A 68,044-nucleotide genomic window follows, 5' to 3' on the forward strand; every position below is an offset into this window, starting at 1 on the left:
ATGGATTGTCCTCCCATTTAACATCTAAACTACAACCACACTACAATTAAGCTAATAACATGAAATTAAACTAATTAAACTAAGGGAGATGTACAATCCATCAAGAAATGAGTATGAACCATCAAATAAACCACAAGAACATTCCATTAAGCACTATGTCTTGACAATCTCTAGATCTATAGTATTAATACACATAGACATGCATCAACAACACAAGAAATAGAGACAAACACATGAACATCTATTCTAGCATACATAGACATATGAATAAAATTAAATGATCAATAGGAAGCATTAAACCGTACAAATAATTGAATAAACAAGATCTATATATATAAAAGTGTCAAAACATATATCATAATACAAATCCCCTAAAAAATACAAAAATCAAGATGTAGAAAGCATGCTTAGGGCGAACTCTAGCACCAAGAGGATATCTAGCCACTCATGGATGATGTCTTCCAATCCTCAAGGTCAAGCTCCATGGAAAAAATCTGATCCTTGATTGATGAAGAGCCTCCAATGGTGTCTCTAGCCTCCTCTTCTCCTTTGCTTCCTCTCTAAAAATTCTTTTCTTTAAGTATAAAAGTATATCAAAAAGTGGCTCATATTCCTTATATATGTAGGTCAAAAATCACCCCAAATGGGCTAGGCTCATACACCAAATATTCCTCCAATGATTGGATATGAGACAACTTTTAATGAGCTGAAATTTGGATTTTCTCAGGATTTGGGAAGTTTGATCGATCGAACTTGTGGTGAGATCGATCGAACATGGCTGAGATCTATCGAATTGAAGCTGGATCGATCCTCTATGGCGGCGCCTTTTTGGATAAAAAAAAATATGAGATATTTTGATGATATTTTTGGGAAAAGGACAAAAGCGGTTGGTAGGGTGGTACAGCTGGATAAGATCAATCATTTGGATAAGGACAAGATGGTTCGATCGATCAGAGAATGAAGTTGGATCGATCAAACTTTGACATCTTTGAATAGGGATAAACATGGCTCAGGTCCATCTTGAAGTGCTGAGATCGATGAAAGTTGGATCGATCAAACTTTTCTTGAGATCGATCGAAGTTGCTGAAATTCCACCTTTTGCTTCCTTTTGCTCTACTTTGCTCATTTCTTTGATTCATCCCAGAATTGTTTCATTTCTGGTCTTATTTGGCTGAGTTAGCTTATTTTGGGGATAAGTACCTGAAAATGGAAATAATACGAAATCAATCTAAAACAGGAAAATAAGATAGATAAAGGTCCCAGAACACCTAAGCTTAAGGGGTTTAAATGCGCACTTTTCAGCGCTCATCAACCTATAATTGTTTAAATCTCTTGGGACGATCCCTGCTCACTTCATACTCCATAGTATAAGTGTTTAGTGGTTTTATAAATTTTAAAATATAGTGCCTACTTGACATTATTTCTAAATGTAAAGTGTTGTGCATTATTTTGTGCACACGCTTAGTCGCACCATAGTTTTGGCGCCGTTGCCGGGGATCAAACGGTTTTTAAAAGAATTGAATTAGACATTAGTTCTTTGTTGATTGTTTACTTTTAAGTCAATTTAATTTTTATTTTCTCATTTGATTCATCAATTAGGTACTTGAAGGAAAGTGGAGCAAACGCTGGACTTGGAAGTAATTAAAAAAAATTTAAAGTTGCTTAAGGACCATTTGTAAGTTTCTCTTTAATTTTTGTACTTAATTGTTTACTGTCTTGCATTCTTTGGACAGCCCAAGTGGAGGCTTAATTTGAATTGTTTAATTTTTAAGTCCAAGCATACCTTCTTGTAAAAGGCATCGGCCCGTGTGGAGGCATTTATTTGTTTTAAGTGCATTGATATTATTGAAGAGTTTGGGAACATTGTATGTGAAGGTTGAAAAATTGAAGTGTTGGTGTGTTGACTTATTCTAGTGCATGCATGGTCGTAGATCACTTAATCGTCCTCTTGCTCCTGTAAATCAAAATCTCAAAGTTTCCCTTCGGCATTTAAGAGGTAGTACTAGGGATAATCATCCTAATTTTCTAAAATTTGATTTTTCATCACCTTTAATGGAAGACTCAATAGATCCAATTGAAGATCCCATTGTAGATCTTGGTCATGTGGATCATAACGGTGTGCACCACCCACCACAAGTTCATATTATGGATCCTCAAAGTGTGCATCCACCTTTGGGAATGCCATGACCAATCAATCCTGTTGTGCAACAACCTAATCTAGGGATGCCAAGGCCAAATGTTGTTCCCCTAATTGGTGACCAACAACAACGATATGTTCAAATGGCATACCCTCAACAAGATCAAATGGCATATCATCAGCAAGGTCAAATGCCATATCCTCCTCTCAATCCTCTCAATCCTCCAATGGTCCTTAGGGATCGTTATACTCCAAATCAATATAATGCACCCACTTGCATTCAATTGCCAAATTTTCGTACTCATCATTATGAGATTAAGGCTACTACCATTAACATGTGCCCCCTTTTCTATGGGTTGAGCAATGAAAAGCCTTATAAGCATTTAGATGAGTTCTTGGAAGTTTGTTACACCATGAAAATCACGGATGTTCCAAAAGAAGTCCTTAAAATGAAGTTTTTCTCTTTCACTCTTCGGGATAAAGCTAAATATTGGTTCAACAACTTGCGGCCAAATACAATCACCTCTTGGGCACAATTGCAACAAGAGTTCCTAAAGAAGTATTACCCCGCAAGTCGAACCGATGTCATGCGAACTTTCATTCATGAATTTAAACAACAAGAAGGAGAACACCTTCATGAAGCATGGGAACGTTTAAATGACTTGCTACGGAAGTGTCCACATCATGACATTCCTAAGTGGCAATTAGTTCAATGTTTCTTTTCAAGTTTATCCAATGCCAATAAGGGCATTGTTGATGCTCCTTGTGGCGGAAGCTACATAGAAAAGAAATGAAGATGAAATTTGGCATCTTTACGAAAAAATAAGTGAAAACTCAATGCATAGATCTTCATCTTCTAGGGGTGGTCACCTAACAAATGTGGGAGGAAAGAAAGGTCTAAATCAAATAGACACTTCCATGGAAATTGCTGCCGAGGTCAAAAATCTAAATCAAAGGTTTGATAAATTACTTTTGAATTAAGGTCCGGCAATTCAATCTTATCCTCACCATTCCAATGAAATGTGTATGACTTGTTCTAGTTACACTCACCATACTTCAAATTGCCCTCTTGGACAAATCATACCAAGTGAGTCTTAAGAACAAGCAAATGCAGCTTTCATTCATCAAGGGAACAACCCTTATTCCAATACTAACAATCCAGGGTGGAAAAAGCATCCTAACTTTGCATGGAGAAATTAAGAAGGCGGTGCAAACCCTCCTCAAACTCAAGGTTACCAAGCAAAGTATGTTCCCCCACATCTTCAAAATCAAAATCAGAATTCTCAAGGTTGTCGTCCTTCATTCCATCCTCATAATGTGAATCAATACTCTCATCCTCAAGCATCAAATTCTCAATCCTATTCTCATCCTCAAGCATCAAATTCTCAATCTTACTTTAATCAAAATCAAGCGCCTCCTAAGAGTTCTGTTTTTAAGGACAAGGTCTTGCAAGCCTTAGGTGATCTTCAAAAAGATAATCAATTGTTTCATTCTCACTCTCAATCAATTGCAAAGCTTGAAGCTCAAATCGGGCAATTAGCTAATTCTTTAAATGTGAGAGAGAAAGGTAAGTTGCCTAGTCAAACTAAGACCAATCCTAAGGGGCAATTTATGGCGCAAGCAAGTCCTTTATCGGAATTTTCTAGAAATGAGCAAGTTCAAGCAATTACTACCTTGAGGAGTGGTAGGAAAGTGGATAATAAGGTAGAGGTACCTAAGGAGGATAGTGAACTGAAGCAACCAAGTGGTAGTATCAGTCCCATTCCAAATCCTATTCCTATTTCTTTGGATGCTAGTGGTTCTAAAAAAGACATTCCATCATCTTCATCATTATCTCCCCAATTAGAGAAGCCTTATGAGCCAAAAGCTCCATTTTCTCAAGCTTTGAGAGAGATTTCATCATTTGGGAGACAAGAAGGAAAAATTCATGATATGATGGAAGTGTTTAAACAAGTGAAAATCAATCTTCCTCTTTTAGATGCAATTAGGCAAATTCCACCATATGCAAAGTTTTTGAAGGAATTGTGCACACAAAAGAGGAAGAGCAAGGGAAGGGACCTTAAAAAAGTGTTTTTAACGGAACAAGTGAGTTCCATCATTCTATCTAACACTCCTCCTAAGTTCAAAGATCCGGGTGCTCCGATCATTTCTTGTGTTATTGGAAACCAAGATGTTCGTAGAGCTCTCTTTGATTTAGGTGCAAGTATTAATCTCATTCCATACTCTGTTTACTTGCAATTAGGATTAGGGGACTTGAAGCCAACATCGGTAGTAATCCAACTAGCCGATAGATCAATTAAGAAACCGAGGAGAATTATTGAAGACATCTTGATTAAGGTTGACAAATTTTATTTTCCGGTAGATTTTGTGTACTTGATACTGAGCCAGTCCCTAATCTTATCAATCACATTCCGGTTATCCTAGGAAGACCATTTCTTGCCACTGCAAATGCCACCATTAATTGTAGATCCAGCATTATGGACATCTCTTTTGGCAACATAATGGGTAAACTTAATGTATTCAATGCGAGTCAACATCCCACAGATGAAGACGAGTGTTTCCTAGTGGATGTCTTGGATGAAACCATAGAGGAGACTCTTCCCTCTATTCTATCTAAGGACCCTCTTGAGGCGTGCCCTTGTGAAATGTTTGAAAGTTGTGGTTTTGACACAGAAGGATCCATAAGTGAGGTGATTGCTTTGATGGACTCTGTGGCCACTTTGGATTACCCACCTTAGAAAAGCAAGAAAGAACCTCTTACTTCACTCTCTAGTACTCCACCAGTTCCTTCTCTCATCTCTCATCCTACTCTTGAGCTTAAGCCTCTTCCATCTAATCTCAAATATGCCTTCTTAGGCCCAAAAGAGACTCTTCCGGTCATCACTGCTTCAAATCTTGAAAATGACCAAGAGAATGATTTTTTAGAAGTGCTTAAAGCTAACAAAGAAGCCATTGGATGGAGTGTGGCTAACTTAAAAGGCATTGACCCTTCTATTTGTATGCATCGCATACACATGGAAGAGGATGAAAGGCCATTTAGGGATGCTCAAAGGAGATTGAACCCAAATATGAAGGAGGTTGTGAAACTTCTAGATGCGGGAATCATATATCCTATCTCTAATTCCAAGTGGGTTAGTCCAACTCAAGTGGTTCCTAAAAAGTCAAGAATCACAGTTGTTGAAAATGATAAGGGTGATCTCATTTCAAAACGCACCGCCACTTCGTGGCATGTTTGCATAAATTACCAAAAGCTGAATTCCGCCGCTAGGAAGGACTATTTTCCATTGCCTTTCATTGACCAAATCTTAGAAAGATTGGCCGGGCAACAATACTATTGCTTCCTAGATGGTTACTCGAGGTACAATCAAATGGCCCTAGATCCATTGGATCAAGAAAAGACTACCTTCACATGTCCTTTCGGTACATTTGCTTATCGACGGATGCCTTTTGGATTGTGCAATGCTCCTGCCACTTTCTAAAGGTGTATGATGTTCAAACATGGTGGAGAAGAATTTAGAAGTCTTCATGGATGACTTCTCAGTTTTTGGGTCCTCATTTGATTCTTGTCTCCAAAATCTCAAAAAGTGCTTCAAAGATGTCGTGAGACTAATCTTGTGTTAAGTTGGGAAAAGAGCCATTTCATAGTTCAAGAAGGAATCGTGCTTGGACATGTCATCTCTAAAAGAGGAATAGAAGTAGATAGAGCGAAAGTTAAGCTGATTTCTGAATTGTCTCCACCTACTACGGTGAGAAAAATCCGCTCCTTTCTAGGACATGCCGGTTTTTATCGCCGGTTCATCAAAGACTTTAGCAAAATTGCTAGACCCTTGTACAACCTTTTTGCCAAGGAGACTCCATTTGTCTTTGATGAAGCATGTCTAAATGTTTTTCATCAACTTCGCACTCTTCTATCATCCGCTCCCATCGTGCAACCTCCAAACTGGTCTCTACCATTTGAGATTATGTGTGATGCTTTCGACTTCGCAATGGGTGCTGTTTTGGGGCAAAAGTTAGGTAAACTACTATATGTTATATACTTTGTGAGTAAGACTTTCTCAGGTGGCCAATTGAACTATTCTACCACAGAGAAAGAATTACTTGCCGTAGTATATGCCCTTGATAAATTTCGATCATATCTCTTAGGATCCAAGGTAATTGTGTTTTCCGATCATGCCGCTCTTAGGCATCTTTTAATGGAAAAGGAAACCAAACCTCGCTTGATAAGATGAATCCTACTTCTTCAAGAATTTGACTTTGAAATCAAGGACAAAAAGGGCTCCGACAATGTCATTGCCGATCATCTGTCTAGATTAATGGTTGAATCTTCCCCAAATCTTGAAATTCATGAATCATTTCCGAATGAACAACTCTTTCAAATCTCAAATGGGACGTTGTCTTAGTTCGCCGACATTGTTAACTATCTTGTAACCGACAAACTTCCCATTAATTAGTCAAAACAAGAAAAAGACCGATTCTTTGCTAATATCCGGAAATACTATTGGGAAGATCCCATTCTGTTTCGTTATTGCCCGGATCAAATCATAAGGAGATGTGTGCCGGAAAGTGAAGTTCCGAGCATCCTTGTGTTTTGTCACACACTTGCTTGTGGTGGGCATTTCAGTAGAAAAAAGACCGCTTTGAAGGTTCTTCAAAGTGGGCTCTTCTGGCCCACTATCCACCGAGATGCCTATAACTTTTGCAAGGTATGTGTTCGGTGCCAAAAGTTGGGATCAATGTCAAAGAGAGACATGATGCCCTTAATTTCAGTCTTCGTTGTTGAAATCTTCGATGTATGGGGCATAGACTTTATGGGACCATTCCCAATGTCTTATGGCTTTCAATATATTCTCGTTGCCGTTGATTATGTGTCAAAGTGGGTTAAGGCTTGTGCTACCAAAATGAAATATCTTTGCTCGTTTTGGTATGCCAAGGGCTATGATAAGTGATGAAGGAAAACATTTCTGTAATCAATTCTTGAAGCAACTTTTCTTGAAATACTCTGTCACACATAAAGTGGCCATTCCCTACCATCCCCAAACAAATGGGCAAGTCGAGGTATCAAATAGGGAAATCAAACATATTCTTGAGAAAACTGTGAATCCGACCCGAAAAGATTGGTCAAGGAAATTGAATGATGCTTTGTGGGCTTACTGGACAGCTTACAAGACTCCAATAGGCATGTCTCCATATAGACTTGTTTATGGGAAACCTTGTCATCTTTCGGTCGAGCTAGAACACAAAGCACTTTGGGCAATAAAAAGGCTCAAATTTGATCTTGATAAGGCTGGACAGGACCGTTTGCTCCAACTCAATAAGCTAGAAGAATTGAGAAATGATGCCTATGATAGTTCAAAATTTTACAAGAAAATGATAAAAGCATTTCATGATAAACATATTGTGAAAAAGTCCTTTGAGGCCGGTCAAAAGGCTTGGTTATTCAACTCTAGGCTCAAATTCTTTCCTGGAAAGCTTCGAACCAAATGGGAAAGCCCTTATCAAATCATTTCCGTTTCACCTCATGGGGCGATTGAACTTAAAAATCTAAAAGATAAAGGGACTTTCAAAGTTAATAGTCGAAGGCTTAAACCATACATTGATGGACAAGCTTTTCAAGGAAATGTGGAATCTGCCCTCTTGGTAGATCCCATTTACTTTGAAGGTTGAGAACATCTCACGTCTTTATGGCGACGTTAAACACTAGTTATATCGAGTTTCTCCTTTGATGCATGTTAATTTACATTTTATTTTATTATACTTTATTTTTTTTATTTTTTTTCCTTTTCCCTTTTGTATATTTCTGAATTTTTATATTCGAAAAGAAAAAAAATAATAAAAAATAAAAAAATTGTTGTGATGGGTAGTGTAGGTTGGTATTTGATTTAATTTTAATTTTTAGTAGTATTATTTTAATTTTAATTTTTATATATATTTCATTTTAGTATATATATTTTTCTTTTTAGTTTTGCTTAAATTTAAAAAATAAAAAAAAAAAAAAAGTACTAGTTAGTATAAGTTGGTAAGTGATTTTACTTAAATTTTATTTATTATTATTATTATTATTATCTATTTTTCATTTTAGTATATATTCTTTTTAATTTTGTTTTAAAAAAATAATAATAATAATAAATAAATAAATAAAACAATTAATCTCCCATGGTATATATTTAATTTTATTTTAGTATAAATTTTTTCTTTTTAATTTAGTATATTTTTCTTTGTGTAAAAAAAAATAAAAAATAAAAAAAATTAGGGGATCAATCACATTCTTTGGCAAAGAGCAACAAAAAAAAATACCCCAAGTGAATTGATCTCCCAATCATGTGGATCGATCTCTTTTTAATTGTGCCTTCACTCGCTCGTTACACAGCAAAGGGACAATTTTTTGTAAAAAAATATCGATAAAAAAAAAAAAAAAAAAAACAGCGGCGGCGTTGCCTATGGGTCGTCTTTCCGGCGATCGCGGCTGCTTTCTCTCCGGCGATTCTGGCTGGGTTTTCTTCCGGCTCGTTATCCTCTGATCGCGGCTGGTTCGCGGTTCTTATCCGGCGATTTTATGGGCCGCCGTCGAGCGATTCAGGCTGGATTCTCTCCGTAGATCGCTGCTGGTTCTTCCAACGGCGTCGCGGGTAATATTTCTCCGGCCGTGATTCGCTGCGCCAACGGTCTCTGGGTTGCGTTTCTTCCGGCGAGTTTCTGCATCGCCGTTTCCTTCCGGCGAGTTGTGATTCGCTGCGCCGGCTGGGTCTCTCCAGCGATTTCGCTGTTCTCCGGCGAATTTCGGCTGGGTCTCGCCGGGGGCTTTTGGCTGGTTCTTCTCAAGCCACGATCTCCGGCGATTTTGGAATCGCCATTCTCTTTTGCTTGTAAAATTAAATAATACATTAAATCATTAAATAAAAAAAAATTAATTAAATAATAACAAAAATAAATAAATAAATAATAAATTAAACAAAAATTAAATTAAATTAAATAAAAAAATAATAATAATAAATTAAATTTAAAAAAAATTAAATAAAAAAAATACATAACAAAAAAAAAAATAGTAATAAAAAAATGAAAAAAAAAAAAGAAAAAAAAAATGAACGAATTAAAAAATAAAATAAAAAAATTCTTCAGTAGCATTCCGTCTTACTAGAGACGTTAAATTTAGCCAATTTTTTATTTTGTAGGTTGTATATATATGTTCTTTTTCTTTATTTCTTTAAAAAAAAAAATTAAAAAAAAAACAACAACAAAATATATATATATATATATAATAATAAAATAAAAAATGTATATATATGTTATCGGTATGCTCTTATGCTTGGTTATGCATGTTTTAATCTTTTATATACATCTCATATCTCTTTGCATCGTGTCATATTGTTGAACTGTTCATATTGTTGGACTGTATGTATTACTTATCCCATGTGATATTTGATGTGAATTTGCTAGTATGGTTTTACAGCTAGGTTTTTGTATCCAAGTTTGGGAGAGTCATCTTTCCTACTGGATCATTGCCGGACTTTATAGTCTTTGTCATCACGGTATACTCTTTCCATCATTTTTCATTGTTCTCATTGCACATTGAAGACAATGTACAGTTTAAGTTTTGGGGTAAGGTCATCATGATTCACTCTATTTTAAGTTGAGTTTTAAATGCATGATGAGATTTGAGATGTGTTTGGTAATGATTTCAAACTTTTGAAACATAGTGCCTTTGAAAAACAAGTTGTATGAGTCTAATACTTCTTGTATGCTCTAGGATGTCATTTAAGGGTAAATTTTTAATTTTTGATATCATGTTCGCTCTTGTGGTACACATGATCTTGTTGGTTGAAACTGCTTTGAGAGTTGATTTTAGAATTCTACACTTGCACTTGCGCACACTAGCATTCAATTTGTAGGGTACATGCTTAGTTGATTATTGTCTTGGTTTATCCTAATTGAGCTAGTATGCTTTGAAAACTTTCATTCTTGATAAAATGACCTTGCAAAGAAAATAAATAAAAGCACTCACCAAAGGTGGGAAAAAAAAAAAATGCATTCTTTCAATATGTCAACTGATTAAAAAGGAAGATAAGGAAAGAATGTAAGATGTATGAATAGTTTGAGTTCGTAACCTAACCATTCCGAGTCATTACGCCCTTAGGAGTGTCTTTACACTTAACGCCCTAAGACCATCTCGTTTGGGAGTCGTTTGTTACATGGAGTGATTAGAGAGCTTAAGGAACTTGAACATTGCACATAGTCATACATAAAAAATAAAAATAAAAAATTTTAAAAATGAAATCATTTAAAAAAAAAAAATGTTTGATTGAATAACAAGGTTCATTCAATGTCTTGATGTCTGGTACTATATTTGTATGCTAGTTTGAGGGTAAGGCTATGCCATTACTTTGATTTGATAGGATAGCAACATATTTTGATGCCTGTTCACTCAAAAATAATGATAGAATTGATTCAATTTGCATGATTAATTGCTTGATGTTTGGAGGATCATTCTTACTTATATGATGTTGAAATGTTGAGAAAAGCTTAGAAATGGCAGAAATTTGCATACTTGAAGTAGTCTACTTTCAACACTTGTTTGATATGTGTCGTTTCTCCTCAAGTAAGAAAGAACTATTGATGTTTGTGGGTACCATTTTTGGAAACCCTCACGAGACTTCACTCGTCCACTAGGGGTAACCTAGGAGTTTAAAAGGCTTGTTACATATGCTAAATGCAACCGTGATTCCTACGAAAGAGGTGTTATCTTTATTTGCTTTATTAGTTCATAGTTGTATATATGTTTGTTTCATTCTCATATACTGTAGTTCATTGCTAGGGACTAGCAATATCTAAGTTTGGGGACGTGATAAGTGCTTAAATGTTGCACATTTCAGCACCTAAACTAGGGTATTTTAGTCATTGCATCTATCTTATTTTTATGTTTTAGTTCTAATTTATGTTTTTGTCAATTTCAGGTCAATAAGGTTCAAACGGACTAATTTTGATTCACTATAGCCTTTTTGGAGTCAAACAAAGACATTCAGAAAAAGTTCAGAAAATGGAAAAAAGAGGTCGCAGCCCATTGCTCATATAGTGTGTTTATTCTTCAAAAGCGATCAATCTCGGGCCTTTGATGATGTTTCCAAAGATGAAGAAGCAAACCACTTAGCCCGGGGCTAAAATGGAGATAAGGCTTAAAAGAAATTTCCAACTATGGGGGATCGATTCCCCACTATTCACAGAACTAAAAATGCCCTTGGGGGATCGATCCCCAAGGCTGTGGGATCAATCCCCCAGTACCTGGCATCATTATGGGATTTTCTTATTTTGGGCTTATTTTTGTAACTTATGGGCTTTAATAGGGTTTGTTACTTAAGGCCCAGTGAGCCATTAGTTTAGGGTTAGTTATTATTTTATTTAAGTGAGTTTTTAATTTATTAATTGGAGATTATTAGTTTTCTGTATCGTTATTTTTTATTTCTCTCTGGAAAACGCCAAAGAGGAGAAAGGAAGAACAGGCTAGGGTTAGGAAGAAAAAGCTCAGAGATGATGAATCCAAGGATGAAGATTGTTCTGTCTTCAACTCCATCAACCATGAGTGGCTGATTTTTCTACTTAGGGTTGGATAAACCCTAAGTATGTAACCTATTCCTCTCTTTTCATACTTTTTGGGGATTTAGTATGTAATTATTGTATAGGCTTGAAATATATGAATCAATTCTTCCAAATGTTTATTTATGTTAATCATGTGTTTTATATGTGGTTGATGAATAAACAAGCTTTATACTTGAATTCTTTGTAAATTAATTCTTGTGTTGTCTATACCTGGTGATATCTAGCTATAGTTGTGAATCAATTTGATGGATATTGCTTATACTATATGGATTGCTCTACACAATTAGGTTAATTTCTTGTTTAATTAGTTAATTTCATGTTTAGTTAGTTTAATTTAAGGTTAATTAGTAAAATTGCAATTTAATTCCTAGGTAAGTAAATCATCCATGCCTGTGTTTGAAATCCATGCTTATTGTCACAATTGCATTATTCTCTAGATTGATGTGTGTTGAAATTGCAACTTGAATTGATAAATCATACTTTGAATTGGTGAATTGCACTACACTTAGTTTAATTATCGTTAAGTAGTTGATTCATGCTTAAAATTAATGGTTTACACTTTTCATTGCAGTTGTTAGCCACATTTAGATTACACATTTTATTTCCCCAATTAGTTGAAAGTGAGTGAGTTAGAGAATGTGCTTAGTGGTGAATACTACACCCTAAGTCTCTTTCCAATCTTTTAAACTCTACTCTTTATTTGCATCATTTAGTTTAAAATTAGTCTAATCACAAAACCAAACCTTTTTAGCAATCACATAAGCACTAAAGTAGAATTTAATTCTGAAATACCTATAATTGTTTAGATCTCTTGGGACGATCCCTGCTCACTTCATACTCCATAATATAAGTGTTTAGTGGTTTTATAAATTTTAAAATATGGTGCCCACTTAACATTATTTCTAAACGTAAAGTGTTGTGCATTATTTTGTGCACACGCTCAGTCGCACCAACCATGAAGAGAGAATCGAGCACCATCAATAAAGAGACGTTTTGAACAAATTTTGCTCCTAGAGCTCGAGCCCAAGCTTCAAAGCTTGAGCCTAACTCAGAAAGCTCGAGCACAACCACTCAGGGCTCGAGCATTGCTGAAAACTCTAGACATGTTTCAGTATTTTAGGCATAACTTTTGACTTAGAACTCCAAATTGAGCGAACTTAGTGGTTTTGGAAAGAAGACTCGAAGCCCAATGTTTTTGTCTCTAATAGCCATCTCGAGATTCGTGTTCTAAATGGGTTAAAATTGTGTTAAAACATAAGAACAAGTTGCTGGCAGGTAGAGCTCGAGCCTAGGACTCCAGAGCTTGAGCCTTGACATCCTAGAAGTTAAAAATACATGCGAGAATTATATATTTTCACCTCCCTTTATTTCCTTAAAGGCTCGATTGTTACCAAAAGCTAAAAACCAATCCAAAGGGGATTGGGACTTGTTCTCCACTATAAAAGAAGAGGAGAAGGCCACAGAAAATCATCTCTTTTCTAGTTATTATTCTTCTCTCTCTGACAACGGCTTTTAGGGTTTTGAAGAAGAAGATCCAAAAGGAGTTTTGGCGGTCCATGGTGATGAAGACCATAACAACATAGATGATATATTGCATCATCATGAATAGCTAATTCCTATCTTAGGGTATTGATGTAACCCGATCCAAGTATTATGGTTTGATTGTTTATACTTTGGGAATTTAATAATTTATATATTTTGATTACATAATTTTAAGCAACTGAGCCAACTCAATTGGTGTTTTAATGAATTAATAAATTTTAAATAGTTATTACCTTGTCTTAGATATAACTGCTCATAAATTATTCTCAACCTATTCTTATTGAACGATATCTGGCAGAGCCCTGTCGGACATAAGAATGGAGATCATGTAATGGTGTTCGAACATTTTTCTTGAATAAATTCTTTCATAATCTATGCTTAGGGAAGACGAGTTATACTGCAACATTAGTTAGAAGTAGGTAGGCGGATAATTCGTGCCAACTTTTGATAGGTTAATGAGTTTAATTCATATGGTGTATAAATTGTTAAAATCCCAAGGTTGAATAGTTGACCATAGTATGAGGTTCGTGATGAAGTCAATCCCTAAGCATTTTTTCTCTTGATCTCAATCCTTTTATTCCGTTTATTTTCTTGTATATTATTGACTTGCAGCACAACACAACAAATCAAATCATCTTTCTAAATTAAAATAGTATTAATTGAAGACTTGATAAACCACCACAGTTCTTGAGATTTGACACCCTCAACATAGCCCTATCCTACAAGGATTCGTTCTATTGTGAGTGATATTTTATTACTGATAAATAACGTGAGTGGTATTTTATTATTGATAAATAAAAACACACATCAATTTTTGGTGCCGTTGCCTGGGATTGTGTCACGGATTTATTGAGTTCGAGATTAATTCTAGTTTAATTTATAGTTTTAGGACTTTATGATATCTCACTTTATTTCTTTTTCTTTTCAAGTGCAGGAATCTAGCAGCAAGAACGAAGATGCCTAAGGAATAAAAGCTTCGGTTTCAGGACCTTTTGTGAGTTTTTGTTGTTTTTCTTCACTTGAAATTTTTCTTTTTATTACTACTTGTTATCATTGAAATTAGCTTAAATTGTTAGGAGAATTTTATAAATCAGACATGGCTAATAATGGTGAAAATCCCAATTGGGCACATGTACCATAAGCACCTATTCCTCTACCCCAACCACAATTGAGGGATCACTTCATTCCCACCTCATATACATCCCCTTATTGCTTTCAATTTCCACAATTTGATGCAATCCACTTTGAGATCAAGCTAGCTATGATCCAAATGCTTCCAACTTTCCATGTGTTTGGTACTGAAAATCCATATAAGCACATAGATGAATTTCTAGAATTGTGTTCAACTACCAAGTTGTCCACTCTCTCTGATGATGCTTTTAGAATGAGACTCTTCCAATTTTCTCTCAAGGACAAAGTTAGAATTTGGTTGCACTCCCTACCTCATAATTCCATAAGCACATAGGATAAGTTGCAACAAGAGTTCTTGAAGAAATACTACACTGTGGGTAAAACCACATAAATGAGACGAGAGATCATAGTGTTTTCCCAAATCTCGGGTGAACAGTTCCATGGTGCTTGGGAGAGATATAATGATCTTCTGAGAAAGTGTCCACACCATGATATTGCTAAATGGCATTTGGTGCAAATCTTCTATGATGGATTAACTGATCCACATTGGAATATGGTAGATGCTTCTAGTAATAGTGGTTTCCTTCATAAGAGTCCAAATAACGCTTGGGAACTGTTTAAGGCCCTAAATGAAAATTCAACATGCTTCTTCCTCTAGGTCTAGGTCCACTCCTGGTGTCCTTCAAGTTGAAAGTTTGTATGAAGCAGAAAAATCTAGAGAGCTTGCCACTCAAATGGAAGTGTTGAATCGAAAGTTTGACCAAGTTTTGTCAGCTGTTAGTATTATTAGTTCTTCTTAGCATTCCTCTTTGCCAAAGGAAGTGTGTTCTTTTTGCACTAATCCATCTCATTATGCTAACAGTTGTCCTCTCTTGGGTAACTCTTTTGAAAATCCACAAATGCAAACCAATGCTGCATTATCCGGTTCGGGTTACAATCCAAATTCCAATACTTATAACCCTTGCCGGAGAGATCATTCCAATATATCATGGCATAATCAAAGCCAAGGCAATATTGTTCCCAAATCTCAAGGGCAGTACTACAATTCATCCAATCCTTTACTAAATAATTCTTTCAATCCATCTTCTATCTACTGTCCTCCTCAATTTAGGAACCAAGCTAATCCATATCATTCTCCTCCTAAGTACTCGTCTGCATTTGAAGAGAATGTAATGGATGCACTTAGCAACCTTAAGTCTAACAATGAATTGTTGCATTCCTATTCTCAATCTATAGTTAAGCTAGAAACTCAAGTTGGGAAATAGTAAAAGTGTTGAATCAAAAAGAGGAAGAGAAATTTCCAAGTCAGCCAATTGTAAATCCAAAAAGGAAAACTTATATGATTGATTATACTAACTCTTCAAGTACTCATCATGAGCAAGTTAATGCCATCACTACTTTGAGGAGTGAAAAGATCATTGATAATCAAGTTGAGGAAAAAAAGGTAGAAAAAGAGAGGAATACGATTCATATCAATCCCATTATTCCAATTCCACATCCCACAGATGTTCCCTCACATCCTACTCCATCAAGCTCCAAAGGAGTTGAATGTGAAGTCACTTCTTCATCTACTCCCAACATTGAGACAACTTATAAGCCAAGAGCGCCCTTTTGTAATACCCCTAGTTTTCAAAATGATAAAAAGGGAATTTAATTTTGTTTTTATAGCATTTTGATTTAATTATGTGACTTATGTGGTTTATTTGCTTAGTTGATTTAGTGTGACTTTATTTTAAATTAATTGGTTAACTGTTATTATGTATTTGTTTTATTTAATTAGTTAATTGTAATTATTTGTTGGTTGGTTTTATTTAATTGTTTAATTGTGATTAAATTTACTTCTTTGATTTATTGGTTTTAATTGATGTGTCTTTGGTATATTATATTTGGTAGCTTTTATATGTTGCTTGTGTCATAGGGTTTTATTGTTTTTTTTTTTTGTATAATTAGGTCGCCGACTTATATTAGGGTTTAATTAAAGCCTATAGAGATACGGATATAATCAGACTTAAGATTGGGATGCCTATATATATATCCTGATACGTCTGCTAGGGTTGGGAAGAACTCTATTCACGTGATAAGGTTTTGAGAGAAAACCAAAGAGAGGTCTTGAGAGGAAAACTAGAAAGAAGCTTAAGGGGAAACAGAAAGTGTTTTGATGATAGCTTGTGAGGCTAACGAATAATGAAGGGGTTGGTTCTGGATAGAATCAAGAAGTCACAGAGGAGGGGAACAATGGTCAGAGGAGGATAACAGTGTTGGGGTTGCCGGAATTTAGAGACCCGGCGTTGAAAGGTTTCAAACCAAAGCCTAAAGGCAAGTTTCATTCTATCTCCTTCCTGTAAACTTGTGTTATATGCATTCTCTATAGTCTCCATGAATCTAATTTAATTATTAAAATGGATGTTTATGCGTGATAGAGTCTCTGTACAATTTTAAACCCCTGTTCGTTTTTGAAACTATGAACTGTTGTGTTTTTGTTTTAAATTTTTGTCAATATTTTCACAAGGGAATTAGAGGAGTTTCTAGGATTGAATGAACCTGAATTGAACCCTAGGAATGTAAGAAAAATTCTAGAACAGAGGGTTGAACTTCGCCGGACACGAAGAAGACAAACGGAGAAAACATAAACTGTTGCGATCATAGTTTAAGCTTTTGCTAAGTAATTCATGCTGGAATTAAATACATTTCTAGGCTTGTTAGGACTTAATTTGAACCTTAAAAATCTTTAACAAAGTTGGGACAGAGGATTGAGACTTGGCCGAACGCGAAGAAAGTAACACAGAGGAAGCAGAGAAGGAAAAACGAAGGCTGGAGAAGTGGAGGCGGCTCCACCTTTCAATGGAGGTGGCTCCATGAAGTGGAGCCGGCTCCACAAAGTGTTGAGGCGGCTCCAATATGGGTGGAGCCGGGTCAACTTAAAATTGGAGGCGGCTCCAATTTTGGTAATTGCCCAGAATGTGTTTTTTTGGTGGTTTTTGGACTGCAGGGGTTATAATGCAATACTGAAGTTTAGTTGGGGGTTTTAAAATATTATATATAACATATTTAAAGACCCAGGAGTAATGGTTTAGGCTGTGGGTAAGGGACATCATGAATTATAAACATAATTATGCATGGTGTCAAGGAAGGAGAAATATTTAAATTTCTAGTTATTTAAGCTAAATGAATGAACTGAAATGGAAGTTGTTCTTGGGATTTTATATCAATGACCTATATAATCTAATCAGGTTCTAGGAACGATGGTTTCTGCTATGGTTATAGATATCATGAACTTTAGATAAAAGTTACATACTGTCAGGAGTTGAGGGAATTTTAATCACTAGTTTTGTTTTAATCCAATTTATATGGATCTGTATAAAATACTTTTAGGGGTTTTATATAATGTGTAGTTTAGACTTCTGAGTGTCATTATATTCGGCACAGGATTTACAATTGAGAATTAAAGGGACAGCATGAGATTTGAAGATTAATTTACATGCCGTCAAGGATTGAGAAGGATTTAAATGCTAGTCTTCGTTTTAGCAATGTAAATGAACTAGTATGGAAGTACTGGTTGGGAATTTTTATTATAATATGCTCAGGTTAAAATTCTGAATATTATTATGTCATGCCATGGATGATTAATGAGGAACTGCTAAAATTATTGTTCATTTAATTATATGGATATAGATGATTTAAATTGTTGATTATGTTTTAGTAATTTAAGTTTTATGGATATAATCATATACTGGATGCATGATGGGATCTTAATAATATCTATTTTCTATTATGCTGGTTTCTAGATATATTTGATGTTCATTTGAATGTGCATCATCTGTGGATCATATGCATGTATGTACCGGTATGGGACGGTGACATACGGAAGAACGGATTATATCAAAACGCTAATTCCAACCCAATCATACATACAGAATTGATTAACTAAAACAGTTAACTCCTACGTGGATGCATGTCCCGTCAACTAAAATAGTTGAACGACATAATGGATGGTTGTTTTATTTTTCTGTATTATGAAGGATTTAAATATATACTTATGGTACCGTGATACGAGCTTGAGTCTCCTGATCACGGTTAGGGTGCGTATATCGCCTAGGATTGATAACCAGGCCTGATGATGTTTCCCTGGTTGTTCTACTCGGGTTGAAACGGATTATGTGGGCTGGTGAACGTCGTATAGTGTGTACTTATATCTATATGGACTACTTTAGCTATTATTGAGCTATCTAGGATGTATCTGCGTATCGGGTTTATGTATGGATTGTAGTAGTATGGAACTTGCATGTGGGCCTGACCCACCCTTATTTTTCAAGTGTTTGACAGTACCAGGTTTAGAGCTTGTTCGTGGGGATGCAGATACAGTCATTCACTCTTCCGACTAAATAGGATTTTCTTTCTGATTTTAGTTTTGGATTTTAATTCTGTAAAGTTTTATCATTTGGGATTATTAGGGGTCCACTAGTTGGATTCCCGAGTTGTACGGAATTAAAGGTTTAAATTTTATTAAACTTTTATTTGGAGGTTTTTCGTATTTAGGTTTCTACTCAGGTTATTATTTATTTTCTTTATTTCGTTTTATATTCCTGCTTGTTTACATATTGATTGTTTGATATCCCTCGGTTCTGTACTCGGACTTGATCACCCGTGGCTCTAGAATCGAGGGGTATCACACCTTTCCTGAACGTCTCAAGGGAACCTCTTACTTTGGTAATGGATGTCTTCAAACAGGTAAAAGTCAATATTCCTCTCCTAGATGTTATCAATCAAATCCGTGCCTATGCTAAATTTCTGAAAGAATTGTACACTCAAAAGAGAAAATAAAAAGCCAAGTCTCTAAGAAAATCTATCTCACTGAGCAAGTCAGTGCAATCATTCAGCATAGCACTCCTCGTAAGTTTAAAGATCTTGGTGCTCCTACTATATCTTGCATCATTGGAAACAATGTGATAGATAGAGCATTTCTTGATCTTGGAGCAAGTGTTAATCTTCTTCCTTACTCGATGTATGAGCAATTAGGCTTGGGAGAGCTTAAACCTATGTCAATGGTGTTGCAACTTGCTGATCAATCTATGAAGCAACCACGTGGAATCATTGAAGATGTTCTCATTAAAGTGGATAAGTTCTACTTTCCAGTTGACTTTCTTGTCCTGGAAACAGAACCTGTCCATGATCCCAATCGATGTACTCTTATGATCCTTGGTCTTCCATTCTTAGCTACAACGAATGCTAACATTAACTGTAGGACTGGGCTATGAATATCTCTTTTGGGAATATGAAGCTCAAATTAAACATCTTCAATGCCACTCCATATTCCTCAGAGAAAGATGAATGCTTCTTTCTTGATGTCATTGATGAGGATTCAGTCACCATCTTTCCAACAAAAGATCCTCCTCCTTTGATTTTAAATCTTTCTGGTCCTTCTTGTGAGTCTTCTTACAAACTTGAGCCTAAGCCACTACCGGATAAGCTTGAGTATTCTTTCTTGGGTCTTGATGGAACTACATTGGTTCATCCTGTTTCGAATTTCATAATCACCCATAGGACTGATTTTGGGATGAGGGAGGTAGTTGAATTGTTGGATGCAAGCTAAGTAATGGTTTACAGTCAAGCTAGTGACATTAAACTTAGCATGTTGTTGAACTATCGATGTTAAACTAAGTATTTGTATGTTTATACCATAGTTTATTTTTATTCTTTTTAGTTTTTCTAGGTTTTTAGTTTATTTGTTTATTTTTCTTTTATTTTTAAATTAGGTTAGTTTAGGTTTGTTTTGATAAAAATAAATAAATAAATAAAAGAAAAAAGATTAGGTTATTTTATTTGTGTATTTTTTTTTTTTTTTTTAGATTATGTTAGTTTTGTTTTTAAAAAAAATAAAAATAAAATATATATATATATATTGAGTTGTGCATAATTATATATTCGTTTTACTCCATAAACTTGATACTCTGATGTGTACTGTGGAGTATGATTGTTTTATCAGGTATAAAGGATTAAGTTTGTGGGTGAGGTGACGATTTCATCCTCTGTAATATAATTCATGATCTTTACTTGTTCTACATATTCGGTAATATCTTTCTATTTCTATATCTATTTTCACACATTGAGGACAATGTGCATCTTAAGTTTGGGGGTAAGTGTAATACCCCGATATTTTTAAAGGATTTATTAATTAGGATTAATTATTTTATTTTATTTTTCAATGATTTATTTTATTTTATTGAGTGCTAGATTAATTATCTTATTTTAATTAAGTTATATTTCGTGATTATGTATGATGATTGATTGTTTCTGTGGTTGATTATTGATTGAATTATTAGTGTGTTGATTTTATTGGTATTGTGTGACTTAGTTGTAAATTCTTGTTTGTTTATGTGCTTCATGTAATTAATTATTTTAATTTCAGTATTTAATTAATTATCTTATTTATTTAAATTAATTGGATTGGGCTTAAGAAAAGTTGGACCAAAAGATGTGGTCTTGGGCTTGTATGAAACCTTATTGGGTTAATTAATGAAGGTCCGTGGTTATTTAATTATTTAAATGATCACTTTTGTATTAATTATAAATATATATATATATATATATATATATATATAATTAATTAATAATTGTTATGAAAAGATATATATAGATATATATTTATTGATATATATATGTATATATGATTTAATTAACTAATGGGTTAATTATGTAAGGAATATATATTTATATATATATATATGTAATATAATATATGTTTATAGATATAAATTATTTAAAGGTTATTATTTTAATTCATAATACTAGTTGGAATAGGATTTGGAATTTAAGGTGTATAAAAATACACATAAGGCTTTAGGGTTAAATGTTTTACACATTAGAAAAATAAAACAGACATAGAGAGAGGAAGAAGAAGGGCTGACAAGGAGGAGGTCGGATCTGAAAAGGAGGACGTCGGAATTGGAAAAGATAATTAAAGCTTGAAGCGTCGGTTTCGTTTCGAAACCTTCAGGCGAGTTTTCTCTAACTTTCCTCTTAGAACTCATAAGGATTTCACCTTGAGTATCAAGGCTTTAATTAAATTTATTTGTTTAAAAATTATGGTTAGATCAGAATAATTAAAAAGTATAAACTATTATATTTGATTTTTAGATTATTGAATTTTAATTGATATATATAGGTGTTATATGTATATTTTAAAATCAATCTAAAGGTGGATTTGTGACCCAAGAGAGTTAATTATGGTTTCTTTATTTTATAGAATTGTTCTGGAATTTTTCTGATATTTTTAGGAATTTATTAGGATTTATTTTCCTATTATTTGTTAGGAAAATAATTATATATATATATATATATATATATATATATACACTATTTATATATACTACGTAACTGGCGCATGTGGAGCGGCGGCACAATAAGGAATTGATCCAGCGCGGCGCGATGTAGGATAATAGTGTGTATACGCCAATTAGGGCCATTTGATTAATTAAACTTATGTGAATTAATATGATGCATCGCGGCGCATAAAAGTTTGGTGCGCATGTGTATCTGGACCATAGAAGTGGTCTGGTCAACTATGGGATTATTTGGTGTATCGCAGACCATGATAAGATGGTGCACTCGCTGATCTGGACCTTAGATCTATTATAGTTAATAGAAAATAATCCAGTATGAGCGTGTTCATTTGCGCACTGATTTGTGACCATTGGATGCGGCATAAAAGAAGTGATGGATTCAGTGTGGTGAGCTCACGGTAGCTGAAAGAGCTTAGCCAATACCAGCACACAAGGAGGCTTGAATCCAGCGCGTGCAAGTGCATAGTAAGCGCGTGGGCGCGCGTGGGAAACCATTGTTGGCCTGTTTCGACACTAAAAATTAAAACGGTCATAACTTAGTCATCTTAAATCGAAATTGGGTCATTCTTAAGCTCAAATTTAAAGATTTTTCGTCCTCTTTCCAATGATACCAATTTCATTATCAGATTCCTATCCTACTAGAAGATATTTACATTTTAGTGAGACAGTGTCGGAAAACTATTTAAACCGATATGGAGTATTTAGGGAAAACTATCTCTGACATATTAAGTAGCATTAATTTGTGTAATATAGTAAATTAATAATTGGTGGATGGATGGTATATATATATATATTTATTTATTTATTTATATATTTGTATATATGGTTTATTTAATTTATGAGTTGTATGGATAGTTGTACATATATATATATAATTATTGATATATATGTATATGTGATCTGAAATAATTATGGATTATTAAGGAAGGATTATACACATATATATTATAAAATATATGTGTATATATATGTAAATTAAAATATTTAGTGTTATTATTCTTACTTAATATATATAACTGGACTGGTTATTAAATTAATGATATGCGTATAATATGCATGAAATGGCTATGTATGATTTAGCGTATTGTTAATTTTAAAGTTAGTTCATGGTTAAAGTGTAGGCATGGATGAATTGTCAAAGGATTAAATATATTACCTAAATATTTGTATGAATATAATACATATATGGAAAGTATGGATGAATTGTTAATTAAATGTATGAATAAATATACCTGTGGAGGCATAGTTGAATTGCCAATGTATGAATATACATACACGGAGGCATGGTTGAATTGCCAATGTATAAATAAATATACTTGTGGAGGCATGGTTGATTTGCCAAAACATAATTACATTGTTATGTGTTAGATGATTAAAATATCATCTATGGTTGTTGTATGTATAGATTGGATTAGGATTAGATATTCTTAAATGAAAATAGTTTAGTTCTTACTGGTTAGTGTATTATTTTATATTAATAAAATAATATTGGGGAAGATATGGATAATTTGTCAAAGCTTGGATTTTGGATATGTAATTTAAATAATTAAAATCATTATCGGGTTAGGATTAAATAGAGTATTTCTTTTATTATAATTTATTATTTAAATGATTAAACAACTGATTAGGATGGAATTCAGGTTAAAGGAGTTTCTTTTTTAAAAGAAATGGTGGATTGGTCTAGGTATGATTATTATTTTAATCATTGTTTAATAGGTTTGGAAATTTAATAAATCTATTAGTGGATGTGATTAATGTAGTATATATAATTATTTATATATATGTATATCATGCTATATTAAAGTTAAATTCTTTATTAGGTTGGATTTTGATCAGAGATGATCTACTTATTGGTTTTCAGAGGTCTGATAGAGAGAACTTGTTCGTAGGGTTTAACCCACGATTTATTTTTCAGGTTATTAGAAGTTCCAGTCTCGAGGTTGAGGATCCGTAACTGGGAGACTGTTATTCATCTATTCATCTTGTGTACTTTTAAGTAGTATTGAATTATAGATAATGTTTTAAGGGGTCCTTGGGTTATGGGATTCCCGAGTTGTAATTGTTGGAGAGTTGTTAATTAATGAAAATTATTATTTATTAGTTTTTCTTCAGCACATTATTTATTCTTTTATTTCACTTTGTCTTCTATGCTTGTTTGAAATACTTTAATTGTTTTGATATTTCCCTAATTTTGTGCGCGAACTTGATCAACCCGTGTTCCGAAATTAGGGGGTGTTATAGTAAGGCAGTGCCTTTAAAATTTTGTTGATGATATATTATATACAAGAGGATGTAATTTAACTGTTTAAGCATGATTTTGAGTCTGTTGATTGTTGTGATGTCTCTATTCAGTTTGACGTTGGTTAAAGATGGCTTGTATGCCAAATTTATGTTAAAAAGGAATTTTTGAAGATTTTTTAAATCAGTTGGTGGCCTGTGGTCCACTTTGTCAGGATGATTATTGTTTGATGATTGAGATCTCTGAAATACTTCACTTTGCACATATTCACAGTTGTATGAATTCTATGGGGTATAAACTGAAAGTCTTGTTTTGTTTTTTGTTAAATTGAAATGAGCAGGTGAATTTGATAACTTTGATAACCAAGGTATTAAAAAAATAGAAAGAAAGAAAGAATTGGTATGTATGTAATAAATGAAAAAAATTCTTTACCAATGTGAAAAAAAAAAAAAAAAAAAAAAAAAAGAAGAAGAAAAGTGAAGTAAAGAAATAGAAAAGGGTCAAGCTCAGGTCTGTACCTAGATTGCTTGAGCAATTAAGTCCTTAGGGGTGTGTTTTGACGCCTAATGCCCTAAGACCATCTGGTTTGGAAGTCATTGGTTGAAAGCTTGTTACATAATGGGTTTAGGTTGTCTAAATTACTTGAACAATTAGGTCCGGAGGAGCGCTTTATCACTTAATGCCTTAAAACCATTTGGTTTTGGAGTTATTAGCTGAATGTTCATTACATGGGTGATTTAGAAAGCTTAATAGACCTGAGTATTGCACAGTATCCTTTTTGAAAAAATGCATACCTGAAGGAAAAAAATAAAAAAATAAAAAATACCTTGGGAATTAAAATTTGAAAAGTTTGCCTGTAAATTGAGGGATAGCATAGAATGAATATAAGTATGAATAGTAAGCCACATGTTTAAAACTGTGAGTTCACTATAAAAAGGATTTTGGGAATTGAGATTGTTGAATAAATGATTAAACTGACATGTAGGGATCATGGTTACTAAATTGAGATTGAAGGTTCGAAATTTTTCCTGATTAATATAACTTGTTATACTTGTTGTAGTTGACTGATTGATGCATTGCCGGAAGATTATGATATGAAAACAGGTTTAAATGAGCTTACTGCGTAATTAAGGCATTGATTTGAGATGTTTGTGGGTACCATCACTGGAAACCCTCACAAGACTACAACTTGTCCACTAGGGGTAACCTAGGGGTTTAAAGGCTTGTTGCATAAGTTGAATGCAATCGTGATTCCCACGAAAGCGGTTTTAAGTTCTGTATTGCTAAGGGACTAGCAATATGTAAGTTTGGGGGTGTGATAAAAGCTAAATATTGCATATTTAAGCCCTTAAATATACATATGTTAAGACCTAAAGTGATATTTCTATCCATTGTTAGACTGATTTCTGTGTATTTTGTGTTTTTAGGTACTTTCCCAAAGAAACGGTTAAAACCGGGCTTTTATGATGAAAAGAATGATAAAGAAGTTTATCGAGTCATTGCCAGGCATTCAAAGCAAGCTGAGAGTCAAAATAATGAATTTTGGGGAGCTTCAAGTTTAGAAGCTCGAGCCTCAGTTCTATAGCTCAAGCTCAGCAGAAAAAGACAAGAAATTCCCAAGGCAAGAAATTTCGAGCCCTGACCCTTAGAGCTCGAGCCCAACCACAGGGTGCTCGAGCCTTTGTCGAAGAGCTCAAGCACATGATGCATCAGAATATGAAAAGTTGATCCAAACTCCCAGGACCTAGTGCCAAGCTTCAGGGATCAAGCATTAACACCTCCCACAACCCCAAAGCTCGAGCCCAACACCTTGGGATCGAGCACCATGAAGAGATAATCGAGCATCATTAATAAAAAGATATTCTAGATAAATTTTGCTCCCAGAGCTCGAGCCCAAGCTTCAAAGCTCGAGCCTAACTCAGAAAGCTCAAGCACAATCACTCAGGGCTTGAGCATTGTTGAAAACTCTGGACCTGCTTCAGTATTTTGGGTATAACATTTGACTCGGAACTTCAAATTGAGCAAACTCAGCGGCTTTGGAAAAAAGACTCGAAACCCAATGTTTTTGTCGCTAATAGCCATCTCGAGATTCGCGCTTTAAATGGGTCAAAATCGCATCATAACATTAGAACAAGTTATTGGCAAGTAGAGCTCGAGCTTGGGACTCCAGAGCTCGAGCCTTGACATCCTGGAAGTTAAAAATACATATGGGAATTATATATTTTCACCTCCCTTTATTTCCTTAAAGGCCCGATTGTTACCAAAAGCTAGAAAACCAATCCAAAGGGAATTGGGACTTATTCTCCACTATAAAAGAAGAGGAGAAGGCCACAGAAAATCATCTATTTTCTAGTTATTATTCATCTCTCTCTGACGGTGGCTTTTAGGGTTTTGAAGAAGAAGATCCAAAAGGAGTTTTGGCAGTCCATAGCGATGAAGATCACAACAACACAGATGATATCTTGCGTCGTAATGAGTAGCTAATTCCTATCTTAGGACATTGATGTAACCCGATTCAAGTATTATGGTTTGATTGTTTATACTTTGGGAATTTATTAATTTATATATTTTGATTACATGATTTTGAGTAATTGAGCCAACTCAATTGGTGTTTTAATGAATTAATAGTTTTTGAATAGTTATTACCTTGTCTTAAATATAACTGCTCATAAATTATTCTTAACCCATTCTTATTGGATGATATCGGGCCTACGATCGATCGCAAAGCCACATCACCGATCGTGCCATGTCAACAATGTGGATAAGCCATCATGACCGTTCACAAAATTCACGATCGATCGCAAGGAATTCACGATTGATCGCAATCCTAGTTAGCATTAGCTTAGCGGTTAAGGCAGCCAGTTGTCAAGATAAGAAGGCCACATCAGCACAATCGATCGTAAGGAACTTACAATCGATCGTAAACCCCTGCGACTGATTCTATATTGTTGAATGAACAATATATAGGAATAACTGATGCATCGAGGTCAGTGGATTGTTGATCATGAAATGCTTATATAGTACTCCCTTTGTCCCAAAAAAAAAAAAGTGTCATACTTTCTATTTTTGTCTGTCCCAAAATAATTGTTCACTTTCCTTTTTTAAATAATATATTTCACATCTTTCCATATATGTCCTTTAAATTTTAAATTTTAAACTTGAATATCTAAAACTTAAAAGGGCAATTTAGTAACTTTTTAGAGAGAAAATGCATGTTTTGCATGTCCCCTTAAAAATTACTACTCCCCAAAAGCAACACTTAAATTGAGATGGCGGTGTGAGATATCACATTGTTCAAGAAACCCTAGATGCTGTTGGAGTAAAGGATCATCAACAAGGGCGTTTTAGTGCATTGTAGATTCTTATCCAAGACTTGTATCATTTAATGATGCCATGTGAATCGCTAGAAACATGTGAAGTGTATGGCTAACCCAATAACGAAAGTTTTGTAAGGGGACTGGAGCAGGTTACCATGAGACAAAAGATCTTCTTTCTAAAGAGATTCGATTCGGAAAGTAGATAGAACTAGTTGTGCTTTCCATACAAGACTATGATCCTCTACTGTAAATGGGTCATGTTGTACCCATGCTAAAGTGCAAAAAAGTATGTTTTCGGAAAGGATAATTTTTAAGTGAGATGGAAAAAAGGGATGACATTACAGTAAATATTACCAAAAATAAAATAAAATAAAAAAGAAGAAGAAGAAGAAGAAAAAACTACCAAATAGAACCAAAAAAAAAAAACAGAAAAAAGAAAAAAGAAAACAAAATATTCTGCTTGAGCACTTCCCTCATCACCGTCCTGTAAAATAATGACAAATATTTGAAATCAAAGCAACCTGATAATATAATATGTGACAAATAAAATCCATGTTTTTGTGGTACACTTTTTTTTTTTCCCCCAAATTACTCAGATTTGAGTTTGAGAAAAGAATTAAAAGGCATTGACTAAATATTATAGGATCTTGAATGAAAATTAGATGTTGAATGAACAATATATAGGAATAACTGATGTAGACTGTTGACAACGAAATGCTTACATAGCAGTAAGTAGATGGAACTAGTTGTGCTTTATATATACATAACCACAATATATATACATCATCTTACTCCGTAAAAGATTTATTTTTCATTGACTAACTTTAATTTTAATTAGAAAATATTTTAAAACAATATTTTGGTCTCAGAGCGAGGCACCGAGGCCATGTGTAATTTTCATCTGCCTTGAATTAGAAAACAACATAACTGGTATGTTATCTTTAATTAATGTAAGATTGCAGTGTAAGAAAAACTATCAAGTTCAAAGAAGATCGCATTACCTTCGGCTATGAAATCAGATTGATTAATGCCCGCAAAACAAAATAAGAAATCCTAATGTATTCATTTTAACCTTCCTGTGGGTCATTCAATCCTGGACATTTGTATTCATTGTCAATTTAATTCAAAATTTATTTTTATCCACGTTCATTTACAAACAATGATTATTTCCCTGTGGGGCAAAATAAAACACATTTTATGAATGAACTATATCCTTTTAATGCATAATCTTTATGTGATATATATATATATATAAAACTTTATTTTTTATCAAAGAACCAAACAACCAAAGATGTTATCGCTACTCTCTGGTTAAAAATACGCATTAAAACAACAGTTATACGCATACTTTAATAAACTGCATGTATAAGAGTATACTGCACATAAACTTTAATATGCAGTAACTGTACAACTCTGTAGTATTCTTTGTTTATATACAACTCCAGAGTATACTACATAACTAAAAATTTTATTACGTTCAAAGCATATATAGACATTTAACCATTCATTATAAAATCATTCTTTGCGATCATATGATGAGATTCTCACTTTTTTTAAGCAGTCCTAAAACCGTTAGGGTCTCAATCACTTTTACCATCAAAGGACCAAGATTCTACTCACTGTATTAACTCATAATGAGATTCTCTCATATTTAAAGCAGCCGTTAAATCGCTCGGGTTTGAACACTTTATTCATCGCAATCCATTTAAGTGTAACATTCCATTATCACTTTATTCTGTAACCAAAAATTTCACCGACCACGATAAAGCAGTACCGGAAAGTATTAGTATTATAGACCAGTGGAAATATTACAAAAATTTATTCATCGCGATATAGCCACTAAACAAATATTACAGGCCAGATAATACTAATTCATTTCTTTGCATTAATTGTTTTCTTTTAGAGAGCCCTCTCTGGCAAATGATCTTGTTGAACTAATACCTAAGAAGAAGAGATGGTGATATTTTCTCATCTTTCAGATCCTAAACCCTAAAGATTTTGTCATATGTGAACCGATGACGAGGAGGGTGTCCTAAAGATCTTGTAAAGGACAAGTTGTCATTCATTATATAGCGATTGAAATTTATTGTTGGTTACAGGTCAAGTATGGTCACGATATACTTCACCCGAGCCATTAACAGAACATTTTGATGTTTTGATGTTACAGGTCAACTCATCTTCTGAATAATCCACAATTCAAAACTCCACCCACAGAGACATAACAAAGGTAAGGATGGAGATCTTAGAACAAGATGGACCTGGTTTTAACTACCGAGCTCTCACCTCCCGACGTCGTTTCATCAAAAGTGAACTTGAATTGTGGACTTCCTATGTAAGGTTCCAAACATAACTACCTCCTTTCCACAACAGAGTGGACTTCCCATGTAAGCTTCAATATGACACACAATTTGGCACTTCACACACACACCAAACCTTCCACTTGCTTCAGCCGCTCAAAACAACAAAATGCTTAAACAAAATCACACCATATCAATTAAATTTATCCTCTTAATCAACATCAAAATGTCCTTCACTATGACATTTGATTTAATGGTGGTAAATATTACATGATAAAACATCATGTTACTCATATATTATCCAAACTCATGAGTTGGTAAATTCAAAACAGCCAAATCCAAAAACTTTCTAAAAAATCACAGAATATTGGCCCTAAGACTTTACATTGATGCTCAATGGGCTATAAGAATAAATGAAATGCCATCACTATCTTTGCAGCTTCCCAATGGAGTGTAAATATATTGAGACAGAGACAACACTGTACACATGTAAATAGAAAAAGAAAAAAAGTAGAATTAGTACGAAGGAACTAAAAGTTAAAACATACCCAATCGTAATATGCTCTCTTTTTTTTCTTTTTTTTTTCAGACTAGAGCTAACCACCATTCTAGAATGGCTTTCACATTGTGATTTGTTCCAAAGTAAACAAGAGCCCTAGCTCCTAAGCATGTTGCACATGGTACACATGCAGAAATGAGGACAAGATTGATGTGGTGGTATCTTAATAAACATTTAACTTATAATCTAGCACTATTAAATAAATACGATCCTACTTGGTCCCAGCACTATACATCTGCCATGCTATTCAAACAGGCAGAAAAGACCGGTTTACCTAAAACCTATTGAGCTTGCTACAACAAAGACCTGAAAAAATAAACCTAAAGGTACTTACATGGAGCCAAGGAAGAAGGCAAGGGACAGATGAAACCCAAATAAGAATACGGAAACAACCGCTGTCAGCAGCATTGCCACTGAAGTAGAATACACCTGCAAAATTTTGGGCGGCTAAATAAGCACTCCAATACAATCTTAGAAGTCCATAATGAGTGCCAAGTGATATGTGTCATTCATGTTGATGTATTAATATGGCGTGCCAAGTGATATGTGTCATTCATGTTGATGTATTAATATGGCAAGATTTTCATGTTGTAAGGATGCTTAAGCCTTGTGCAATATAGAAAATGGAGGAAGAAAATAAGTTTAAATATTAACATCAACGTCCTTGTTACTTATATATATTTTTGGTTGAGAGATGAGGCATTGATAAATAGCTGTTAACCAAAATACAAATGCCTTTCCTTAGTATTTGCTGATAGACACAGTATTTCTTATAAGAATCATTTGACCAGGCAATTACATAGGATCCTTTTCGGAGTATCATGGTATTAACAACTTAACCAAAAAGTTCAACTTGAAGAAAAGAAAGTTTGTATTTATAACCAAGAGAAGTAAGATTGCATATAACGCCCACTTACTGAAACAATTTTGGACAGATACAGAGAACCAAATGATATGCCTAGTAGGAACTTTGGCTTCAGTCCGCATTGCTACAAACTGATTTTTCAAACTACTATACTTAAAAATATATAAAACTGTATAAGTTTAAATCATATTTTGCAACCTCCACCCTCAATATCCCACCATCACAATAATGTAGGTATGTGGTACTAGATCATTCTCTCATAAGTGAACATGGTAAGAGATCATTTAATGTTACAAGATGAAGTAAGAACATATAAATTTTAGCCAAAACATTCTAGCAATTTCTTTCAATTCATTAGAAAAAATAAAAAAATAAAAATAAAACTGATATATACCCAGGCATAATAATTGTAGTATATATAGATGTAAAGATGTGAATTAGTACATCTATGGGAAATAAAATAAAATAAAAATAAAAATAAAAAATTATCTTGCTATCTTACCTTCACGATGTTGTCAGCATACTTCATTACCATTGATACAGCAATGCCACTGCATAAATTACAAACTATTATGCACTTAGAGAATTGAAAAAAAAAAAAAAAAATGAATTTATATCCACATTCAGTCAATAGCACGATTGACAACAAATATAGACCATTTCAACAAAATATGAAGGTTAGTCATTAATTCCAATTTGCAAGCAACAATTTATGGAGGATATTTCACATCTTTTGAAGTCTTCCTAAAATTTTGATCCAAAAAGAAAATATTTAGCTGAATATCTTTTGCAATATTTAGGGCATAACTATATAACTTGCAAATACCTACTTGCTTGAAACATTGTACAATTAACCGGCAACTGAGTCAATTTAGAAACAATGAAACTTGATGTGTAATTCAACTGAATGAAGCTTTATCCCAAATTTTTCGATTGGCTACATGAACTTTATGTGCTGCTTTTCTCTTTCTAAGGTCATCATTTTAGTCAACTCAAATCTTACCCATGAGCTTTATGTGCTGCTTTCTTTCCTTACCCATGTAGCACCTATTGCATTCCAAAAGTAGGTTCTTTACAAATACCTTCTCAATCCCTCCTACCTTCCCTTTTAATTTTTCATCCCACACCAAGCAGATTATAAAACGAATATGCATGTCATGGTTAGTAGTTTTTTTTTTTTTTTTTTTTTTTTTTCATAAGTAAAAATATATTAGAAAAATGTTCAAAAGGGGAACGCATCCCTAATACAAGAGAAAAGATCTAAGGACCAATAGAATCCAAGAGATCAAAGAAATCATCAATCGAGGAGCATGTACTTCCTCTAACATAAAAGAATAAAGAACGAAGAATATGAATTTTTAAATTAGCTAAGGACGATTCTTTTCCTTCAAAGGATCTGTTATTTCTCTCACGCCACAAACACCACCAGACACAATGAGGAACAATCTTTCAATAAGCACGAGCTTGTTTCTTAACAGGACAGCTTTTCCAAGCGTTAATCAATTGAGAGGAGTGCTTAGGCATTACCCAAAAAATGCCGAATATGCTGAAAATAAAACTCCAACAACCAAACGCCACAGGACAATGCAAAAGAATGTGATCCACGGATTCACTATCATCTTTGCATAAACAACACCAATTAACAATGATGTTGCCTCTCTTTCTCAAATTGTCCAAAGTCAAAATCTTCCCCAATGTAGCTGTCCAAACGAAGAACGCGATTCGAAGAGGGGCTTTAGAGCACCACACGGACTTCCAAGGAAACTCGGAACCAACGAAATTGGATAAATGAATAAACATAGAGCGGACATCATACCGACCATGAGCCAAAGGAACCCACAAAATATCATCACACCCTCTGCCAATATCCTTCTGCCCATACAAAATATCCAAAAAAGCAGAGACTTCCTCCATTTCCCAATCCTGAAAAGACCGCCTAAACCGCACATCCCACGTAACTCCATTGTTATCAAGATGATAACAATCAATCACGAAAACATGCTTATTAGTTGCAATGCTATAAAGCCTAGGAAATGAGTGTGAAAGCAACTGGTCGCCACACCAAAGATCCTCCCAAAAACGAACATGCCTGCCATTACGAACTTCGAATCTAATAAGAGTAGAGAAGACATCCCATCCCTTCCGAATAAATTTCCACAAACCAACGCCTCCTGTAATAGTGACTGGAAGAGATGACTAACCCCCACTCCCCTCACCAAAACGACACGAGACAACTCTTCTCCATTGACGATGTCGTTCCCTTCCAAATTGCCATAACCACTTTCCTAAGAGAGCACGATTAAAAGGAACAATTTTTCGAATGCCTAACCCTCTGAATCTCAATGGTTGGCAAACTTGATCCCAATTAACAAGATGATACTTAAACTCCTCTCCCCTTCCACCCCACAGAAAATCCCTCTAAACTTTTTCAATTCTATCAGCAACAGAACATGGAATTTGAAACAAAGATAAAAAAATAGGTAGGAAAGGATGAAAGAGTACTCTTTATAAGTGTGACTTTCCCACCCTTAGATAGATACTGCTAATCTTTTCTCATATCTATTAATCACTGAATCCCAATTCCCAACCAGAGTAGAAGAAACTCCCAAAGGCAATCCTAAATAAGGAAGAGGAAAAGAACCAACTCCGCACCCTAAAACAGCAGCTAAGGAGGAAATATCTGGAACATCCCCCACTGGAACAAGCACACTCTTTCCGACATTAATCTTAAGCCCAGAAACTGCTTGGAAGCAAGCAAGAGTGCACCTCAGATATCTAAGTTGAGAAATATCAGCATCACAAAATACCAAAGTATCATCAGCAAATAAAGATGGGAAATCTGGATCTGATGATCAACATCTCTGCCAACTCTGAACCCCCTAATGTAACCCAAATCTTCCGCTTTTCTCATTAATCTAGTCAGACCTTCCATAACGATGAGAAAAAGAAAAGAAGATAATGGATCACCTTGTCGCAGACCACGTGAGCTAGCAAAAAAACCCGCAGGAGAGCCATTCACAAGAACAGAAAACATAACTGATGAGATACAAGTGTCAATCCATTTTATCCATCTATCACCAAATCCCATCCTCCGAAGAAGATACAAAACAAACTTCCAATTAACATGATCATAAGCTTTCTCGATATCAAGCTTACACAAAACGCCAGGAACCCCACTTCTTAATCTAGAGTCAACACATTCCCCAGCAATAAGAACAGAATCCAAAATCTGCCTTCCACCAACAAAAGCGTTCTGCGATTCTGAGATAAGACCATCCAACACTTTACTCATCCTGGAAACAAGAACCTTGGCAATAAGCTTATACATACATCCGATTAAGCTAATTGGCCGAAAATCCTTGATATCAGATGCACAGCCCTTTTTAGGGATGAGAGCAATAAAAGATGCATTCAAAGATTTTTCAAATGTGCCATGAGAATAAAAATCCTGAAAAGTGCTCATCACCTCCTCTCGCACCACCTCCCAACTCTCCTTAAAAAAGCGCATAGTAAATCCATCTGGCCTTGGTGCTTTGTCCCCGTTGCAACTAGAAAGTGCCTTAAGCACTTCCTCTTCCGTGAATGGAATCTCAATACTATCCCTATCCAACGCAGAAATAGTATTAAATGGAAGACCATCAAGAGTAGGTCTTCGATCCAAAGTTTCAGTGTAAAGCTGCTGATAAAAAGAAGCAATTCCTCCGCGCACATCTTCTTCTCTCCACAAATCAGAACCATTAACCCGAATACGTCCGATATGATTACACCTTCTGTGAGCATTGGCCAATCTATGAAAGAATTTTGTATTCCGATCACCATCTTTTAACCACAAAGCCCGAGACTTTTGAAGCCACGAAATCTCCTCCATATGAACAATCTCAGCAAAAACCGCTTGACAAGAGGCTCTTTGAGAGCGTAAAGACTCCCTACTCTGTCCCACCTCAGCTAAACGATCAAGCTCAGCAATATCAGCAAGGGCTCTATTCTTTTTCCATTCAAGATTCCCAAAAACTTCTTTATTCCATCTCTTAAGCTCAGTTTTAAGAAACTGAAGCTTTCTAGCTAACACATAACTAGCAGAGCCTGTGAAAGACCCTTTTTGCCACCAAGACTGAACCTTCCCTTGAAAGTCTTCAGATCTAAGCCACATGTTTTCGAATCTGAAAGGAGTGCATCTAGACCTCAAACCACCACAATCCAAAACAAGAGGTATATGATCAGATGTGACTCTAACCAACACAGCCTGAGAGACATCCGGGAAATGCTCTTCCCAAGCCCCAGAAATCAGGAAACGATCCAATCGAGAAAAAGTAACCGGTTCCCTACCATTAGACCAAGTAAAAGCCGCTCCTTCCAACGGAAGATCGATAAGAAAATTATTGTCAATAAATTCTGAAAACATGGTCATTTCTGAAGACCACCTACCTCCTGTGGATCTCTCAAATGGGGATATAACAGAGTTAAAATCCCCACCTAAGTACCAAGGCAATGACCATAAGTCCTTAACAAAGCAAAGCTCTTCCCACAGGACTGGTTTATCACTATCAGTAACAGGCCCATACACACCTGAAAACGTCCATTTGAAATTGTCTTCTTCCATCTGAAACATGCATGACACCGAGAAAATACCCTTCCAACAGTTCAAACTTGACAACCATCTACGATCCCACATGAGGAGAATACCACCTGAAGTGCCTGTTGCATTTAAAACTTCAAAGTCCACAAACCTACCTCCCCAAAGACTCCTGACAATCTCAACAGTAATATCAGCCAATTTAGTTTCTTGTAAGCAGACAACATGAGCACTCCACTTCCTCAAAGTGACCTTGATAACTCTTCTTCTTTTCGGGTCATTAAGACCACGAACATTCCATGTTATAAGTCGTAGCTTCATGAAGAACCAAAAACAATCAATTCACCTCCTCCCCTTTTACCACTCCTAGTTCTCCCCCTTTCTTTGGTTGACCCATTCTTTCCATCGTAGTTAACACAAGAAATCAAATTCTTCACTTCCTGTTCGCCTTTCCGATGTGAATTTCTGACTTTGACTTCTTTTGTGTCACGAATTGGTTCACTGCTACCATTTCCTGCAATAATTTTGTGGAGAATACACAGGGTTTGTTCCTCATAACCTTCTGCAGAGACACCCAAAGCTTCACTAACTGCTCCAATATTCTCAATGACCCATTCCATGCCCAGATCAGTGGTTGTCTCCAAACAATCAGGCCGCACAACAGCCAAAGGTTCCATAAAGTCCACTTCATCGTGAACAGGATCTGTGTAACGACCCACTCCACCACATGGTATGATATTGTCCGCTTTGGGCCTGAGCCCGCACGGTTTTGCTCTTGGGCTTCACCCCAAAAGGCCTCATACCAATTGGAGATGATGCACTTACATATAAGCACTTCACCTTTCCTCTACCCAGGCGATGTGGGACTGTGCACCCGTAGCTCGCCAGTGTGGTAGCCTGACAGTGTCTCTCGCACCCGCCCACGGCACACCCGCCCACAAGGTCGTCACAATCCACCCCCCTTGGAGGCCCGACGTCCCCGTCGGCACACTTCCGGCTGGGTCAGGCTCTGATACCATTTGTAACGACCCACTCCACCACATGGTATGATATTGTTCGCTTGGGGCCTGAGCCCGCACGGTTTTGCTCTTGAGCTTCACCCCAAAAGGCCTCATACCAATTGGAGATGATGCACTTACATATAAGCACTTCACCTTTCCTCTACCCAGGTGATGTGGGACTGTGCACCCGTAGCTCGCCAGTGTGGTAGCCTGACAGTGTCTCTCGCACCCGCCCACGGCACACCCGCCCACAAGGTCGTCACAATCTGTCCCGGAAAAAGATGTGTTAAAAGGGTGCTGCTGAAAAGCAACATCAACCACTCCTTCCTGTAAAATCCCCTCTATTTCCGAAGCATTAACTTCTTTGGATGGGATTACTGAAAACTCCTCATGCTCAGATGAAAAATTGCTCAAACCTTTAACTGAAGTAAATAGCCGAAGCTCTTTAAGCAAAGCTACGGCTGAATCATGTCATGGTTAGTAGTTATCCATAGGATAACCAAATCGATTACAAACTTAATCAGAAAGTGGTTCAGACAAATCTTTAAGATTTAAAAAACCAGCGGATGCTCTTGTACCAAAAACAGACCCGTAAATTTTCTCTATATATAAAAATTTAAGGATATTATATAAAACATGCATTCAATGTTAGCAATTACATAATTCAAATTAGATATTGTTTTAATCCAAAAGGACTTGAAGATCATGATCAAATCTGGCACTAGTACTAAATCCCCAGTGAAACCAAAATGCAGGTTAGGGATGGCGGGGTGCAGTAAATTAAATGTCAACTGCTGACATAAATGACTACATCCTTTTCCTGCTTCAATAAACCTGTTCCGAAACTTCTTTACCTCCTTTCAAACAAAGCAAGCCTACCATTATCTTGGTCTCTTCTAATTCTGTTGAATGGTAGGGTTCTATGATGATGAAAACTCCTCCGGAGCATGTAAAGAAATTTTAAAACAAGAGCCTGTTAAAATAAAAGTTTCCTTCTCTTGTTTAATATTTTGAGGAGACTCTTAAGAGTATTAAATTTAAAACCTTTTAACCAAAGAAATAACAGGTGCAATTTTTACATTTTTCTTGTAACAAATTCAATCTTAAAATAAAGAGGGCAAGTCTCAGATTTTTCTGATAAGGTACATGAATCCTAAAAGTAATCAACTAGTGCCAAAAATCAAGAATTGTGCATGAGTTTCCTAATATGAATTCAATAAGACGATTACTAGTGACCGCTTCTTTTGAAGTTTGAATATTAACATATTAATAGAAGTTTTCTCTAAATCCATAAAGTTTTATTACAGAAAAGATTTATTTCAAAATATTGCAATGTTTAGTTTTTAAAATGAAAGGTAAATCATAGATGTTATAGCCACCCTTTGTGTCCTGCCCCTGCTGATAGAAATATATTTTTACCAAGCCCAGCACTGAACCCAAATTTGTTGATATCCCTTCTTCCTCTATTTCATTTTTTCCTCTTTGAGAAAAGAAAACTAAAAAAGAAGCATACATATAACATTTGATTTAAAGCAAAGGGACCAAAAAATTAATTTATTCAGATTTTATTTTTCAAGTGCATTATACTTAAGCCATCATAGACTTACACTCAAGGTAAAAAGGATATTCACTGTAAATGAAATTATAAACTGAATTGGGAAAAATCAAGGGGTAACAAGGATATTTGCTATAAATGGTGCATACCATATGTGACAACCATTTTTAAGTTCTCATCAATCAATTTTTTTTTTTTTGATAAGTAAATTCATTTAAGAAAGAAAACCGTTCAACAAGGGAACGCGTCCCACATAAATTTTAGATAGGGTAAAATCACATAACCCCCCTCTACTTTCAATTTTGTGCAAAAAACCCCCACTAAAATTAAACCACCCCCTGAACTAAATCCTTATCGCATTGCCCCCATATTCGTAAATTAGGTTGTGAAAAGACAAAACTGACCTTATAATTTAATGTTAAATTAAAAATATATAATTATTATAAAATTAAAAAAAATACCGCCTAGGTCTTCTTCCTCATCACCCTCCCTCTAAAACTCTTAACCTTTCTCTCTCTAAACTTCCCCAGCTTGAAAAAAAATAAAAAATACCAGACCTTCCTCTTCACCCTCTCTCTTAAACTCATAATCTCTCTCTCTAAAAACTTCCCCAGCTTGACTAATTAAAAAAAAAAAAAAAAAATCAGACCCATTAAAAGCTTGAAAAAAACACCACCCATTTTTGCTCAATTAAAGACTGAATAAAGGCTATCATATATGTGGCCAGAGATGCCGTCACTGGAAAGAAGGAATTATAGTGGTTGAATGGAGATTGAGGAATTTTAGAGAGACAAAACACCCTCTGCAAACCCTACTTTCCGGCATGACAGAAGCTGATGAAAACATCAAGTTCAGGTTGGCGCCCAGAGATGTACAAAGCCAACCTCGCCGGCACCATCGATCCCCTGTACGACCACCATGTGTTCCTCTGCTATGGTAGTTACGAGTCTTGGCAACTTCGTCGTTACCATCGATCCCCCATACAACAGGAGGTTGTCGCCGGTGACGACCTCAGTGGTCGCAAGCAGCGACCTTGCTGGTTGCCGAAAATTCGAGACCTCGCTTGTCCGTACCTAAAATTTGCTCCCTTCCGCGAATCAAGCCATCCTCGAATCATATTATATATATATATATATATATATATATATATATATATGAATAATGTGATTGATGCGTAGTGTGTTGGTATATATATATAGATATATACACATAATCAGTGGTTGATCTTGCTTGGAAATGATCTGAGGGGTATTTTGTAATTTGAAAATAATAATTATATGGTTTTAATTTAATATTAAATTATAAGGTCAATTTTGTCATTTCACAACCTAATTGACGGGTCGATCACGGGTATGGGGGCAATGTGATAAGGATTTATAGTTCAGGGGGTGGTTTAATTTTAGTGGGGTTTTTTGGCACAAAATTGAAAGTAGAGGAAGGTAACGTGATTTTACCCCTTATATATATCTCAAACTACAAAAATCAGTCTTGAAAAAGGTTTGTCAGTACAGTCCTCCATTTAAATTCAGGGACAACAATAATTATTTAATGTACCTAAATTTTTCACTGATTATGCACAACATGCAACCAATAAACAGTTCCTGAGGCAGTTCTGGTTATTTTTCACATTGTATAGTGATTCATGAAGTTTGAAGCAACATTATAACGACCAGAAAAACTTGCTCGTAAAAAAATAAAAATAAAAAATTACCACAAAAACACTAAGATTCACACATTCTTATGAGAATTAATTCTTGCTAAACAGAAAATTAGGAAGTAGAAGCAACTAAGCTACTGCTGAACTATATTAATTCTGAAAGGAGATATATATTACCTTAGTGCATGGTTAAGAATCATGAGGACTGTAATCAATGAGTACCCATGGAAGAACCCTCTGTACAAGAAAATATTTACCAGTAAAACATACAGGAGTGATATATTCTCATTGTACAAGAAAATTAGACCTTTACTAGTAACAAAACAGTGATAGCAAAGCTTCCTATTTCAGAAAACAAGTTGAATCTTTAAACAAATTAATGCTTACAAGAAAAAGAAAAAAAAAAAATTGTAATTGAAGAATTTGGGACCCAATGGAAATCAATTAACTCTAGCAGATCATATGGATGTCAAAAAAGCTCATAATTTTGATAAACTGGAAACATATTTCTATTTTTTTTTTAATAAGTAGAAACATATTTCTATTTACCCGGTTCATATCTTTGTTTTGTTTGTTCATTGCTGGAATTTGATCTTTTCAATCTCGGTATACTGCCTAATAACTATGACTTAACAGGAGCACCTCCTATAGAAGAAAATATGTACTGAAATAAGAGAAATTATATATCTTCCTATCAATTAGGAAACCAAGTATCATCCAAATTACTTTATTTACTATTTTCAATATAATGGTAGATCCATGTGGTGCCATTAATTTACTATTTTTACCATAATCGAAGAACTATAGGATGCCAATGTAACCCATATAAGTTTTAAATCTGCTATGTTTTATGCTCAGCAGACAAGCTCAAACTTTGTAAATGTTAAATGTTGACTAGAAAACAAACATGAGTAAAATTAGAAGGAAAGAGCAATCTCAAATTACTCGTTCACGACAGCATCAAAATCTTGGATCACTATTGCAATAGCATTGAAGGCCATCCCGAAGACATACAACCAGAAGTTTTGCACGTTTATGTTCCTTGAAGGACGCTTTTTAATAATAGCCTGCAGAAAGGAGAAGGAAGCTCATCAACAAAACAAAAACAAGAATCTAGATCATTTGATTGAGATTTCCCACAATCTAGATTTCCCACTTTTTTCCTTTTTGCATAGCATAACCAATATTTTCTTTGGGGAGCTCTAAAAGAACTATTTACCAACCAGAATCAAATAAATCCTGACAAATTTTAAAGAATGAGGAATTCATCTGAACATGAATTATGCTTTAAATATGACTGCCGATCTTGATCATAAAGAGCAAAATGGATGCTTAACGAAATTTACCTCTGTGTACACTCCTGCAAAACCACTTAGAAGGGCCATGACCTAAAAAGGAATTACTAACAGTTACAATAAGAAGCATTTTCCTAGAAAAAAAAAAAAAATCAAATTTTCACTTCAACTTGATGGATCAAACTCAAAATGTCAATAACTCACAATTGCCATAACCCAACCTTGAAAGGGAGTTTGAAGAACATGATCAGAACTGCATAAACAATATCATTGCGTAAGAAATGGCAATAAATGAAAAAACACAAAAAGAAAATCTAAATGAGGTGAAAAAAAAGACAGAAATTGAGGAACAATGTTCCTCTCTTCTTATACACACAGAACAATGTCTAGAAAAATTGATGAAATGTTTAAAGTAATTAAAGGATTGTAGGTTTAAGCACTAGTGCAATATGATTTCACATACATTCATCACTTGACTACAAGTCAGGCTGTATATCATAGACATGCAATCAACATGCCCATCAAATTGAACTATCCAATGATACTCCCAAAGAGATTTCAAGGTCAATATGCCAAATACACCAGTAAAAGCAATGTCACTTAAACAACCAAAACAATCAAAATTGAGACCCCACAAGAATGCAATTAAAATAATTTCCTAATCATTCTTACGAAGGATTAAGTTGTGCTGTGGTGCACCCCGCACACAATAGAATGAAAGCAGCCCACTGAATCTCACTTAACCTGAAAAAAAATATATTTAATTATCAGAACATAATTTCTAACAAGAGTCGCCCCACAGTCCTGTTCTGTTAAGTGTTTTTTCTTGTTAAATGTTGACTTTTCAAAAACTTTCTTCCAGATTAATATAGTAGCTCAGTTTGTCAATGGTGGGGTAAAGAGCATAAAAGTTACTCAGCTTCTACATGCTCTTATTTATGGATTTTAATAATGATCCACAAGAAACAATTTTGGATTTAGAATATTAATGGAAAAGCATAAAGAAACTGTGTTGCTTAAAAGTTTTCCTTTCTTTTATATCAAAGGAGAACAAACAAGGAAAAATATCAAACCAGAATCCTTTGCCACAAGCCTACAACAAACAATTTTTTAAGGGCTTCTCCTCTAATCTCTCAACACATAAAGGAATCTAACAAGTGGAAGAAGGACTAACTTCTTCTTAAGAATAATTCGATATAACACACCGGTGCTAATAATATTCAGGTTCTTCAGTATCTGATATCCCGGAGCATCCACATATGCAAAGATGTAATACTGCCACATAAAGTGATGTCTCAGAAAACAAGAAGGCCAAAGCAATTAATAACTGTAAAAACCAAAGAAGAATACGACCTACCTGAAGTAAGTTCTTGACAAGGTAAAGTGCTGCAGGAATGGGGTAAACACTAACTTCATCGAATGTTGTACTCAACCTAAATAATAGCAAGGCATACATCAAGACAGGAAAAAAAATTGCAACATCTAAATTTATGAAGGGTTCCTTGATCAATAATACAGTGAACCTGGATTAGAATTTAAGTAAAACATTCAAATAACAAGAATGGAACAATTAGTCAACAATCACACCGTGCAAAACTCCTAGCAAACTGATAATTCCAACTTAAAACCATTCTTGAGTTTATACAGAGTAACGAATATAGGGCAGAAAAAAAGTTTAAAATAATAATGTTAGAATCATGTGATGAAGGAACTATTTTCCCATAATAAAAGGTTGCAATGGGAGAGTGATACAAGAAAGGGGACAGCAAAATGGCGGTCAGAAGTTCCTCCCTAGGTAAAACCAATCGAATTTTTGGCCTAAATCCCTTTATGTTTGCATAAAGGTCAAATTTAGCGTCAATTGTGTGAATGTCCCACGAGATCTGCATTACAGTGACAGACTTTATCCTTGATATTGAAATTTCTTTCTGGCACATAATTGTTAAAGTTTTGGAAAAAAAAACTAATTGACTACCATTGCAGATCTGTTAATATATAAGAGTACTGTATCCCAAAGATATGTAACAATTACAAGCTACAAACACAAACGAAGAAAATGGAAAAAGGAAAAGATGATATAGCAAACCTGTTGTCATCGGTAACACCTTCATTTCTCCAGATTCTTCCCAAGGCTGCGAGAGAGAACGCACATTTCAAAGCCTCCACCTGATTCCAAAAGGAGGAAACTAAAGGTCAGCCTTAATTCCTATGAGAATTGATTCTATTACCGCCCTTGGTGTTATAAGGTGAATAATTATCATAGATTTAACATTTTGAGACTCATGCCTTCCATTTTATTACAAATAAATAATACTATCTTCTCACCAAGAAATTTGCAGTTGTAACACTATACTCATATTTTCCAGCTCTCTTAGACCAGACAATGAGTATTGCTTGTGAGCTCGTAAGCACAGTCAGCGCAAGTGTGACAACTGACCTATATCAAATAGGAAAGAGTTAGAAATAAGAAATTAGATTAAGATATCATTTCTATTTGTTTTATCCAGTGCACAAGACACCACTATGATTTGAATGATGTCTTACTTGAGCTTCCACTTAGATCTTTCGGTAGAGCTGCCTCCAAAAACGGCCCCATTACCTACAGTAAATGCAACAGCAATGGCTATTATTAGGACTAGACAAATGCATATGGGCTCATGATTCCCAGAAAGCATGATAGATTACCCAGTGGGTGCTGCATCAAGTTCAAGGTTGAGCTTTAACAAAAACATACCACCTGAAAGAGCTTTCCCATGTAAGCTCTCTATATCATCGTCAGCTGCCTTCCCATCTTCATCCTATAAGTTGCATATATTAATCATAATATGAGTGCATGTTAAATGCAATCAAAAGAATCAATTTGCAATTTGCAATATACAACTCATATAAGCACAGTTTCTAAATACACAAGGAACATGATAGATAACACACCCTGATTCAACAAAGATAACAAATCTTACAAAATGGGTTCATAGCACATCTAAATAACTACAAGTGAAAGTGATTTGGTTGAATTTATACAGAAATAAAATGGAAAGACTTCAATCTAATGCTGACAGTTGCTGAAGTGACTGAACAGAGAATCAAAAAGAAGACTTGAATTAATATATATATATATATATATATATATATATATATACATTGAAAATTAGTTGCACGAACTATAAGTTGTTTGATATTAGACAAAGCGGACAGATCAAAATCAATGATAATCATGAAAATTTTCACATGGAATTTATGAATGACTGAGTTTGCAACACACAGATAAGGAATCCAGAATATTGGCAAAAGATGGCATCGGCAAAATGTAAAAAGTGAATCAAATCTCGACAGTTATTCAACAGCATTGAATTCTATTAAAGAGAATTGAGAAAGAACACAAAACCCAGATGAGATTTCAGGTAAAAGATCCAAAATAGCTAACCTGGTCTTTGATTTTTCTGTACTCCATTAGCGAATCTCCAAAACTTTGAAACAAGTTGCTTCTTTGTGGTTGTTGTGGTGTTATTACACTCTGCAACTCTTTGCTTATTCTGTATATCTCCGTTTACAACATGTTCAAGCAGGGCCGGCCCTGAGATTCCAAATATTTTGAGAGGCCCTAGGCGAACTTCAAATGTGAGGCTCTTAAGTTTCACACGCGCAAAAAAAATTATAGGAGTGCGGAATTTTCACATGATGTTTTCAAATTCTATAGCTAATATAATTGTACGCATGTGCATTGTGCATAAGACAACTAACTAATAACTATAATCTTCATTCATTAAATCTTCATGTTTATTGACTAACTTCCTATGATCTTCATTCATTAAATCTTCATGTTTATTGAGATTTTCTTCATTTGCTTTCGCATTCATATGTTCTTCATTCACCAAATCTTCAACTAAACCCTCTACTTGTGTATTGCTCCTAAAAAACTTAAGAATATCTCCTTTTTGAGAATGAATCAATTCTTCATCTCTCTTCTTTTTCTTTTTCTTTTTCCCCCCTTTTTTCATGCCCAGATTCAAATTTTCTTGTATACATAATGATATCTCTTGAAATCTAAATAACAGGAACCATAATCAACATAAAACTAGACTTCAAAAAAATAATAATAATAATAATAATTTGCTTTGTTTAAAGAAAATATATATTACCTCAATATGCAATGATTTGATTCTAAGAAGAGTGTCCTGCTAGCATGTGAAAGAAGATCACAATTAACATAAAACGGATGGAGAATCAAACAGAAACAATAACAACTAAGCATTGCTGATCATACAATAAATATAATTAAAAAAAAAAAAAATCTAAAATCAAGCAGTTTGGTCGAATGATCTCCTGGCTGGAGTTTTCACTGGAATCTGGAGGAGAGAAGAGGAGAGGAGAGAAGACAAAACAGAGTATCCAAAATACAGTCCAAAAGTGGAAATGAGGAACAGAAAACTGCAGCTTCTTTTTTACATTCATTGTTTATATAGCTGCTAAAATTTGATGATTACAGATGACAAAAATATGTGGAGATGAGGTGACTATATATATAGGAGGCTGAACTTGTAGTGCTGAAGAAGTAGTGGGACTTTTAGGTTATATGTGGCATCCACTATCATATATAGTTTTGTCTTTCACTCTTTATATTAACTACACTTTGGGTGTGTTTTTTTTGGGAGCCAATTACCCCTTTCTTGATTTCAGGATGAGGAATCAACTTTAGTAGCAGTGATTGATTGATCATTGCTGCAGAAGACCTGTGCAAATTAATAGAAAAAACCATTAACTTTTGTTTCGTTAAAGCCTGCTCTTGATTTCCATGTGTTTGTACATTCTGATGGCAAGTGCTTTGACAGTACTATTAACTGAAATTCTAGCCGAGCCAACTTCAAATAACATCAATAATGGTGGTATGTATCTCCATATAAAAATAAAATATAAAAAAACCCTTAATTTGGCACTTTTAAGTATGAGCATAATTTAGATATCGAAAAACGGTTCAACCCACTAGAAGGGATCCTTAATTTTCGTAGGATTGAATGTGAAAATGCAAAAACTTATGAGGAAAAGGGGTATGGTTGCTGCTGTTGTGAAATTGGAGTGAAATTAGGGAGAGGAGAAAAAAAAAAAAAAAAGTGCCTGCCATATATTATGGACTTGATCGCCATGAAAGACACATGTAGAAACTAGAAAGGCACACATTTATTAAAATACTAAGGGTCCGTTTGGTTAGATGGAAATTTATGATGGAAAGTGAAAGTGAAAGAAAGTGAAGTGAAAGAAAGGAAAATCAAGTTTCCTGCATGCATTTGGTTAGCAAGAAAAAATTTCAAGAAAGTTAGGGAAAATATTATTTTATTAGTTTGGATAGCATGAAAGGGAAAAGAAAATGATTTACTTACCAAAATTACCCTCATGATTTAAAATATTAAAAAATAAATTAATTTTGTGTTGGATGAATCATCTTTATACCCAATTATTTATATTAATTTTTAGCAATTAAATAGTAAAATAATGGATTAATAATAATTATTATTATTATTTATATTCATATTTAAATTAGACAAAGTAAGGAGGACTACATTTCAGTTGTCAGATTATTTTTATTTTCTGTTTTCAATAATAATTATTTATATTTATATGTAGAATATAATTCACTTATCATAACATACTCATGTTTTATCATAAAATAATGGATTATTAATTATTATTATTATTATTATTTATATTCATATTTAAATTATAAAAACTAAGGAGGACTGCATTTTAGTTGCCAGATTTTTTTATTTTGTGTTTTCAATAATAATTATTTATATTTATATGTAGAATATAGTTCATTAATGATAACATACTCATATTTTATTGAATTATTAAATATATCTTTTTTTTAAGCCCCCTCGAAGAAACATTAAATGGCAACTCTAGGATAAAAATTGTCATGCAAAAGTAACATATTTTATAATTCATGCAAAATAATTTTATTGTTCTTGCATAATTTATCAGTCCCCTTTCATATTTTTTATGAATATGAACCACTTCTATGCAAATTTTTCTGTGCAAAAATCACACAGTATAAAACGTTATTCAGTTCAAAGCTGTATACTATGTTACCTGGACTCGTCGTTTCCGGCGAGGGTGTCCGTGTCGACACGACACGACACGACACGGACACGGACACGGGATATGCGTCCGACCTTGTACGGTCAAGATCGGACACGGCCGTTGAAGAAAACCCTTATTTCAGTGGTCGGAAATTGTGGTCGGAAATTACTGGCTTCGCCGCGATTTTCAGGAAGGGGGTTTTGGAGAAGACGAGGGTTCTTCACGCGTTGGTTTTGCACATAAACTTACCCTATTTGGAGCGTGTTGTTCACGTTCTGACGCGTAAATAAATTTCAGCAGAGAGCTGCCTGTCATTGTCCTTGAGAAACGTGTATATATATATATGGTAGTAGTATATATATATATGGTATATATATAATAATAAATATGTGGTTAGTGGGTTACCAGCTGTAACCCACTCACCACAATTGACCGTTTGAAATAAGTGTAAATTTACATTTTTAACCTTATAATTAAAGCATTTGTTTACGATGAAAAAATTAGAAAATAATGTGTAGTACTCCGTATTAAGTTGCGTTTTTGCCGCCTCAAAAGATTTGAGACTTCTTTTCTTTCTTCTCTCTTGTGCGTATATGCGTGTGTGTGTGACTGTGTGTGTGTGATGGGTTTTTGACAAGAATAACCCTATTTATTATTGATAAGGCAGAGACTATCATCTATGGTGGTTAAAGACTCTGATTGTTCTAGGAGAATGATACTCACGTGGGATCTGCCTGATTCCTTCATACGGCCGCCGGCAGAGCCTCTAGACTGATGAGCACGGTGGTGCACGGTGCGGCTAGTGCATCACCTACGTTGCCGCTTGGAACCGGATGATTTTTGGCTTAGACTTCTTTAGTTTAGGAAACCCTAGACTGAATACGTCTTTAATCCATCTGTAAGGCCTTATGGGCTATTTAACTTATGGGTTGGCCCATTGGTTGAGGGTTTGGCCTGCTGTAAATTCTTTCTTTCAACACAATATTTACCTTATGAGCTGTTTAACTTATGGGTTGGCCCATTGGTTGAAGCTTTGGACTGCTGTAAATTCTTTCTTTCAATACAATTTATTTACCTTCCAAAAAAAAAAACAGTACTCATGAAAAATCTTCTCCCCAATTTTATTATATTATATTTTTTTTTTTTTTTCCCTCTCTGTTTTCTTCATGTTATTTAACTTATTTAACAATTATGAATTAACATCATCTCTTACTTATCTAAGTTATCTTGTTAGTTGCTGCCTTATGCCATGCTTAGTTGCCTATCTGATTAAATTTATCAGACTATCACTAATATAATTTTTCATTTTTTAATATTTTGTATGCCGTGTCCAAGTACCCGTGTCGTAATTTTGGACACTTTTGTTCCGTGTCCCCGTGTCCTATAATTGAATAGATTGGTGGATCCGACCTCTAGACACGTATCCGTGTCCGACACCCGTACCCGAGTCCGGGTAACATAGGCTGTATAGATAGTAAAAAATAAATATTATATTGATTTCCATCCATGTAAAATTGTTATGTCATATAAATAATATGATGACTCAAATTAATCTCTTCTCATATTTCTATTGAGATATTGATAAAAATTAAAAGTTATATTATTTAATATTCTACCCTTCAACTCTTAATTTATCTTCAAAAATTTTAGGTAACGATGTATTGGATATAATCAAATTATGTGTCCCAATATATAATAATTGTTGGAATATTTTCTAAGTCTGAATTTAATAACCACTATATTTGTTATGTGAAAAAAAAATGGAGAAACAACTGGGCATAATAGAAATTTTGGAAATAAAATGACAGTTTTGTGCGAGAAAGTTAACTTTCTTGTGTTTTATGCGGGGAAATATTTTGGGAAAATTTATCGATGCGGGAATCTCACTTTCCCAAAATTTTTCCCTTTCCAAGTAACCAAACCCCCAAAAATTAAATTTCTTTTCCGTTTCTTTTCCTTTCTACCTACTTCACGTTAACCAAACGAACCCTAAGAGAACCATAATATATTCATTCAGCTTTTGATAGCCATCACACACAGTACACACACACACACACAAAAAAACCCTAGTTTGGAAGCTACTTTTCACTATTGGAACAAAGGTAAAGGCCCGAATCAAACGAACCAAAGTTAGAACAAATCAAATGATGAGATGACTTAGAAGTCTTGTAAAGATCGTCCTTATACAATTTCTGGAGTTTGGCGAACTGAATGAGTTGTTCATTCGTAAACTGAACTTCTTCACCAATAACATTGCTGAGTTTAATGTTAGAGGATTCTTCTTCAGGATGAGAAGTGAAGTTGAGCATATGCACTTCTCGCATAATTCGATTTTGGAAAGAGCGAAATTTGCATCATCAAAAAGGAGGGTTTCGCCGGTATGTCCAACGAGTTCTTCTTTAAGGATTTTGACGAATCCTTGTAGAATGGCGTTGAGTTCATTAAAATTATTAAGAAGCGCGTTGAGTTCATTAAAATTATTAAGAAGCTCACCTTTCTGTCGCTTGCCTTGATCTGTTTGATCCCACCGGCGAAGCCAATCAAGAGCATCTCCTTGTTTGCTGCAATATAGTCAAGAAAGCGATCTTTTCCCCAAGAGGCTTTCTGATTATTGACTAAAATGGCTAGGGATTGTGCCCATTCGTCAATAGTTTTAAGATGATCTTTATATGGGATATGTGAAAGATCAAGATAAGTACCATTTTGAGAAATAGGGTACTTGTTGAGGTCATCCTATCGGCTAAAGGTGGGAAAGGTCATATAATCATAATTTTACGAGGCAGAAGGTTGTTTACCTTCAGCTTTTGAAGAACTTTCTGCCGGAGTTGTGCTGGATGGTAGTGTAGTATCATCAACAGGGAGCATCTTTTCTGTTGAAGGGAAATCCCCGTAGAAGGATTCATCTAAAACAGTGTTCAGCTTGAATTTCTTCGTCAACAGACTATGAGTCATCGGAATTGTTGAATTCTTCTGTAGCAGAGTGATCAGTAAGAACATTGATTTGTTCGTCTGATTCAGTATCACTTTCTGAGATATTTAGTTGATATCCGAAGTGTGTAAGGAGATCTTCATTTTGTAGAGAAGTAATGAGCATAATTTAGATATCGAAAAACGGTTCAACCCACTAGAAGGGATCCTTAATTTTCGTAGGATTGAATGTGAAAATGCAAAAACTTATGAGGAAAAGGGGTATGGTTGCTGCTGTTGTGAAATTGGAGTGAAATTAGGGAGAGGGCAAAAAAAAAAAAGTGCCTGCCATATATTATGGACTCGATCGCCATGAAAGACACATGTAGAAACTAGAAAGGCACACATCTATTAAAATACTAAGAGAACCATAATATATTCATTCAGCTTTTGATAGCTATCACACACAGTACACACACACACACACACACACAAAAAGGTGAATTGCTTAGTAGTTATCTTTCAATTCTGTATATGCTAATAATGCATACTGGTGAATTGCTTAGTAGCTATCTTTCTTAAAACATACTTGACATATTCACGTGGAAAACTCAAGTGGAAGAAACCACGGAACCTAGTTCAGGCAAATGAAATTCACTACGAAGAAGGTAGTATTAGAACCAAATTAACAGTTTCCTAACCCCAGAACTCCATCTTACCTTTTGACACAGATTCATCCACCAAACTCTCCACTCAAGTTTCCATGCACACAATGCGTTCGTCAAACAGATTTGCTCCTCATGTGATCCGTTTCTCCAATCCTTGCTTTAGAACTCCGTCACACAATAATATAGGATACCTTATTAAAGACCTAAGTTATGATTGAAAATTGAATCACAATTATGCTCTTGTTTAGATAAATCAGAGTACCTTCTTATGGTGTTGGAGTTGATTAACAATTGATTTAGAATGTTGGAGAAGTTTCGGAGAAAGTTTAGAAACCTTTTCGGACTTGAAAATGCGCATTTTATCGACTTTGAACCTCCTACATTATTGGGTGGCACCTACTTGGTTTTCCTTGATTGATTGCTTTTTCGATTGAGATATTCTGGAGTAACTTCAGTCGATCGACATCAGGTTCAATTGATCAATCTTTTCTATTGGACTTGACTGCATATAACCTGACTTCGGGGGCTTTGTTGGGGATAATATTAGGCATATAATATATCGTTGAAAAGCTTATCCAGTCTAGTTTTTTTTGTAAAGCTTATAACAAAATTTAAATTCCCGAATCAAACGAACCAAAGTTAGAACAAATCAAATGAAGAGATGAAAGAAAGATATATATAAAAGAACGATTCATGCAAAAGGAGAGAGAAGAGAGAAAGAGGATGAACATACCTTGTCACCTGAGGCGATAGCTGAGGCTGCGCCCTGCGGAGTGTCGAAGCAGATTGTGTCGTCTGAAACTTGCCCTAACTTTATTTTTATTTTTTATTTTTCTCCATCACCTATGGGCCTCAAATTTTGAGGCCCAAGGTGACCAAATTTTTCTCCATCCTCTATGGGCCTGATGAGGCCCTCCTTGGGCCAGAGCCTGGTTCTGCTCAGTTGCTCAGAACACTGCAGTGGGATTTCATAGTATGTTTCATCTTCATTTGAGTTACAGAAATGCTACAACTAATAATGATGCAATTTTAATGGAAAATTATTTTATTTGTCTTCATAATTTTCCTCCTTCGCACTTTACCAAAAAATAATTTCCCCCCTTAAACTTGTCTAGAAACAATTTTGTCCTGCAACAATAGCTCGAGAATTATACTAACAATTTTCATTCTGTTAACCTAACCTATCAACACAAACAACATCACACCAAATTGCATGATCTGTTAATATGTTTGAGATAATGGTGCAGAGTCTAATGGTTCTAACAACTCTATCACATGCATTGAAATTTGTGACGCTTGAACCATTTGGAAACACAGTGTACCGACTTTGGTTGCTCATAAGTATCTTAATACTTTAACATCCATATATTATTCTTGTCAATGATTTGCATTTAAGCAATTACAATATATTCCAACTTGATTCAACTAGAAAGAAAGAGGATTTGGTATCTTGGAACTAAGTTGGGTCCATTTTTATAGATTAGTATTTATATTTCTAATTATTTACATTATTGTATGCTCTTCATAGGTTTGCAATATACAACAGGATTGAGGAATTATTCGCAACCAAAGGAATGCATATCTGGTTAATATTCTGGTGAAAATATGTCATTGATTGTATTGTAACATTTTCTATTTCACTTTATTGTACTTGGGCATAATCTATTTGTATACTTGTATGCGTATATGTGTGTGTGTGTGTGTGTATATATATATATTTTTTGTGCAGGGACTTTGGTAAACAAGTGTATTTGGGTGTGGATATGATTATATGATTCTCTGTTGTGTTGATTGTCATTACCTTAGTATTATTTAGGTTTGAATTTTGTTCTATTTTTATTTTTGGTAATTATTGATGTCGGGTTGTCGAGTGGATTTGACCCTGCTCATGACGCTGCGGCTAGGTAGTAATTAATTTAGATATGGATAACTCTTGTTAGTTTAGCTTAATTTATAAGCTGTTTTAATTAATAGTAGTTAATTATTTTCCAGAATCGAAGCTCATGCATCAATTTTAATCTCACTGATTATGTTAAGGATGTAGAACACGTTTGATACTTCACAATTTTTTATCAGACATATAATTATGCTAGATCACCACCGGTCTTCCTTCATTTGCTAGTATTCTAATTGAATCATCTGCTTTCAGTTTTCATTAGGTAGATTTATTTATTTATCTATTAGTAAAATGACATTTTTTTTTAATGCAGGTTGTTAGTGGCATTGATGCAGATACCATGCTCCTGGATTTTCACTTTATTAATATTGAAGATGAAGCACATTGGTGTAAACCATTGCATACGTTGATAGAGAGTTGATAAAGTTTTCTGAAATTTCGTTTATATAACTTGATTTATTATTTTTATTATAACCATTGTATTAGATTGATAGAATTGAAGAAGTTTGATTCTTTTAATTTAAATTACTCCAAGTGTCAATGAAGGCATCATGGATATATTGTAATTAATTGTTTATCAATTTATGAAATGTCTTTGAAGAAATATTTGAATTGTGTTTCTTATGTCATTACAACCAATATTGACACTACAATAAATCTAATTTAGTAATTAACTTCTCTCTCTTAACAACTTTATATTCACCATAGTTTTTTAAAGTAACTTCAAAATCCTTCATAGAAAATTGTCTTTCTTAGTTATCTCATATCAACAATGCTCGTTAGTGTTAGTAACATTAAGAGAGAGTCTTCAAAGTAACTTACCTTTTTTATCACCACCTTCATCCTCAAAAGAAGGTATTTACATAATGCCAAATAAGTAATATCACATGTAAATATAATTTAAATCAACATATTATTTGAAGTTAAATTTTACCACAAAAGGAGAATTAAAAAACTGTCACATGCTAATTTAAAGAGTTTCATCCCAAATTAAAAGTCATCTTTTTCTTTTTTTTCTTTTTTTCCACGTATTAAAAAATGTATTGTTACCCAATAATTGACTCTAGAGGAAGGGGCAGAGCAAACCTTAACAAGAAGCAAGACCTTGCTTCTCCTTTACTTGCTAAGAGAACAACATTTTCCTAGTCTTCTTTTAGGTCACACCAACCCTTACAATGTTTTCAAGTAACAAAGTGGTAGTACAAGAGTATCTCTTTAAAGATTGATGTACAAACGTAAGCTCACAGGACTAGAGTGATAAACGAATCAAAAAACTACCAAAAGATTGGTATCAATAGCCATTTGCTCACTCACTACCTTCATTCTCAAAAGAAGGTATTCACGTAGTGCCTATAACTAATATCACATATCAATATAACTCAATTCAACATATTATTTATGTTATTGTTTGAAGTTAAATTTTACCACAAAAAACACTTTCACATGTTAATTTAAAGGGTTTCATCATTAAAAGTCATCTTTTTTTTCTTTTCTTTTTTTCCAAGTATTAAAAAAACGTATTGTTACTCAATAATTGACTCTAGAGGAGGGGGGAGAGCAAATCTTAACAAGAAGCAAGACCTTGCTTCTCCTTTGCTTGCTAAGAGAACAGCATTTTCCTAGTCTTCCTTTGGGTCACACCAACCCTTACAATATTTTCAAGTAACAAAGTGGTAGTACAAGAGTATCTCTTTAAAGATTGATGTACAAAAGTAAGCTCACAAGACTAGAGTGATAAATGAATCAAAAAACCCTGGCAAAAGATTGGTATCAATAGCCATTTGTTCACGCACTACCTTCTTCTCAAAAGAAGGTATTCACATAGTGCCCATGACTAATGTCACATATCAATATAACTCATTTCAACATATTATTTATGTTGTTGTCTGAAGTTAAATTTTACCACAAAAAACAGAGCATTAAAAAAACACTTTCACATGTTAATTTAAAAAGTTAAATCCCAAATTAAAAGTCACCTCTTTTCTTTTCTTTTTTTCCAAGTATTAAAAAAACGTATTGTTACCCAATAATTGACTCTAGAGGAGGGGGAAAAGCAAACCTTAACAAGAAGCAAGACCTTGCTTCTTATTTGCTTACTAGGAGAATAACATTTTCCTAGTCTTCCTTTGGGTCACACTAACTTTTACAATGTTTTCAAGTAACAAAGTGGTAGTACAAGAGTATCCCTTTAAAGATTGATGTACAAAAGTAAGCTCACAAGACTAGAGTGATAAATGAATCAAAAAAACCTGGCAAAAGATTGGTATCAATAGCCATTTGCTCACTCACTACCTTCATTCTCAAAAGAATGTATTCACATAGTGCCCATAACTAATGTCATTTGTCAATATAACTCAATTCAACGTATTATTTATGTTATTATCTGAAGTTAAATTTTACAACAAAAAGCAGAGCATTAAAAAAACACTTTCACATGTTAATTTTAAGAGTTTCATTCCAAGGTTAAAGTCAGTTGGGCTACCTTTAGACCACAAACAAAATAATTTAGTTGCAACCCACCAAATTGGAAAGTATAACCTAATCCATCAAAGATCAATAATCACATTGTAATCCTATTTAAGAAAACGTAGTGCATGACTATAAAATAATTTTTATTATTTATATATAAAATTTCCAACAATAACAACATAAATAATATGTTGAATTGAGTTGTATTGATATGTGACATTAGTTACACGACACTGTGTAAATATCTTCTTTTCGGGGTAAAGGTATTGAGTGAGCAAATAGCAATTAATACCAATCTTTGTAGGTTTTTTTTTTTATATAATACATTGGTACAAAAGTAACATGAACTCTGTTAAAGAATTCTATGGTTCACTTTAGAGAATAACTAAATGTACAATTTTGTAATACTTGAAAAAATGGCCGTAGCTCTTTCAATTATTTTGCTAAACATCGAGTATGTTGTATATTGTCTAAAGTTAGCCTAAGCAACTAACCTTGGGATGGAACTCTTTAAAGTAACATGTGACAGTGATTTTTAGGATGCTCTATTTTTTTGTTGTAGAATTTAACTTCAAATAACAACATAAATAATATGTTGAATTGAGTTACATTTATGTGTGACATTAGTTAGTCGGCACTATGTGAATACCTTGATATGAGGGTGAAGGTAATGAGTGAGAAAATGGCAACTAATATCAAAATTTTCAAGTTTTTTTTGATAACATAACAGTACAAAGGTGGTGAGTGAGCAAATGACAATTAATACCAGACTTTACTAAGTTGTTTTCGATAACACAATGGTATGAAAGTAACGGATCTATATCAAAGAACTACATGGTTCACTTTTAGAGAATAACTAAATGTATGCATTTTTAATACTTGTAAAAAAAAAAAAAAAAAAAAAAAAAAAAAAAAAAAAAAAAAAAAAAAAGGTTGTGACTCTTTTCATTATTTTGGAAAATATCGAATATTTTGTTTGTTATCTAAAGTTAATTCAAGTGACTAACCTTATGATGGAACTCTTAAAATTAATATGTGAATGTGATTTTTAGGATGCTCTATTTTTTTGTAGTAAAATTTAACTTCAAATAACAACATAAATAATATGTTAAATTAAGTTACATTTATGTGTGACATTAGTTATTCGGCACTATGTGAATACCTTATTTTGGTTTAAATTCTTTAAATTAACATGTTAAAGTGTTTTTAAAATACTTTAATTTCAAATTATAATATAAATGATATGTTGAATTGAGTTACGTTTGTATGTGACATTACTTAATCTGTATTATGTGTATACCTTATTTTGAGGGTGAAGATGACCTATTTTGTTATAAGTAACATTTCACCACCATTTATAAATAACATCATAGGAGTCTAAAAAGTAACATTACCATTTGTAAACTTTGCCAAAAAAAATTCTAAGATATATTAAATAATTTATACCTAAGTGTATGTTTTTTTAATATTTGAAAGAAAAAAAGAAAAGAAAAGAAAAGATGTGGCTCTTTTCATTATTTTTGGAAACAACAAGTGTTTTATTTATTGTCTAAAGTTAATCCAAGTGATTTTAATTTTGGTTTAAATTCTTTAAAATTAACATGTTAAAGTGTTTTTAAAAACTTTAATTTCAAATTATAACATAAATGATATGTTGAATTAAGTTACAAGTATGTGACATTACTTAGTCTGCATTATGTGCATACCTTATTTTGAGGGTGAAGATGATCTATTTTGTTATAAGTAACATTTCACCACCATTTATAAGTAACATTACATGAGTCTAAAAAGTAACATCACCATTTGTAAACTTTGTCAAAAAAAATTCAAAGATATGTTAATAATGTATATCATAATCCCTTTTTACATCATGAAGTAACTCTTTTCCCAACTTAAGATCAGATTTGTCTCCTTACATCTTTGAAGTACAAGAGACAGATTATGGAGGCAAGAGTCAAAGGAAGACCCAAAAACGAAAAAATTGTCCATGAACACTTCTAGGAATGTTTCGACTATATCAGAAAATATGGCTATCATGCATATCTTAAAAGTGGCCGGTGGCATTGCATAACCCAAAGGGCATATATACGACGATAAGCAAAAGTTCTAAAAGGACAAGTGAAGGTTGTCTTCTCTTGATCTTGAGGATCTACAGCCACTTGGTTATAGCTGAAATAACCATCAAAAAAACAATAATAACTTTGGCTAGCTAGCCTTTCTAGGATTTGATCAATGAATGGAAGTGGAAAAAAATCCTAGTTGCAGAGTTTAGTTTCCGGTAATCTATGCACACACGCCAACCAGTGGTGGTGCGTTGCGGCACAAGTTCCCCCGCTGAATTTGATATTAATACGTTTGCTCACTCACTGCCTATACATTTGTTCACTCACTACCTTCACCGTCAAAAGAAGAGTTTGATATTAATTGTCATTTACTCACTCACCACCTTCACCGTCAAAAGATGGTATTCACATAGTGCCGAATAACTAATGTCACACATAAATTTAACTTAATTCAACATATTATTTATATTGTTATTTGAAGTTAAATTTTACCATTAAAAAATACATCTTAAAAATCTTAACCTTCTCACGCTTGAAAATGTACTTTATGTCTATGTACTTATTATGCTTGGTCACCCCTTAATTTTTCATAAACATAAGTGCCTTTAGAGAAAGTCCAAGTATGCCAGTAGCGTGATCTCTATGGATCCTAATATCAAGGACATACTCTGTATACCCATGTCCTTTATGTCAAAAACTTTACATAAAATTCTTAATACCATGTATCACGTGAATATCATTGCAATCCATGAAATTGGAAAGTATAACTCAATCCATCAACGATCAATAATCACATTGTAATCCTATTTTAGAAAACGTAGTGCATGACCATAAAATAATTTTTATTATTTATATATAAAAATTTCCACCATTAACAACATAAATAATATATTGAATTGAGTTGTATTGATATGTGACATTAGTTACATGACACTGTGTAAATACCGTCTTTTGGGGGTAAGGGTATTGAGTGAGCAAATAGCAATTAATACCAATCTTTGTAGGGTTTTTTCATAACACATTGGTACAAAAATAACATAACCCCAATCAAAGAACTCCATAGTTCACTTTAGAGAATAACTAAATGTATGACTTTTTAATGCTTGAAAAAATGGCCGTGGCTCTTTCAATTATTTTGCTAAACTTCGAGTATTTTGTATATTGTGTAAAGTTAGCCCAAACAATTAACCTTAGGATAGAACTCTTTAAATTAACATGTGATAGTGATTTTTATGATGCTTTATTTTTTTGTTGTAGAATTTAACTTCAAAAAACAACATAGATAATATGTTGAATTGAGTTATATTTATGTGTGGCATTAGTTAGTCGGCACTATGTGAATATCTTGATATGAAGGTGAAGGTGATAAGTGAGAAAATGACAACTAATATTAAATTTTGCCAAATTTTTTCCGATAACATAACAGTATGAAGGTGGTGAGTGAGCAAATAACATTTAATACCAAACTTTACTAAGTTGTTTTCGATAACACAATGGTATGAAAGTAATGGATCTCTATCAAAGAACTACATGGTTCACTTTTAGAGAATAACTAAATGTATGCATTTTTAATACTTGAAAAAAAAAAAAAAAAAAAAAAGTTGCTACTCTTTTCATTATTTTGGAAAACATCAAATATTTTGTTTGTTGTCTAAAGTTAGCTCAAGTGACTAACCGTGGGATGAAACTCTTTAAATTAACATGTGAAGGTGATTTTTAGGATGCTCTATTTTTTTGTAGTAAAAGTTAACTTCAAATAACAACATAAATAATATATTAAATTGAGTTACATTTATGTGTGACATTAGTTATTCGGCACTATGTGAATACCTTGTTTTGAGGGTAAAGGTGGTGAGTGAACAAATGGTAATTAATAAAAAAACTTTGCCAAGTTTTTTTTAATAATACAATGGTTTTAATGTAACAAGTTTCCAATCCAAATTATTTCCATTTGTACTAAATAAATTTTATCCTTTCCTATAAGAATCACCGTGATGAATCATCAATTTCGACAACGGTTGTTCTAAATGGAGAATATGAAATAATTTTGCAAACTTTCACCCATATCATAGTACTTATGCACAATTTTTAGTATGTTACTTCACAATTCATTATATTTTGTGTTCTTATGCATCTTTAAGGATATCTTATAATTTTATTCCAATAGTTTTCACATGACAAATCTCCATCATAAATTATATTTACCCTTACCTACATGGATTAAAGAGATGAATCATCAATCTCGGTAATTCTAAATGAATAATAACAAATGCTTTTACAAAATTTCATCCGAATTTTAGCACTTTTGCACAAGTTTCAATATGTTACTTCACAAATTTTAATATTTGTATTCTTATGCACACGCAAGGACTTTTGAATAGTTTTATTGAAATGGTTTTCATATAAAAAGTTTCCAATCCAAATTATTTACATTTGTACTAAATAAATTAATCTTTTCCCATAAGAATCACCGCGATGAATTATCGATCTCGACAACGGTTGTTCTAATTGAAGAATATGAATTACTTTTACAAACTTTCGCTTCTATTATAGTATTTTTGCACAAATTTTAGCATGTTACTTCACACATATATTAGGCAACAAACAAAATACTCGACGTTTCTCAAAATAATGAAAAGAGCGAAGGCCTTTTTGTTATTCCAAGTATTAAAAATATCATACATTTAGTTAGAAACAAGTGAACCATGAAGTTCTTCGACAAAGTTCATGTTACTTTTGTACCATTATGTTATAAAAAAAAAAACTTGATAATTTGCTCACTCAACGCCTTCACCCTCAAAATAAGGTATTCACATAGTGCCGACTAATTAATGTCACACATAAATTTAACTCAATTCAATATATTATTTATCCTAAATAACAATATCACGTATTAACAATAAGGAGGGTAAAAGAACATAGAAAATCTTGTAATGTATTCAATCTTTGAATGTGACACCTAGGTGAATGAACATAGAAAATCTTGTAATGTATTCAATCTTTGAATGTGACACCTTTCTTGTTGATTTCATAAAATACATATTTTCGACCATTTGCTTTTTCGTGCAAGAGTTTTCATAGAATGAAATATTGCTAGAATACAATGAGTCACAATTTTTAACTCATTGTTCTTGAAGACACACGAACTCTTTGAGAAAGAAGCAAACTTGGTGCTTCACTCTCAGCCGACTCAAACTCTCTGCCAGAGTTGATAGGAGATCTTTAGACAAAAGGAGATTAACAGACGAAAGCTGCAGAGTAAGCCCCATATTTAGTCGCCCAGCTACCTTTAGCGTTGCAATCAAATGGTTGAGTTTGGTTTGTGAGACTTTCTTACTCAATCCCTTAGTTAAATCGTCGGCCCGCGTGGAGGCTTGTTTTTTAATTCTTGGGACCGCTTATGAGGTCCCAGTACCAGACCAAGGGGCGAAATGCAAGCTCTAAACTAAAGGCTCACTTCACTTAAAGGAGCTCCCCCCTCCATTGTAGGCATCAGTTCCCCTAAAGTGGGTTATGCCACCTAACGTCTATGTTCCAAATGAATCTATATGATTATTCCTAAGCTACATTTGAACATTTTAACATAAATGTACTTAACAACATCAAGGTTTGCAATGATTCATTAAAAATCATAATGCCTAAATGTACTTAACAACATTGAAACTGCGATGATTGGTTAAAAATCATAAGGCATGAATGTACTTAACAACATTAAAACTGCGATGATTCATTAAAATCATAATGCATAAATGTACTTAACAACATTAAATCACTAATAACCAAAATCACAAGTCACAATTATACATTGGTTGTCAACTTGAAATTGAATGCGAAAATAAATAGTGGAAGACTTGGACATCATGATCGGTTGGTCAATTAAACATCAACCTTCGCAATAGCACGAATCATTGTAAAATAGGGCTATTGGTCGGGTAAGTCGAACCACTGGGATTGCGCTAGTCTATGGCAACCTAAGTGTCTAGAATTGTTCTTAGAATGATAAGGGGTAATAAGGGTTTGTTTGATGGTCATTAAACTAGGAATTCAAAGTGCATAAAACAATAGTGTGCTAGGAAGTAAAGAGATAGAACAATAGAGAAGAGACTAGGGAATTGACTTCACCACAAGCCATATAAACATGCCTAATTGCAATTAACTTAGGGAACAAAGTATACATGCAACCATGATATGTAGAAATGCAAGACAACTACAATATCTTCAAGAAGTTCACACATTCAAGAATTAAGTATAATCCATCAAAGGTTGGCATAAGTCATCTATCTAAACTAGGGTATAGAATGAAGTATCCTTCCTAAGTTATGAACTATCAAAGTCCTCAATTTGTGTGGTAAGTGCACATGAAGTCAAGAACTAAGCCATAATCCATCAAAGGTTTCCCTAAGCCATGGACTATTAAATTTCTTAGACAAAATGCCATTAAAACCATTGTATAATCTCATCTTCATTCTCACTATAAAGATGTAAGTAGCATAATCATGAAGAAACAATTTCTAAGACAAGAAAAGAGTCTCTACAAGATTAAATATGGAATGAAACACAAATACATCAAAGTGTATCTCTAGATTAAACAACTTGATACATAAATGCAAAGTTCCCCAAATATAAACACAATTAATACATATTTACTTGACAAGGGTTACATCAACTCCCTAAGAAGAGGTTTAGTTACCCATGGTAGCTCTAGATGAAGGAGGAAGCAAGGCATCCAACTCCATTTTCGTGCTCCCTTGTGTTGGCTTGAAGAACTCCTCTTTCTTGCTCTCTTCTCTCTCCTCTATCTTGTAAAAATGTAGGATAATGCTAAGTAATGTGTGGCTACCCTCTTTTGTAGACATGTTACTCCACCCAAAAAGCCCTTTCTCTCCTCCAAGAAACATCCCCAACCAACTCATAAAGAGAGCATACAAAGTTAGCAAATTTCTGAGCACAAGTGGCTAATCTCGTGAAGCATTCTGCCCTAATTTCGAGCACTCGAAATAAGGCCTCAAGCACTCAAAAATTGGCCAGAATGCCCCATGCTTGGTTTGCTCCGCCCGGACCTACTTTGGTGAAATGGCCATAACTTTGCGCTACGAACTCCGAATGACGAACCGTTTGAAGATTTGGAGAGCTAATTCAGAGCTTTAAATACGTTATGTTTTGGTGGATATCCAATTCTCAAGTCTGGTTAGTCGAAATTGAAGAACAAGGTAGACTTTCATTACTGCCAGGTAGTTCTGAGCACCTCTAATAAGAAGATCATAACTCTCTGCTCCGAACTCCGAATGACGAACTGCTTAAAGATTTGGAAAGCTAATTCATAACTCTAAATCTTTCATGTTATGATGGAAGTCCAGTTCTTGAGTTTGCTAGGTCGAAAATGGTGACAAAAGTCAGGTTCCATTGCTGCCAAGCTTCAGCATTGTGCCTTTCTTATCCAAAATTACAACAAAACTTCAACCTTGCTTCTTTTTGGCCAATGAACCTGAAAATGCATAAAAACATGGAAATGGAGATAATCTACATAAATAATCAAAAGATGGACTTAACTAATGCAATTTAGGGCGCTTGAATATATAATATTCGGCGCTTATCACATCAAATCTTGGATAAAGCCAAGACCTAAATGGTTATTTCGGGCACTAACCCGCTGGGAATACCACCCTAGTGTGCACTATAAAATAGGGAGAACTCAGACCTCCCGTACTAGAGCCAAACTCTAGCCATATCTTTGTAACAATGACCCAAGTGACTCTAAAATAAATAAGTTAACAACTTATATACAAATTAAATAATGCACGAAACTGCATTCCATGCACGAGTAGGTTGAAACCACCCAACACATGCTTTAAGTCTACAACTACTATAGTATGACAAATGTCGAATCTTCAGAGTGCGATTCATTACACGCTATAATAACATCACATGTCAAATCTTCAGTGTGCGATTCGTTACACGCTATAACAATATCATTTAATATTGAAAACTTAAACTCATGAATCCATTATAAGTCCAAAAACATGGTTTAAACATACAACCAACGTCAAACACATGATTAAATCATTAATACAATAGAAAAGGAAATTAATTAAATAAGCTAATTAATTTCTCTAGGTTTCAAATCTCAACCAAATAATCCCTAATTAATACATGTTAAACAATATAACATGGTCATTACATATATCAATTCCAAACTTAATTAGGTCATTGGAACAATAAAGCGAAATTTAATTAAATCATGATAATTAAATCTCTAAATTCTAAAGCAACTCCAAATGGTCCCAAATTAATATATACTAGTAAACAAGTCTTAGTCATTGCAATTATCAAGTTAAAAACTTAATTAAGCCAATGGAACCCTTAAATAGATTTTAATTAATTCTCTTAATTAAAATCTTTAGATTTTCTAACTCATCCAAATGCTCTCAAATTAAAGTATGTTAAAGAATATGTCAAGACTTAATTTAATAGTATATCACAAGTTGCATTTCTTAAATAAAAGTTGCATTTCTTATTCAAATAATCCAATTTAATATATGTCAACAAACATACCAAAGCCTAATTTTCTAGCATTGCATAATTTAATTCTAAGTTGTACACCATCATGAGAATTAAATCTTAAATATAGAAAATAAGTAAATTAAATTCTAGAAGTTGAACTAAAGCATGCATTCAAATTGTATAAGCATCAATAGCATGCAAGACAATACAAATATAAACCTATAGCATTCCCTACATCCATTTGAGATAAAATCTCAAATCCCAACCGAAAGAAAAGTGCTTCGAATCCGTCGATACTCTTAGGTTATGTCGGGGACAACGAGGTGAATATTAAACACCAAGGAGGTCCTATCAAAATCCCAACTTAGCTTCAAACCCGAACTCAAAAAATGGCCAAAACGGAATTGCAATAAGAAGGAAAGGAAGATCTCACCAAGGCCTACAATAAAACGCTAAGGCCCTACGGCATTTACCACGAGGGAAAAAGGCCAGAAAAAAAAAAAAAAAAAAAAAGAGTGGCCCAAGGGGCTGCCATGGCTGTCGGCCAGGAGAGGGAGAAGATGATGAAAAATCTGATTTTTCATTTACTGACCCCCTATTTATAGAAAAACTCAAAAAAGTGCCTCGAACAGGCCCCGCTGGGTCTGAAAAAGTGAAATTTGAGCAGAAATGCTCAAACGGCAAAACTTCGTGAATGAAAAAGAACCAAAATGAGAAAATATGAACAAAAAAAGAAACGGTGTCGAAAATTGAGTCCCGAACAGAAAGATTTACCCCGAACAAGTTCGGCGGCAACCGGGGTAGAAACCCTAAAACTGGGAAAAAACGACTGGAAGAAAATTCTAAGAGTACGCGACTCGACAAAAAATAAAAATGAATCCCATACGAGCATCAACGCTCAAAACGAGGCATTTTTGCAATAACTTTTGTTAATTGCACAATAGCACATACAAAAAATGTTAACTACACTAATGACCCAGAATGAAAATATCGTTCAAAAATATTTCTTTAAAACCCCTGAAATAAAATATCTTCAAAAGATATTTATGAAAAACACCCCAAGAAAAGAAAATGTTTCTGAAGAACTATGCATCCATGCCCCTATGGACACCGGGAGCAACCAGAGTACTTTCTACAAAAGTAAAGATACATATTTCATAGAAACCACTTAGAATGAAGGTACGTGAAGTCGGAAATCAACTTCGAGCACAAAAATTGAGGTTATGCTAAAAAGTGACCAACAGGAAAAAGACGAAAAGTGAATAGTATCGAAAAACAAAAAAAAGTGTGAAAATGACGCGGTCCTTTAAGGAATTTGTCAATCCAAAGGAAAGAGTTTTGGAAATCATTCCCGAGTACTCGAGACAACACTAAGTGACAAGAAACTGAACTCAGAAAAGAAAAGATCAACGGAAAAAAAAAATATTCGTAAAAATCTGAGAAAAATGAAAGGAAGGAACATGACTGGGTCATCACACTTATCTTTATAGGCACGAAGATGATGTATAGCGCTTATATGAGAGCATGAGTGAGAATTCAATGCATAGATCTTTATCATCCAAAAACGGTAGAAATGTAGGTGGAAGGAAGAATGTCAGCTTGTATCAAGTTGACCATTCCAATGATATAGTTGCCGAAGTGAAGTCTTTATCCCAAAGGTTTGATTAATTTTTTTATCAACCAAAATTTGATGAACAAAGTGTCTTCCTCCCCTAATCATACTCATCATTCATCTTATGAATCATGCATGTCTAGTTCTAGTATTTTACATTCTACTTCCAATTGTCCTTATGGACATGTACAAAGTGAACACCATGAACAAATGAATGCCATTTTTTTTTAACCAAGGGAATAATCCCTATGGCACCCACTATAATGCCGGGTGGAGGAATCATCCAAACTTCTCTTGGAAAAGCCAAGGGGAAGGCTCAAACCCTCCCCAAAGCGGTTTCCAAAGTAAGTATATTCCGCCCCCAATACAAGGTCAAGGTTCCCAAAGTTATCGTTCATCTTACCAATCATCACATGGAAACCAATGTTCAAACTCTCATTTTCCAAACCATTCTTCATATTCTCAAGGAAATTCAAGGAGTCTCGCATTTGAAGAGAAAGTTCTAACCGCTTTGGGTACTTTGGAGGCAAATACCCAATTGCTTCATTCTCATTCCCAATCGATTATAAAGCTAGAAACCCAAGTCGGGCAAATAGCTAATACATTAAATGCTAGGGAAAAAGGAAAAATGTCTTTAAATCCAACACCCAAGCAGCAATTTGTTGTGGAGACCAATTCCTCTTCGGAAGGTCATATACTTGAACAATCCCGCAAAATTATAAGCAAGAAGGGATGAAATGCCTCTCAGAAGGACAAACTCACCGAAAGTGAATCCCAAAAACTCGAATGAGTCCAATCCCTCACCGCAAGGAGGTGAATCATCTCTTAGAATGAACACTAAGGGTCCCGAAACAAAGAGTCTACAAGTCTTTCCCAAGACTGGCTCAAACACAAGGTGGAATCCTAACGCCATACAAAACAAACAACGATGTAATGGATAGTCCAAATACTAACCATTACGAGACATCAACAAGAGACTCAACTCAAAACACCGATGAGTTCGATAGGAACTCTACAGGATCCTATTAAGACCCTAAACGCAAAATCCCAAGTCTTTAGGGACAAAGGAGAGTAATTAATTGCACCAATGCAATTAATTACACAAAACCGCTCATATCCCAACCTTAGCTCGTATAAGCTGTCCAAGGCAAAACAAGAAGATTTCCAGGTTAACATACCTATCAAATCCCCAACTATCACTCTAAGAAGAAGAGACACAAGAACCTTACCGTTAAGGCTCACGAAAACAAAACTCCCAATCCCCAAGGAAGGACTCGAGTCAATCCGACTCGTCGTTCCATGACGTTAGAAACAAGACCCCAATGATGTCATCACATCAAGGCCACCACGAAACTCCAAGAGATGATGCCCTAGCATCAATTTCAACCAACCAAGCTGGAACAACCCACAATGCCTAAACAAGACATAAAAGTAAGTAGTTGACACATAACATAACAATAGACTACATATTCACATAAGTAGTAAGGTCATATAAGGCATGTCAATGTATGCATCATACAATCTGGCTAAGGATGACAAGCACATGCAATACGCTAAGGCAAATAAGCATAACCCACATGCTAAGTAGACAAGCGTAAGTCAATATGTTAAGACAGACAAGCATATACAATGTACTGAGGCCGAAAAACATATACAGTATGCTAAGGCAGACAAGCACGTACAACATGCTAAGACCTACAAGTATAGACAATGTAATCAGACAAACTAACACATACAATATACAAAAGCATCAACCATATATATCATGCTGAGACAGTTAAAGTAAATTTCTAAACTTACGTCCACATAAGCGCATAAACATGTTATCAAAAAGCAACTAAAAACATAGATCATGGCAACACAAGCATGATATACACCTCAAACCAGTCGTCCTAAGGTTTTCGAACCAAGGAGCTCTGATACTACCTATGACGACCCTGGATTTTTCAACCCAATGTATCCTGTAATGACCTGAAACGGATCCAAAATGCGGAAGCAAAAGAAGAAAGGTGACCTCTAGAGATGTACGTCATCCCTAAGGCACCAAAATGACTCCATATGAAGTCATGAAACTCAAATGAGCCAAGCAATGAAGTAAGAATGCCAAACCTGAAAAGAAATGAACCAAAGGCAAAATGGTCATTTCACACTAAAATGGGTGCCACCGTGCACACCATTGGAAAGACAACGGAAAATCTATAAGGATAGACTCAAGAATCACTTGATTTGGAGTTCAGATAACAAAGATATAAAGATAGAACAAAGCGGCATCCTATGACTAAGCGACACCGGGAACCTATCTCACTAAAACCATCATAACTCTCACTACGATTGGAGTTTCAGGGTGTAGTTGGTACCATTGGAAATCAGACTTCAAGATTTTGAGTTTAGACTTAAAAATGACCTAATTTGGACCTCGGATGAGCAAGTTATGGCCATTTGAAAACAGGTCATCGCTGCAGCCAAACTTAGTCGGCTCAGTTGAGAACTTAGTCGGCTAAGTTAGGCCGAGAGCATAAAAATGATGCCCAGATGAATTCAGTCGGCTCTTTTGTGAACCTAGTCGGCTGAGTTGATGAAAGAGCCGGCTCTTTTAGAACCGAGCCGGCTCTTTTGGGCTAAGGCATGCTGCAACCTGCTACTTTGGAAAAAAAAAATAGCAGAAACAGAAAAATAGAAAGGATTTGGGATTTTCGAGTCCAATATGACATTTTCTGGAAAAATGCCGTGAAGAAACTACCCCTAAAATCACATTT

At 34.4% G+C, this 68,044-nt stretch overlaps 1 protein-coding gene and 1 pseudogene across 10 annotated transcripts; both read right to left on the reverse strand.

Annotated features, from left to right (window-relative positions):
* Window positions 1-2,730: 2,730 nt before the first annotated feature.
* LOC132301837 (small nucleolar RNA R71) lies at window positions 2,731-2,828 on the reverse strand (annotated as a pseudogene).
* A 26,936-nt stretch (window positions 2,829-29,764) lies between these two features.
* Window positions 29,765-51,589, reverse strand: LOC132300873 (CMP-sialic acid transporter 2). 10 transcript variants are annotated; one of them, XM_059798143.1, is made up of 18 exons: window positions 51,480-51,586; window positions 45,757-45,826; window positions 45,236-45,271; window positions 44,521-44,670; window positions 43,831-43,894; window positions 43,641-43,695; window positions 43,422-43,533; window positions 43,183-43,262; window positions 42,454-42,529; window positions 42,271-42,371; window positions 41,769-41,840; window positions 41,301-41,349; window positions 41,148-41,189; window positions 40,747-40,868; window positions 39,979-40,038; window positions 31,518-31,566; window positions 30,485-30,579; window positions 29,765-30,070 (listed from the first exon to the last, which is right to left on the reverse strand). In XM_059798143.1, exons 4-18 carry the CDS (start codon window positions 44,545-44,547, stop codon window positions 30,019-30,021), a joined length of 1,056 nt encoding a protein of 351 aa, XP_059654126.1. In that variant the 5' UTR covers window positions 44,548-44,670; window positions 45,236-45,271; window positions 45,757-45,826; window positions 51,480-51,586; the 3' UTR covers window positions 29,765-30,018. The 10 variants fall into 10 exon arrangements, with proteins under 10 accessions (XP_059654126.1, XP_059654128.1, XP_059654129.1 ...); XM_059798145.1 differs by having other exon boundaries at window positions 44,521-44,697; XM_059798146.1 differs by lacking the exon at window positions 45,757-45,826 and having other exon boundaries at window positions 43,782-43,894; window positions 51,480-51,589.
* Window positions 51,590-68,044: the final 16,455 nt, after the last annotated feature.

The sequence above is a fragment of the Cornus florida genome, unplaced genomic scaffold, assembly GCF_030987335.1.
Source record: "Cornus florida cultivar Cherokee Brave unplaced genomic scaffold, ASM3098733v1 CherokeeBrave_3.0.0_Hap2_Chr03, whole genome shotgun sequence".
NCBI classification, from domain to species: domain Eukaryota; kingdom Viridiplantae; phylum Streptophyta; class Magnoliopsida; order Cornales; family Cornaceae; genus Cornus; species Cornus florida.

Coding starts and splice junctions, on each gene's coding strand:
- LOC132300873 (XM_059798136.1), bottom strand. CDS start 44,547: ATGGAGTACAGAAAAATCAAAGACCAG. Junction 41,350..41,768: donor ACAGCACAACTTAATCCTTC/GTAAGAATGATT, acceptor TTGTTTATGCAG/TTCTGATCATGTTCTTCAAA. Junction 31,567..39,978: donor ATTCTTAACCATGCACTAAG/GTAATATATATC, acceptor TAATTTATGCAG/TGGCATTGCTGTATCAATGG.